The 63,986-nt window shown below is 43.2% G+C and overlaps 5 protein-coding genes, 2 long non-coding RNA genes and 1 pseudogene across 9 annotated transcripts; 6 read left to right on the top strand and 2 right to left on the bottom strand.

The window, feature by feature from the left end:
- Nucleotides 1-5,709: 5,709 nt before the first annotated feature.
- Nucleotides 5,710-9,425, bottom strand: LOC100822507 (disease susceptibility protein LOV1). Its single transcript, XM_003562209.4, has 2 exons — nucleotides 8,051-9,425; nucleotides 5,710-7,835 (listed from the first exon to the last, which is right to left on the bottom strand). Exons 1-2 carry the CDS (start codon nucleotides 8,776-8,778, stop codon nucleotides 6,023-6,025), a joined length of 2,541 nt encoding a protein of 846 aa, XP_003562257.2. The 5' UTR covers nucleotides 8,779-9,425; the 3' UTR covers nucleotides 5,710-6,022.
- Nucleotides 9,426-9,576: 151 nt separating this feature from the next.
- Nucleotides 9,577-15,626, top strand: LOC106865841 (putative disease resistance protein RGA3). Its single transcript, XM_024456923.1, has 7 exons — nucleotides 9,577-9,730; nucleotides 9,884-10,944; nucleotides 11,216-13,258; nucleotides 13,326-13,369; nucleotides 13,640-15,045; nucleotides 15,144-15,270; nucleotides 15,563-15,626. Exons 1-5 carry the CDS (start codon nucleotides 9,728-9,730, stop codon nucleotides 14,995-14,997), a joined length of 4,509 nt encoding a protein of 1,502 aa, XP_024312691.1. The 5' UTR covers nucleotides 9,577-9,727; the 3' UTR covers nucleotides 14,998-15,045; nucleotides 15,144-15,270; nucleotides 15,563-15,626.
- On the top strand, nucleotides 15,235-19,976 carry LOC100821888 (annotated as a pseudogene).
- A 7,670-nt stretch (nucleotides 19,977-27,646) lies between these two features.
- LOC100821275 (LRR receptor-like serine/threonine-protein kinase GSO2) lies at nucleotides 27,647-32,798 on the top strand. Its single transcript, XM_024460730.1, has 2 exons — nucleotides 27,647-27,970; nucleotides 32,032-32,798. The coding sequence occupies exons 1-2, from the start codon at nucleotides 27,685-27,687 to the stop codon at nucleotides 32,451-32,453; spliced, it is 708 nt and encodes a 235-aa protein (XP_024316498.1). The 5' UTR covers nucleotides 27,647-27,684; the 3' UTR covers nucleotides 32,454-32,798.
- Nucleotides 27,977-30,608, top strand: LOC112271513 (LRR receptor-like serine/threonine-protein kinase ERL2). Its single transcript, XM_024460725.1, has one exon. The coding sequence runs from the start codon at nucleotides 28,345-28,347 to the stop codon at nucleotides 29,368-29,370; it is 1,026 nt and encodes a 341-aa protein (XP_024316493.1). The 5' UTR covers nucleotides 27,977-28,344; the 3' UTR covers nucleotides 29,371-30,608.
- A 16,028-nt stretch (nucleotides 32,799-48,826) lies between the features above and the next one.
- On the top strand, nucleotides 48,827-53,185 carry LOC100846782. 2 transcript variants are annotated; one of them, XM_003562206.4, is made up of 4 exons: nucleotides 48,827-49,388; nucleotides 50,673-50,801; nucleotides 50,937-51,032; nucleotides 52,761-53,185. In XM_003562206.4, the coding sequence occupies exons 1-4, from the start codon at nucleotides 49,349-49,351 to the stop codon at nucleotides 52,805-52,807; spliced, it is 312 nt and encodes a 103-aa protein (XP_003562254.2). In that variant the 5' UTR covers nucleotides 48,827-49,348; the 3' UTR covers nucleotides 52,808-53,185. The 2 variants fall into 2 exon arrangements, 1 of the variants encoding a protein (XP_003562254.2); XR_730150.3 differs by having other exon boundaries at nucleotides 48,829-49,396.
- Nucleotides 53,186-55,870: 2,685 nt separating this feature from the next.
- On the bottom strand, nucleotides 55,871-60,273 carry LOC112271068. Its single transcript, XR_002963862.1, has 3 exons — nucleotides 60,127-60,273; nucleotides 56,531-57,122; nucleotides 55,871-56,457 (listed from the first exon to the last, which is right to left on the bottom strand). It is a non-coding gene; the product is annotated as an uncharacterized LOC112271068 (long non-coding RNA).
- On the top strand, nucleotides 57,069-58,984 carry LOC112271066. 2 transcript variants are annotated; one of them, XR_002963859.1, is made up of 2 exons: nucleotides 57,069-57,143; nucleotides 57,239-58,984. It is a non-coding gene; the product is annotated as an uncharacterized LOC112271066 (long non-coding RNA). The 2 variants fall into 2 exon arrangements; XR_002963858.1 differs by having other exon boundaries at nucleotides 57,088-57,143; nucleotides 57,224-58,984.
- Nucleotides 60,274-63,986: the final 3,713 nt, after the last annotated feature.

The raw sequence follows: 63,986 nt of genomic DNA, 5'->3' as shown, positions 1-63,986 counted from the left end.
TGTGGAACTTGCCTACCAAGTGGTGGAACGGTAAGTGCCTCACTCTTATTGATCAATTTTTTCCTCGTCTCAGTCAGACATGTACTGTTGGTGGGTAATCTCAATTATGATGTTACTTATCTCTGTAGATCAATGTCCTTTTCTGCCAAGCGAAAAAATGGCTCTGCCCTGTGGAATTAATGGATGCAGTTTCAATTATTCCAAGTTCTACTTTACCATCGCTGGAAACCATGCATGAACTACTTGGTGCAAACTCGTAGGTATACTTGGGTCTTAACGTTTCTGACCATTTTTTTCCGAGGTAAAGTCTCTCACCTTGTAACATCCTTAATGACTTGTTCCTTGTTCTGTTGTTCTTCCCTGGCTCAGTGGACCATACCCATGTTAAAGCTTACACTAGTTCACCCATTAAGCAGAGATTGCCGATCGAGATGAATATCTAATCAGGTTAGTCCTGATCTTTACCTTAATATGGTTTGTTTGTATACCGTGAACCGACCTTTCTGTTGATGTGATGGCATCATCCCCTGGCAAGCAGGTTCCTTGGTGAATGCAGAGGGAGGTGCATGGCAGTGGGCTCACACATAATATGGAATCTGCAAAGGGGTGCAGTTTATTCAGGATGTCTTGTGCCGTTGTAACAGACAATAGTAGCAGCAGTAATGTCTTGTGGATGCGGTTTCAATTGTTTGGACTTCCAAGTGGTATACTGTACTATAGCCGTAAACAATTTATTCTTGAACTGCATGGTGCACACTCGGCAAGTATAGTATACATGGATCTTATAATGTACTCTTTATCGTGACATTCTTGCAACTCATTCTTAACTGTATTCGTCCTTGGATGCAGCGAACTGGATCCGTGTTAAGCAGAAATTGCTGCAAGAAGCAGGCCAGTCCGTTTTACCTTCATAATGATGTGAGGTACTATACTGTACGATCAGTTTTTGTGTTCATACAGTGGCATCATGCCCTGACGGAATGGTGGCACTTATTTTTTTTCCCCTCTTTTTGGCCCCTTTGGCAACCAGCACATGTGGAAGCTGCCGCTTGCTGTCGGAACACAGCATGGCCGAGATGTGGCAGTCGATGACAGAAGACGAGGAGCGAGGTCGTACGGTGGCGCGGTCTCGCATGATGGTAGCATCCTCTTCCCTCAGCAGCTGATCCTGCACCACGCCATGGTGAATGCAGAGGAAGGATCGGCTGAGACAGAATCCCCCATTGTCAGAGTGGCGGGGCAGGAAGTTGAAGTTACCTGGCACCGTGAGGTACAAAGCCCTCATTGTCGGAATGGCGGCAGTTGGAGATCTTTTTTATGGAGGGAAAAGTCGTTAATTAGTTGGCTTGATGCACACCTAATTTGTGTTTTAATGAATCATTTTGTGATCCCTGACCTTATGGTGACACCCTTGACAACTTGTTCCTCGTTGTTTTCTTTCTTTTGGATGCATTGAGCGGACCCATGTTAAGTTTGCACTGGCTAATCCCACTGATCTAGAAATTTGCTGCAACAATCAGGCCAGTCCTTTTTTACCTTCATGGCTGGCATGGTTCGTGGTATAGTGCTTGGTCTGAAATGCTAGAATGTTTGTCGGGATGACGGCAGTGAATTAAGCTCAAGTTGTGATGCACGAGGGAGGAAGGGAACCCAGGCCAGGGTGCCACATCAGTTTGAGTTTGTATACAGCTCTTCTCCACATCCTTGGCGACATATGTAATTAAGGGCTAAATCAAAATTCCGTAGTAATTGCCCGTGTTTATAATGTCCAGAAAAACTTCTCCTGGCATGATGTGACTTTTTCTCTACCTGTGATTATGTGAAGTGAATCAGATTAGGGAAACGAAAGCAGCTTCTACTCAAATTACATCCCCGTCGCCGCAGCCGCAGGTAGGCACCCATCCTCTGTCACCGCTCCGGTAAATCCTCAAGGGCTCGTTCTTGTGCGCTTGTGAGGTTTTTTTTTCTTTTTCTTCTTTTTGCTGCAATTAGGGGCGGCTCTTGGTTGTTTCGGTGGAATTTCGTGCGGCAGTTGTGAGCAATTTGAGAAAAGAAAATTTGCATTATTGCTGCAGATGGCAACGAGCTAGTAGGAAGATGCCGGCTTGTCTTGCATTATTTTGTAGGCAACATAACAGGGAAAGGAACAAACAAGTTTCCCTTATTCCTATGGACCGATGTGTAGTGTACAGGTGACTGCAATGAAAGAGGCAGACTTCATACCAAGTCTTGCTTCACCCAACTTATCTTAAGCTACTTATTTAACCTTCTCTTTTATTATGTTTGTATGCTGTCAACTTGGGCAGAGTGAACCATGTTTTAAACACAATGCTGTCATTATATTAGGTGATGGGGTAGAATGTTGTCATTATGTCATAATTAGGTATGCTTATATATTTATATTCATTCACGCGTCGACCAGCAAAGCCAATGAATGCCGGAGTTCAATGTGAAATATAGTTACAGCTATGTATGTACTGAGGCAAATGCAACTTCAAGGAACCTTCTCTTCCTTGATGATGGAACCAAGTGGCTTGTTATTTCGTGCCCCCACGTCCACGGTTGAGCTTCCTGTTTCCTTCCATTGTCACCATGCATTGGTTGTCTTGTCTTCTCCCCCTCAAGACGATTTCTTCTGTCCTCACCAATCAAGAGAAAGAGAGAGGGAGAGTAAAATAAGCAGCCGGCCGAGACTTGAAACTCCAGCGTCCTTTTAAATACACAGCGGGCACCTATCAGGTGTCACATCCATTCACTTGGAATGCCGTTGTGCCAGTGTCGTGAAGACCACGAAGGTCTGAAGCGAGTCTTGTTTTTATAATTTTGTTCCATGGGATGCACTGCTGGCAGGGGTTAGTTTAATTCATCACATCTATTGGGAGAATCGACTTGCAGCCAGTGATCAGATCTATATATTTTTAAGAGAAAGACCAATATGCTGTTTGAGAATTAGTCCCACTGGTTTAGTAACCGTTATTTTATTCAGAGTGAAATTCAGAGTACAGTTGCCATAAAATTGACTAGTATATGTAAAGACAGAAGATGCCATGCCAGCTCAACGTGCTGAAGTTATAGGTGTAGGGTTGTCCATGTACTGAAGCATCTTCAGCATCGATAGTCCAAATCATCATGTACCGATGAACAACATTGTTAGTAAGGCACTGGTACAAGCTCCCATCGATCCATAACAAACCGTTTGTTGACATGAGGGTCTGGTTCCATAATCTCCTTCCAGGCGATCTGTTCAATCGACTTGAATATTATCAGGGAAACACCCTCCTATAGTTAGTAGGGCCCTTAGTTAGAAAATGCACATAACTGGTAATTATTAGTTTGTATATGAATAATTTAGATTATCTTCCAAGAGTTTTTATGCTCCATTTTATTTTATTTTTGCTAACTGTATGTTCCAGTTTGTTTCTTCAGCACGGAATCCTTATTGTAAAATGGTGTATGATATACTAGGGATTTGTTTTTGAAGGAGTGGACTTAAAAGGCGTGTCTCCTTGTCTTGTAAAGTCTTAATTTCATATGCTCTTTGAAGATTTTTCTAAATGTCGGAATAACTTGGGCATGCCAGGTACATTTACTTAACCAACTCCCACTTTTGCTCTTTTTAATATGGTACGAACCCAGTTTACCTTTGGGAAGTTTCCTAGCAGCACATGACCCAGGGGCCTCCCAAGGTGAGCCGCAAGGGCGGCAATGGCTCAACTGCCAGGCGAGGGGGCGGCTCCCAGTAATGAGCACAGCGAGCACCGCTGCTAGGGAAGCCAGCTAGCAAGTTCCCAGCACTCTCACCCTGTTTTCTCTTTGTCTCAGGAGAAGTCTATGGAGGGCTGGAGACAGGTTAGATGGGATTGGAGAGTGCTGCATGACGAATGGTTAGACCGTGCCGCGCGGTCGTCTTCGAGAGAGACATTTCGGTTATCTCGGTCCTTTCCAGCCTACCTCTATGGTATTAGGTACACTTTAGCTCACCTTCATCTTCAAGGCATTTTTTTTAGATAATGTCGTCTTCAAGGTATGGCTTTAAACTAAGCTGAAGGACCAACCGATCAGCTACCCCCATTACGATAATGCTTAATTTAGCTGTGCCATCATTTCATTAGCATTATCGCTGCAGTAATACTTATCACCACCTAACCTACTTGCACAACGTGACATTCTTAATTCGTGCCAGTGACATTAGCATTACGGTTTCTTTCCTTCTTTTGCTGCAATTAGGGGTGGCTCTTGGTTGTTTCGGTGGAATTTCGTGCAGCAGTTGTGAGCAATTTGAGAAAACAAAATTTTCATTATTGTTGCAGATAGCAACAAGCTAGTAGGAAGATGCCGGCTTGTCTTGCATTATTTTGTAGGAAACAGAACAGGGAGAGGAACAAACAAGTTTCTCCTATTCTTATGGACCAATTTGTAGTGTACAGGTGACTGCAATAAAATAGGCAGAGTTCATACCGAGTCTTGCTTTAACCAACTTATCTTTTGCTATTTATTTAACCTTCTCTTTTATTATGGATGTATGCTGCCAACTTGGGCAGAGTGAACCATATTTTAAACAGAATGGTGTCATTATATTAGGTGATGGGACCATGTAGATTGCTTGTATATGTATATTCATCCATGTGACAGCCAGCAAAGCCAATGAATGCCTGCAGTTCAATATGAAATATATTAGGTGATGGATCCCTTTATTTTGGTGGAAAGGAAAATCATATTTCTAAATTCAAAAATTCTGAATATGTTTCCAGTGTAAACATTGTTGAAAACTATATACCTACAAATTTTCGTTAAGAAATACTTTGATTTGTGCGTTTTACAAAAATAACAATTTGAAGATCTCAAATATTTGTAGGTATATAGTTTCATCTATGTTTACACTATAACAGAATTTTAGATTTTTTGGAAAAAAACTTAGAAATATTATTTTCGTTTTTCCCCAAAGAAAGGTATCCCGGGAGCCGAAAGCCATTTTCGGTCATCTTGGTTATGCTGGACCATATGTTAAAGAAATGATGTCAGTAGGTGATAGGAAAAGCAGGTTGAGCAGTGGTACGAAACCCAGTGTTGGTGCCCGCAATCTGCGCACCAACTATGGGGCAAAAACCTACCACTACAATTTTCAAATTTTAACTAGACCTAACAAGCAAGCAGGAGTTCCTACAAAACCAAAAGGACAAGAGCTGCAAACGCCAAGCTCACAAAAATGACCGCAAAGACAAAGCCCTACAGCAGAACCAATCAGGTAGCATCATCAATCCTCGGGGGAACAGCATCTGCAGAGGCCGGCATCAGCTGCACTCCCATCCCAGACGACAATGCACTTTGTGTTTTTTTTGGAAAGAGATCGCACTTCCTGGCTTTTTATTGGGTAGCAGGTAGTGAAATGTACAAGTTGAGAAGAGTAGCAAAGAAAAGGTAAGAGAAAGAAAATCCAACCGACTGGAGCCAAAGAACTTGTATGTCTGGTCTTATCTCACAACTTTGTCCCACCATCAGACTATGCTTGCCCATTTAGACCAATGTTGACAAAAAAATGCTAGAGTTGAAAAAAAAACTATTGGCATGCCAAAAAAGTTGCCAACTATGAAAACAAGAACCATATATTGGCTGATGACTGAAAATTTGGTACAGTAGGGAGGGTCCCAAAAGAGGATCTCTTAACCGGCTGCCAGCCTCAAAAACTAAACAATAAGCGAAAGCAAATAGTTTACAGCAATAGAAAATAGCAAAGTTTCTCTCAACATATATCACAATAACAGATACCAACAGGAAGGATCCTTGTCGTTCAACAAATAAAATAAAATAGTGCAACGGAAGGAAGCACTCGGTTTGGTACGCTGTAAAGGTAATTTGAACAACATGGTGAACTCAAAGTGGACGGTGGTTGCAATGATTTACAGTCAAAAAGAGTAGGCTTTAACAAATTGAAGATAGTATTTCAGGTGAAGATGGCGAAGAGCAGACCGGCCGGAGGTACAGAAGACGGAGACCCTGTTTAATTTAATTTAAGCCTCCATTACTAGGGGCCTTGAATGAACAAAACCTCGGGCCTATTAGGGTGACCACTTGCAGCTGCTTGCCATATAGTTCTTTTCTCATCATTGACTCGAGGATGGAGACCTACCTCCTTGAGTCCTGCCATGTGTTTGATTTCGATGCCGGGAGTCCCAGGAAGAGCAAGTAGAACTTCACAGAGCATATGGAGCGAGACAAGACGACACAGAGCTCCAGCTTGGATTGTTATCCCCTGCACGCCCACAAGACATATCCGCTCGAGCCCTGGGAAGTGCCCCTGCTTTATGTTGAGGGGCCCCAGGTTATGTTCAACCAGCTTCAGATATTTCAGCACACGCAGATTACTCGAGCAGGCTAGAATTGCATCGCAGCCTAGATTGGTCGATGAAAGGCACAGCTCCTGGACACTCCTCAGCTTTGTCAAAAACTTGTTATGTAAACAATGCTGCAGGATGTCTCCGTGCAATTTGAGCGAGTTAAGTCTGCCTGGAGTTTGCAGAGAGCCCAGGAGTGCCACTGAGCAATCTGTTGCGCATTCTGCAAAGTCAATGGACAGGGAGCGATCATCATCTCTAATCACCGTACGGTTCCCGTCACTGACGAAAGCCGTGATCACGTCTGAAAGATGGGCCAAATATGCTTGATCCGTGGAGGGGTGGCACCATATTTTCACCTTCTTCAGCTGCCCCATGTGATGGAGCATCAGCTGTGGAAACCTTTGGGACTTATCAGTGACAAATCCTGAGAGCGTCTCCATGACCAGCTGGTCACCGTCCGCCAAGAGCTTCCTATCTGTGCTCCCGTCTCGGAACTGGAATTTCCCAAGAAGGTGTTTCAGCTTGGGTAGCTGGAACACGTCCGCGTGCACCTCAACAGCTTTGATTCTTCTCATCTCGAGGGTCTCCAACTGCTGCAGCTTCTTTATTTTCTTCGGAACCTTGCCAATAGCGTTCCCGAGGCTGAGATATCTCAGCAGCAACAGGCCGCAGACACCTTTGACATCCTTCTGCTTCAGATCAGCACATTCCTTGAGATCCAATACTCGCAGGAGATCATATTTTGCAAAGCTCAACTCATCTTTGTAACTGCAGGCTTTGGCGGCAGCAGGGAATACCGCCAGAGTCCTTAGTCGTGATAAATCCTCAGGTAAGTTCCTTTTTCTGCCACTGACAGGATGGAGAGAAAGGCGGCGGACATGCTGCGCTATATTGGTCTGAGTCTGACCACAGAACAAGGTGATGAAATGCTTGAGCATGGACTTGTTGGCTATGTAGTCGAAGATCTTCAAAGGAGGCTGGCATGTCTTCACCTTGCCATTGTTGCTCACAACCACAGGCTGGATGATATTGCATTCGATGAGAGTCTTGAGATTGTCGCCGGCGCCGGCATCCTGCTGGTCTATGCAATCCTCTGGATTCGCAAACACAAGCCCTTCAGCACTCCATCTCCTTATCAGCGGATTCCTCCGCACCGGATGATCACTGGGGAACATGCAGAAATATAGCAGTGAGTCCTGGAGGAGGAGGTTGCACAGACTCTCGTAGTCGCTCACCACCACGGCTTTCAGCTTTGCTCCGAGTTCAAGGCAGTCTTGTTCAAATCTACTCTCTGTCAGCTCCCCAATCTTCAAGAAATGGGCCGTGCTGTCCAGAGCAAGTGGCAGTCGGTCACCGCAAGTGCAGCTTGTCGGTACTCCTGGTAGCTGAATAGTTGTTGTCGCCAAAATTCTGCATCCTTCGACACCTTCGGCCCAAGAGAAGACAGACACTAATTCCTTCAAGTCGTCCTTCTTCACATCATCAATTACGATCAAATACCTATAGAAGGAATTAATGGGCAAAAATAAGATGTATAGTAAAATGATTTCTTGGGTGTTAGGTAGAATCAAAGCTCATCAATCAACCAAGTATAATCAGAGCTACATTTTTTTGCGCAAGCAGCTCAACGGAAACGAACCGAATAATATAAATATTGTTGCTTTCCAATATTAATCAGAAACAAAGTAGGAGAAGTGGTGATATGTGATGATCACCTTTTATTGTTTAGGCAAGCTTGGATGAGCGACGCGTCATCCTTCTCCCTGTCCACAACCTGGCTGGAGGTACTGGCACCATTATTCTGGATCTGGAATTTCTTGAGTACCTCAATGAGAATCTCCTCTGTGTTCTTGCCTGCTGCACTAACCCAGGCCCGGCGACTGAACTGCAGGCCGACATCGCTCTCGTAGACTTGCTTGACAAGAAGAGTCATGCCTGAGCCACCAAGGCCAGCAATGGCGATCAGCTTGAGCCTCCCTTCCTCTGATTGGCTCTTCATGAGGCCAATAAGTTCCGCCTCTGCATCCCTCATGCAGCGATAAGCAGCCGCCGGAGGAGGAACTTCTTCACTGGAGGTCGTGGTTCGATCTCCAATGATGGCAAATTCCTTCCGTATCTCCTTTGATCTGTCCTTGAGTTGAGCAACCTGTCGGGCAAACTGCCTCTTGCTGTTGCTGGTCTTCTTCCTGACGTGGAAGCTGTCTATGCAGTCTTCGATGTCGTCTGCCAAGCGTCTGAGTTGTACCATCCATTCTTTCCGGATATTGCTGCTTCTTGTGCTATCCGGGGGCTCATCTCGAACCTTGGCATAGATGAAGTCAAGCTCCCTCTGAATGGATTCAGCATCAAGCTTAAGGTCCCCCGATTCTTTTCCTATCACTGTCAAGAGCTTCGTCACGGTGCTGCTCACAACCGCGCCAACTACAGAAGCTAGAACCTCCATCGTCCCTTTTAATGAATCTCCTTGCTGCTCATCGATTGGTACGATGGATCAGGGAGCTGGGAGCAGATAGAGGTTTGTACTCATTCCTAGCTACATATGCATGTTTGGGGAAGCTCTTGGGGAACTGCGGGCTGGTACCTACAAACTACTCTTTCAAGCATCACATAGCCTTTCACTTTGCTTTGTCGTAGCTATCTTCCTGTGTGTGTTTTCTAAAAGGAGAAGCAACCCCAGCCCAAGAGTCGTCAACATGTTATGTGCCACACAGCCTGATGCTACCGCGCTAACCAAACAGGTTGAACAACTCCGGTGCGACTATCTCCATACTGTAGTCCATAAAATCCTGCAGCTCCGCACGCTGCAGTAGAAACCAGGTACAAATCCAATGTACCGCCAGATGGATAATCTGCGAAAAATTGTAAACTTCATCTTATTAAAAATAATGATCATATGGCAAGCGGGTAATTTTGTTTTGTTTAATTTATTGAACTGCAAGTGGGAATTTTTTTTGTTTCATTTATTATACTGCAAGTGGGTAATTTTGCTTTGTTCAATTTGTTATACTGGAAGTGGGCAATTTTGTTTTGTTTAATTTACTATACTGCAAGTGGGAATTTTTTTGTTTAATTTATAATACTGCAAGTGGGTAATTTTGATTTGTTTTACTTATTATACTGCAAGTGGGGCAATTTTATAATCTTCAGAAAGTTTAGTGCTCAACACGGAAGATGACAAGAGATCAAAGTCAATTTCTAAACCACCCAAAAAAAAACCAAGATGACAACAGATGGATCATGCATGCTGGTGGAGCTCTCTATCCCCCCTCTCTCCCCCCTAGTCAGGCTTCATATACTAGTAGTAGTAAGGTGTGTGAAGAGTTGTGCTCTTCAGAATTGAGATCTTGACGTATATACGTATGCCTACACATCGTCGCAACTGAGATTCTGATATGGTAACTCTATATATCCTCTCGACCGATCATATTGTTGTCTTGCATGTGCTTAATTTCATTCCCATCTTGCATGGCTGCAAACTATGCAGAAGCTAGCTAGATCAATGACTACAAATTAAACTGATCGATGCTCGTCTTGTATATATACTGTAGTTGGGCTTGTCTACAGGCAGAGATATATGCATGGAGGATCCGGAGTACTCTGCTGATCTGCTTCATGGCGGCGCGATGGATGTTCCGGTTACTGCTTCCCTCGGCAGCATGGGGCCCCTTCTCCGGCAACTCCAGTACAGTCGGCCCAGGGGGGTTAGTGCCGCTAAAATCCGGCTTCTTAAGGATGGCCTCGGGGCATTATGCATCTCCCTCAAGAATCTGTCAGAATTAAAAGCCGAAGATGAGGAAGACGCTAGCAGTTTCACAGCCAAGTGGTGGATGAAGCTAGTTCGGGAACTTTGTTATGACACAGAAGACTACTTGGACGAGCACTCCGGTGCTGGTGATGCCGGTGCCTGCCCAAGATCAGGTCGTCGTCTCGGAGGCTTCCGTGTTTGCAGGCAGAAATTGCAGTGGCGCCCCACCCAGATTGGGGAAAAGGATCAAGGACGATGCGGTGGCGCCTTCATCAGATTACTCAACAACACCTCCACAAACAGAACGAATCTGAAGCAGCGATCCCAGATTGCAATCACTTTCTCAGAACTAATGGCCCGTGTCGAGGATGCAAGTGAAAGGCAGCGGGAATTGTTCATCCAGCTTGCTCCCCGAAAGACCATCGAACCTGCAGATCATGACTTGGGAGTCTCATCCCAAGTGTCAGACCATGACTCTGTCCATATGAAGATTAACACGGCCGACGGCGGCCAGAACAGCTTAGTACTTGGTTTTGAGGAGCCTACCATGCTACTTGGTTTTGAGGAGCCCACCATGAACAGTCTTGTCGATTTGCTGGCTTTCGAAGACGAGGAAGAGAAGCAGCTCAAGGTGGTACCCATCTTTGGACCTGCAGGTGCCGGGAAGTCCACACTTGCAAGAACCCTGTATGATAAGTATGGAGGCAAGTTCCAGTGCCGGGCTTTTGTACGGATGCGTAACCCAGATATGAGGAAACTTCTCATTGGCGTCCTTTCCCAAATTAAAGCACCACCGGATTATGCTGCCTTCTCGGATGTACACCATCTTATTGACAATATCATCAAACATCTACAAGGCAAAAGGTATATACATATATAGAGAGAGAGGTTCTTCTCTCGGTCCATTATTCTGCAACCAAAAAAAAATGTATGCTAAGGTGATTGTATTTTTTTGTGTGGGAGGGACTGGTATTTAGTTTAACATGTTTACTTTCTTGATCCTATCAGCCCATGATACCCCATCTCTCTACTGTCTTTACGAGGACCAGCAGATTGGCAGTACATTCATATGTCGACACATTACCTTTTCTATTTGTTGCTTCTTAGCCTAACGTATGTAAAAATGTTTGTGCAGATTCTTCGTTATAATTGATGATTTATGGAGTACATCTGCATGGGATGTTATTAGCCGTGCTTTTCCTCATGGCGTATGTTTCAGCAGAATAATAACCACCACACAATTTGAGGATGTAGCATTGGCATGCTGTGGTTACCAGTCAGAGTATGTATTCAAGATGAGACCTCTTAATGATGGTCAATCCCGAAAACTGTTCTTCAGTGTAATCTTTAGATCGGGAGGTGTTTGTCCTCCAGACTCTCAAGAAGTTTCATATGGGATTATCAGGAAATGTGGTGGTTTGCCACTAGCAATTGTATATATCGCCAGCCTGTTAGCAAGAGAACCTAAGCTTGAGAAATGGGTGCACATACAAAATTCTTTACCCTCCACTTCCGAAGGGTTGAAAGAAGCTGTTAGTTTTATCTACAATAAATTTCCATCTCGTTTGAAGACATGCTTGCTATATTTCAGTATGTATCCAGAGGGCTCTGTGATCAAGAAGGATGAGTTGGTGAAGCAGTGGGTAGCTGAAGGTTTTCTCGGTGCTGTTGATGGACAAGACACAGTGGAAATTGCAGGGGGGTATTTTGATGAGCTTGTCATCAGAGGAATGATCCAAGCTGTGGACACCAATCATAATGGCAAAGTGTTGACATGTACAGTTCACCAGATAGTACTGAATTTTATTAGGTACAAATCCATGGAGGAGAATTTAGTCATTACTGTGAACTATTTTCAATCAGCTATAGTGCTTCCTGTCAAGGTTCGCCGATTGTCTGTCCAGTTTGGAGGTGCAAAGAGTGCAATGATACCAGAAAACATCAGAATGCCCCAAGTTCGTTCACTTTTATTTTGTGGATTTTTCAAATGTGTGCCTCCAATTCTGGATTATAGGCTTCTTCGAGTTCTTATTCTTCATATTTGGGCTGATCAAGACGAGACTAGTTTCGACCTCACTGGAATTTGTCAACTCTTTCGACTGAGACATCTGACGATTGAATGTGATATCATCACTGTTGATCTGCCAGACGAGATTCGAGGGCTACAATACTTGGAGACACTCCAAGTAGATGCAAAACTATCTGCTGTTCCATATGATATTGTTCATTTGAACAAGTTATTGCACCTTCGCCTTCCGAGCGAGTCTATTCTGCCTCATGGGGTTGGCCACATGACATCTCTTCGCACTCTGGGGTATTTTGATTTGGGCAGTAACTCAGAAGACAATGTGATGGATCTTTGCAAGCTGACCAATCTCCAGGATCTTCATCTCACCTGTTCTACAGTACAGTCAGCTGAAAATCTGGAAAAAAATATGCAACTCTTTGGCTCGATTCTTGAGAAGCTCGGTAACCTGCAGTCTTTAACTCTGTTACCTACTGCAGGCACTTCAAGCATGAGCATTTCCTGTGATGGCTTGATCAGCGTGTTCCCGGCCCCAACCCGTCTTCACAGACTCGATTTGCTGCCGCGGATTTGCATCTTCGCCAGCCTGCCCGGAAGGATTGGGGAACTCAGCAGACTAAGCATTCTGAAGATTGCAGTTAGGGAGCTCTCGATGGATGATATTGGTATCCTCCAAGGATTGCCTGCCCTCGCTGCTCTTTCGCTCTCTGCCCGGGAAGTACAATGGCTCGTCTTTGACAACAGGGGATTCCGAGTTCTCAAGTACTTCAAGTTCATGTACGCTGCACCATGCCTGTCCTTTCTGGGAGGAGCAATGCCTAGTGTCCAAAAGCTCAGGATAGGCTTCAATGCTAACAGACTCAAGAAACATAGCTGGAAAATATTTGGCTTCCAGCAGTTGACAAGCCTTAGAGAGATCTCTATAAAACTAGGGGGCATCGGTGCCCAAGAATCTGACAAAAGGAGAGCATTTTTGTCTGGCCTGATGGCTGCTGTCGACAATCAAAATACTCATACTGTGAACATAAAATTTGTCGAGCATGAGCTCTTTCATGATAAATATTATGGAACTCAAGATGCAGTCCCAGATTTGTCCCCCCAAAAAGATGAATTCTCAGGGGAAGACGAAAACATCCGAGCTGGTATCCTCAGGTACGTATCTCTTCTGAAGAAACAAATCTTCCCAATTTCCTGTGTGCTAAGTGGTTCGTGTTATCAGGATTACTGCGCCATCGGAGTCGTTCTCGCGTCTTTCCCTTTCAGGTATTCTTATTCATAGTTAACCTAATCAGATTAGTGGCTATGTTTCAATGAACAACACATCAATTATTGTTGTCAGTAATAAGAAAGTTATCTCATGTACATATTCCAAACCGTGGACATGCATGTACTTATGATTGGAACAAATATGAGTTCCCTATTAGAATAAGTACATTTCAAATCTTTCCATTAGAACTGTGGATCATCACTGTAGTTTGAAATAATGGAACTACAAAATGTCATTTGAGATTTGTTCGTGTGTCTGTATTCCAGGGAAAATAAGAGCTCGTGACCTAATGTTGGACATAACTGGAGCGTATGATCTGCAGAGCTTAGACCAGGTGTTTGAATTTTATGATCCGACAAAAGTTGAAGAGTTGACACTTACGGAGTGCCCACCATTGGAGTTTAAGCACCTCCGGATGCTAACCTCGTTGAAGAAATTGGTCTTTCAGAGTACTGATCATCTGTTTGTTCCAATAAGAGGTCATGGTGACGTAGAATTTCAGTTCCCTGTTGAGCATCTTGTGGTCAAAGAATTACATGGTGCTAGTGGGAAGGAATTGACAGAGCTCCTCACCCACCTCCCAAGTCTCTTCAAATTGGAAATCAGAAATTGTAAAACTATAAGACAGATGGTAGTGGGAGTCGATCTGCAACAAGCAACTTCAGCAGCAGCATCAGATTCAGAGGTGGAACATGAGAAAGAAGATGATGGGTTGCTGCTCTTCCCATCCCATCTCTCTGACTCGCTACGAGAGCTGATCATCTGGGATTGTCCAGAGCTGGTCCTGGTGGAGGAGACAAGAAGAGACAGCAAGACAGAGACAAGAAGAGGAGGGGTCCAAGCCCTGTGGTCCCTCGAGGAATTCGAGATTCGGTTCTCCCCCATGTTCCTATCCGCCTGCTTGTCTTCCTCTCCTTCCCTTCACCTTTTCCCGTCCTCCCTGCAATCCCTCCGCATCTGGGCCGTGGAAGGCATGGGGACGCTGGAGCCCCTCTCAAACCTCACCTCTCTCACGAGTTTAGAATTGTGGTTTTGTGGAGAGGATCTGAGATGCGAGGGCCTGGGGCCGCTCCTTACCGCAGGGGGACAACTCAGTAACTTAACCGTCACTGGTAGCCCCAGATTCTTTGCTGGATGGGATCCCAATCCCAGGCGGGTGCTGCAGGATGAAGAAGGGGAAAAAAAGCAGCAGCTGCAGCTTGTTCCCCCATCGAGTTCATCCAAACTGCAGGAAATCAAGACAAATGGTGCTGCTGGATTCCTTGCTGCGCCCGTCTGCAGCTTCGTTTCTTCCTCCCTCACCAAGCTTCTACTTTTTGGGACCAAAGAGATGGAGTGCTTCAGCAATGAGCAAGAGGACGCCCTTCTCCTCCTCGCCTCCCTCCAGGAACTCCAGTTTTGCGGTTTCGACAAGCTTCAGCACCTCCCTGCAGGGCTGCACAAGCTTACCAACCTCAAGAACTTAGAGATCGACTCGTGTCCAGCCGTCCGGTCGCTGCCCAAGGATGGCCTCCCCAAATCACTGCAAGAGCTAAATGTCCACTACTGCGGCAATCAGGAGCTAAAAAAACAGTGCAAGGGATTATCAGAGACCAACCCAAATATCAGAGTCCGTCACTACTAATCCAAGGTAACAACTTCCAACCAGGAGCTAAAGCAGCGCTGATCCAAGGTAACAACAGATAATTTCTTGTTTGTTCCCACCACTACTCTTGCTTTTCCTTTCCTGCATAACGATCTGACCAGTGTTTGCCTCCATCTGCTATGCAGGCCTCGGCTTTGGAGTCCCCGTGTACATTCTTCTAGCCTTGTAGAGCTCAACCTTTTCCACTCATGCAGACTTGCCACATGAATGAGGGTCATGTGGCTTTCTTCTGCCTTCATGTACATAAATCTGGTAAGCACATCTAGAATGGAATTTTACTCCTGCTGTGACTTATCAGTTATAACTTCCAGTTATGCTCCTGCTATATCAGATTTCTGTTTTCTTCACAAGGGAAATGAAAGAAGTTCTCCTAATAAAGCTTCAATTAATACTTGTTTTTCCAACCCCCTTGTCTTCTTACTCACAAGTTGAGAAAATCAATAATTACCAGTCAATTCCTTTTGAGGGTTTCAGTCACTAATTTCCTGGACGGAAATCATGAAATCTGCCATGTATTCACCATTTCTTTTGATTCTCTGTGCAGGTGTTCTTATGTTCACTCATGGCTTATTCATACATTGCATTTTCGGTGGGCGTCACTCATCAAGTCCCGCTGATTTTCATTGGTAATTCGAATTTGAAGATCAAAATATCACCACGGAATGATTGTGGAACAGATCAGACTTCAGTGGTTTGCTACTAATATTAAGGTTTGCATTTTTCACAGCCACTGCTACATTGCTGTCATTGCAAGGTATTCCTGCATTCATCATTTTTCATTTTGGTGTGTGCTATCCTATGATCTAGCATTTTGTTCATTTTGTATCACCCCCTGGCGAAATGGTAACAATATTTTCTGTCCCTTTGCCAGCACATGTAAGATCGAAGGTGATGGGGCCAAGTTGTCAGCGCTATCTCCGCAACGATAGGATGCTGCTCATCTACTTATCATATGCAAGTGCATGTATTTTACTGTAAGCCCTTTTTCTGTTTCTCTTTGTTACTCCCTCCGATCCATATTAATTGTCTCAAATTTGCCCAAATATGGATGTATCTATGCCTAAAAAGTGTCTATATACATGTAATATTTCGACAACTAATATGGATCGTAGGGAGTATGTATTAACAGTATAAATATCTCATACTCAAAGCATATTGGGTGATTAATAGCATATTAGGCTGATTAATAGCATATTGGGCTGAAACAACACTTTCTTCTTTGTGTAGGCATTGTAAGAACGCCATACATACTGAGTTAATTATTTTGCTTTCAATGCCGATGTTACCTTTCTTTACATTTGCATTATTGTAGTGCTACAGATTTACACCGTTCTGGTATTCATGTTTTTTTTTTTGCGTGTGCTGGTATTCATGTTTATTAACTTCCTATAATTTGAGTCTAATTATGCTATATTGCTATTCCTACAGGTGAGGTCATACATGCCATCTAGGGTAAAGCAGATTTTGCCTTCCTTTTGCAAAGACATGTTCTGCGTACTAGATTCATTGGATTTCAACAGTCCTGAAGAAGCAGCTACAACAAGGTTCAAGATTGGAAAACGATGTCTAATTATATTTTCCACGCTTGTTACGCGTCACCGGAAACATGCAAATCAGTATGTACTTTAGTCTCTTCTGTTATTCTTTTCTAGTATATTTTCTAGAATCCTCACTCCAATGTTCACAGCCAGATGCCGCATATTGTCAACTGCGTAACCAGAATATCAAAATACAGCAATCATTTAAGTGTAAGTACTGTTGTTTGTTCAATCCTGTTATTTGTACAATGTCCTGAACCAAAGATTTATGAACTCATAACGAAACATGCTAGATTACTGAAGGCTGTGATAGGCATTGTGATCATTCTTAATTATGGTTTTCGAGATTCTGAGGTTGTGAAATGATTGCAGAAACTCAATTCTCTGTCAGACCAGATTTTTTCTTTAGCATTTGATGTGATTTCTCGTGTTTTGGAGACAGGCCCTGTAAGTATACACTATGTAGTTTCACTACTTAGTTTCAGTCTGAAGTGAAATATTTGAACTTGATGGCTATGTGTTTTCTTGTTTTCAGGGATGGCGACTTGTTTCACCCCATTTTTCTTCAATTCTGGATTCAGCCATTTTTCCAGCATTAGCATTAAACGAGAAGGTTGACTACCTATCTTTGTGTTGACAAATAACACATATCCGACAATCTATTTATTATTTTGGGCCAACTTTCTATATATTTAGGATATAGCTGACTGGGACGAGGACACTGATGAGTATATGCGGAAAAATCTTCCCTCTGAACTTGTAAGTACAAGATTTGATAATACTAGTTGTCTCTATGTTCATGTTGTTTAACTAATAATTATTTGGCAGGATGACATTTCAGGATGGGCTGATGATTTATTTACTGCTAGGAAAAGTGCCATCAATTTACTTGGTGTTATAGCCCTCTCAAAGGTTGTAACTTTCTTTCATAGTACACTGATGTACATAATATCAATCTTGGGCGCACGAGTTCATTTTTTACATCCGATTGTCACTCATGTCAGGGTTCATGACTTTATATAACTAGGCCGAATGGCTAATCCCTTCTGTAATTCCTTGAGATGTATAATTTCAAGGCTCAACAGCATTTGCTACTATTATTTCCTGCATACATAGCTATTTAAAGGCTTTTAGTGACTGCATGTACAAGCTACCAAGTCTAGGCACACTTTTCGTTTCACGTGGATCCAGGAAACTAATTGAATTAGAGACTTGCAAAGTGTTCTATTCATTTACTATGACAATTTTCCTGTTTCAGGGCCCGCCAGTTGTATCCGCAGCTTCCAAACGCAAGAAGGGTGACAAAAGCAAAAGAAAAGGAGAAAGCTCCATTGGGGAGTTATTGATCATTCCGTTCCTGTCAAAATTTCCTGTTCCTTCTCATGGAGAAGATGCATCATCAAAGGCAGTGCAGAAGTAAGATAAGATTTCATGAATTATTTATTTGACCCTTAAAATATGGATCACAGAAGTCCAGACGTTTCTGTCCTTCATGCTTATATGTGGACTCTAGATTATTTGTTTTGCTGTTATTCCAATAATCCACACTCACAAAATAGTTACTTCACTACCATTTTCAGTTATTTTGGTGTTCTAATGGCATATGGAGGTCTCCAAGATGTAAGATTGTTACGGCCCTCACAGACACAGGGTGCCTTATTTTCTGAACTTCCTTTTTGCATATGAGGGACACACCCCTGGGTTCCCTCATTTTCTGAATAATTGCTGATTCATTACCCATTTGGCAGTTTCTGACTGAGAAGAAAGATTTGACGGTTACATTGATCAGGAATCGGATCCTTCCATTGTATTCTTTAGATCCCTGTAGTCCATATTTGATATCTACTGCAAACTGGATTATTGGACAGCTTGCGCTGTGCCTACCAGAGGTACATCCCATCCTTGCTTTCATAATTTCATCATGTCTCAGGACAGGCTAGGTAAAGCGAAGGCTTCATGATTGTACATTCCATTATATCATATATTTATTTTTTATTCCTTTTTGCTTATCTGCAGGCTATGAGCACAGATATATATAATTCGTTGATGAAGGCACTGAGCATGGAGGATGATGAGGACTTAACTTGTTATCCGGTCCGTGCTTCTGCTTCTGGTGCTATTGCAGAACTCATTGAGGTAAGGGTCTGTGGTATCATGAATGGAATCTGCGTGCCGCCTGTGAATATGCCAGTGACACTGAGATATTTCTTTCTGTCTTTCGCAGAATGGTTATGCTCCACCTGACTGGGTTGCCCTTTTACAAGTTGTCGTGAAAAGGATAAGCACTGAAGACGAAAATGAGTCTGCTCTTTTGTTTCAGCTTCTTGGAACAGTAGTCATGGTCAAGAAAAGGTTCTGGCTCATATTCCTGGAATTGTGTCTAACATTGCCAATACCATAACCAAGCTACTGTCCCCTGTACCAGATCCATGGCCTCAGGTAATGTCCCTATTGCACGTGTTTGATTATACTCACAGTTATTACTTTCATATACTTGTTGAAAGTGAAGCTCAAGAATTAGAATCTGAGGCCAGCGGTTGCCTTCTTTCAACATAATATAACTAAGACTCTAAAACCTAATCTGAATTACTAAAATATTTTTTTTCTTTAAGGAAATACATGTTGTTAATGTGATCTGTTCTAATATCCCGTATTATCTAATTCCTAGAGGAGAAAAAGTCATAAAAGCTCTAAATGGGTTTAAATCTTTACTTTAGGTTGTCGAGCAGGGTTTTGCTGCACTGGTAACGATGGTTCAAGCTTGGGATAGCTTGGCACCAGATGAAAGCAAGGAACATGAGAAGGCAGTGTGGCAGTTAGCGATATGCATTCAGGATTCGGAAGACGATGATGTGCGAGAAGAGACGGAAGAGTCAATCGAGGTTGTCGAGGAAGGAGACATAGATGATGAAACCCAAGACATTGAATTGGGTAACCTTTCTGGATCATTTTAATCGCGTGATATTTAACTCAATTTTTTCCTTCCTGATATATACGTCGTTGTTTTCTGAACATTTACCTCTCTGGACTAATGCAGGTTCCCTGGACGAAGTGGACACTAAACAGTTGGTTATTTCACTGATGCAGAAGCATTTTGTGCTCCTCCAGGCACATAGTTTGCCAGAGAACCTAATCGAGAGAATTGCAGAAACATTTCCTGAATATGAGCAGATGTTTCATTCTCAACGACATCCTAGCTGTTAGACTTGTGCAGAATTTCTTGCACAATATGTTTGTCTGTGTTTTTTTTTTAGCTTTCATTATTAGCTTTATCATGTTTGTTTGTTTTGTGACACTGCTTTATTCTTTATGCTTGTATATGAAAACGGCGGGCTACAATGTGTCACTGGGGTTTCCCACTAAATATTGGTGTGTGAACAGCAGGTTCTTTTTTGATCATCACATCACTTGATGGTTCAACATTTATCATGTTTTATCCATGAGGCTGTTTTCCCATTTACTTGTGGGTCATTCACTTTTGCAAAACAGCCACAATATTGGTAACATATTAAAAACATCTCAAGCTTTTCACCAGCAAAAAAAAAACATCTCAAACTTTTGAAATCGTTCATTTCTATGCCTCAGTCTTTATTTCAAGGCAGTTTGACTGACATTGATGCCACATGTCTTCCACATCACCGCCACTTGTTTGCCATGTCACTCAGTATATGTTTTCGAAGCCTAGTACTGTACATCACTTATTCAAATTGGATAATAGAAAAACACAGTGACACATAACAAGTTTATGAACCATAGAAAAATTGGATATTGATTGATACATCGTCCATGGATCAGATCATATCATTCCAGCATTGTTCACAAGGGGCAGCAGCATGTGTCACTGCTCAAGCAGTAGGCTGAATGATGGTTACCGCCACAACGTTTTTGGCATCGATCAGTGTCGCAATCAGGGACAGAAGTCTCATAGCATGGATGCCGTTCTTCGCAGCAGCAAGAATACATCTTACCATTTCCAAACATTTTCATATTTTCTTCGCTACTTGTACTGGAAGGCTGACATACGCCTCTCATGTTTCCGCCGCATTTCTTCCTGCAGAGGTCCATGTCGCAGAAGGTTGGGGTAGGAGGAAAACAATGATCTGCATATACACAAAACAAATTGATGCACTTTGTTAGAGCAATGATATGGTCTGCATATTCGGTGGATGATATACCTACAATTTCCCAAGTTGAACTACATAGAGACGAAAACTAAGCACATCGAAGATCACACTTGATTGAGCGCTAAACACAACAACAAGGCCTCCATGATTGAAATAAATTAGTAAGTGTAAAAAGGTTAACCAACAAGAATGTTCTTTGCAGTATGCATGTAAATTGAGTTGCACATAAGCTGATGAGAGAGAGCAAGTAAAGGTTACGGCACAACCGCTGCCTTCAGATGAGGCAAAAACCACCATGATCATGAGAGCTACCAAGCATAGGACAACCGTGTTCTTGAAAATTGCCATGAGAAATTGAGAGGCTAGCTAAAAGGCCATTCATTCATTCAGCAAGGTGGCTTAATCCCATTGAAATCATGCATGTGTATGGCATAAATATATATGATTTAAATATTAATGCTTATACAACAGAAGTTAAATTTAGGTTCATAATACCTATTGTACCTATTAATTGTCATAATTAATATTTTTCATATCTCATACTATCTTATATAATATAAAAAAAGTGTACTTTATCTTTTACATGACGCTACTTATTTCTTGATATTATTTTATTAAACACAAAATTCCTTGTGTACCACAGAATTGCACAGTAACTATATTATTCACCTACACGAGTTTACACAGACGCGCTTGCTTATAAATACATTAAAAGTATATATCGAATAAGATATGTTTTGATAGTCTGCTTTCTTCTTTATCTTCACACCGACGAGGTAATAGACTACAGAATCATGTTCTTTATCTTCTCTGTAAATGCTCAATACATTGAATCGGGTAAACTTTCTGGATGAATTTCATTGCTTGATATTTAACCCAACTACCCAAGAGACATCATATTCAGTGCAAGTGTTTTTTTTAAAATTTTGTTTTCGAATGAGAATCCTGCTTTTCTAGTCCATTGCACTTAGAAGAAATCATGTATAAGAAATGAAGGAAATCACTATATACATAAAGCTCAATAAAAAATCCTGCTTCTCGTCATAACCTGTTATTTCAGTTATGAAAGTAACGGAAAAAGGCGAGCACAATTCATAACAATAGTTAATTAATTATAACAAGTTTATTTATATAATTCCTTCCGCATGCAACACTTTGGATCCAACAACATATACATCGGCAAGCGATATATATACATGCATGGAACCTATCTATCTATCATGTTCATGTGGTGCCCACGGTGCAGCAGCAGCTGGGTCCCTTGGGCCCGTCGATCATGCAGTGGCCACGCATGCCGTTGGGGGAGCACATCCGGCCGCAGTTCTCACGGTTGCAGATGCCAACCGCCGGCATGCATCCAGGTATTTGGTCTACAACAAATATATAATTAATACTAGTATATCAATGTTGTTAGTAATTATAATAATTAGCTAGCTAGAGGCCAGTTATACATAGGAATTATGAATTGCTGCTGTATATATACAAACCTGTTTCTTCAGCTGCTGAGGAGAGGACGGTAGTGAATGTAGCCATAAGCATGAGAGCCGCCAGGCACAAGGCGCTCATGTTCTTGAGGATTACCATGAGGAGATCCAGGATAGCAGCTAGCACAGATGATCCTTATATGTAGCTTGTGTTCTTACGATCAAATTAACTTGTTTAATTTTGCGATGCAATGTTTCACTCTAAATATAGCTCCCTATATATAGAGGCGCGTGTGGGATCATAGACGTGATATGTAAGGTTATTTTGGAGCATCAAAATTAATGCTTATGATACGTTAATGGTGGTGAGTTAATTTCTGGATTATCTTGCTAGTATGGATTAACTAACTATTGGTGATAGGATAAGCTTCAAACATTAATGCTTCATTACCACTTCCTCCAATCTGTGTGGCGGCACCCGCCACGTGTCGGTCTATGATCTATTGATTGAACCCGTACGTCGTACTGGGAGATGGACACATAGATGTCGTATTCTCGGTATATCCATTGTTGTTCGACCATTCATCATCTCATAGTTTGTATCAACATTGTAAATCATCACGGAAAGTGAAAGCATTTCTATAGACGAAAACATAGCAGTATGCAGTTCAATATTTAGATCAAATTAATATGAAGACCAAATATGAATACAAAAACTGCACAACAACAAATAAAGCCTTTTGGACCGATAATGCTGCAATAAAAGCATCAATTGATGCAGAGCCAGGGCTCCCCTTTTTGAAAAAACAAAACAAAAAAAGACCATATGGAGCAATGCTGTCTTTGCTGAGTGTCTTTTCTCTAGCCTTTGGCAAAGCTTTTGGGTAAGCCAAATAAGGGGCCTTCGGCAAAGAAAGCCACCTACAGCCCACGGACGGAGACAACAGGGAAGGTGGCTCGTCCAGGGGCAGCTCACGTGTCGTGGATTTGCCGAAAGCCTTCGGCAAAGAGCCAATCTGTGCTGAAGGCTGTGCACGTGGCCTGCCTGGGCAAGCCACCTACACAGGCTTTACCGATGGTCAAGCCTTTGGCAAAGGCTGGGCCTTCGGCAAAGCCAGCTCCAGGGGATTTCGTCCGTCTAGCGGCGCACAGGTAGGCGTCATGTGGAGGCTTTGTTGGGTGCTACCTTCGGCAAAGCCACCTTTGCCGAAGGTTGCACTCAGGCACTCGGCAAAGCCTCAAAAATATTTTTTTGGTTTATCTTTTATGAAACCCTACAATTAAAAACATCTATAATACACATATACTCCAACCGGACATACGAGAAGGGGTAAAACATTGATAGTACACATATAGTCCAACCGGACATAACCGGACATTTTTATTCACCCACTGGAATGGACAGTGCACAACCCATAACCAAACCATACACGCGAGAAAAATAACTGCAAAAAAGCAAGGGTGTTTTTGTCAGGTCGACAAAAAAAATGATAGCGGGCCTTGCTTTTCCGAACGCAGGAGGAAAAGTTATACACACTCCTTTGCGGAACAGAAGCAGTAATACACAGTGCACAACACATAACCATACCGTACACACGACAATAAGATCATACACGTGACCATATGATTCACATATAATTAACATACATTGTTCAAACATAAGATAAATACACCTCTATAAAAAAAGTTTACTAATTTCGTCCGGCCACATGCATACGACGCTGATTTATATGTTGGATCCATTCAATAACATATCCTGATGTAATTTTATTTTGAAAGGAACGAGGATACATAATACATGGAACAGATATGCATGCACATGCATATATGTGAACATATGTATCAATTGCGTCCTTAATAATTAATCGTGCATATGCATCGATCGTTTCAACGCCTTCCGGCCATAAGATGGCTCCAGATCATCGTCACCATATGGCACGCCGTGCTTGTTGCAGCAGCAGCAATTGGAGCACCTCTTGTCGCAGAGGCTCGCCGTCGCCATCGCCGGCGCCGGTGAGATAAGGTCGACGGTGCAGCTGCAGCTGGTAGCCATGAGCAGCAGGAGAGCCGCCAATAAGCACAGGCCGGCGCTCCTGTTGTTCTTCTTCTTGCGTATTTCCATGAGAAGATCCCAGAGATCGAGCTAGCAGCAATGCAACTATTAACTTGTTTTGCAATGCAATGCAATGCAATGTTCACTCTTGATGGTGTTTTTATAGAGGTGGATGGATATGTGATATGTGTAGATCATTTTGGAGTATCAAAATTAATGCTCATCATTATCAATAATGGGGGTAAATTGATATGATGGGGTTATCTTCGGAATATGTTTAATTGGTGATATATAGGATAACTCCAAACATTAATGCTTACTGCAGGCGCCGCGGCAGACTATTTTGTATTATCTCATTCAGCCCATTTGAAGTATGACGTCTTCATCACCGTCGCCGATGTCCGGCTCTGCAAAAGTGGTGGTTCTTCGTCTTCAAGAGCAATTAAGGGCGGGCAACCGGTAGCCAGACCCAGGTTTTAACCCATCGTGTATTTTTAGTATGCGATAGAATTTGTTTATGCGCAAAATCTTTCCGAGGATATCAGCATACATAGAGGCAATCTATACTCACATTCATGGTTTCAGCTGTGTATGATCTTGAATTCTTGATTTTATTTTTGACTTTCCTGAGGGGGTGAAACAACTTTATTCAACTGAAGCTTGGACAGGAATACAAGCTACAGTCGGAACTTCTAACAACCAAACACGACGACCAAAAAACAAGTTTATTAATTCCATCCAACAACGCATCGACATGCAATTTTTATTTCGTCGATACATTGGACCAGCAATTGTAATCTATTTATATTACTCCTTAATTAATCCTCTGGACATCTTCCGGCCATAAGATGGCTCCTGATTAGCAGCTGCATGATCATCATCACCGTGCTTCTTGTAGCGGCAACAACAGTTGTAGCACCTCGCGTCGCAGAGCATCGCCGGGTCTACATGCATGGCAGATTAAACAGAAACCAATATGCACATCAATTCCATCTCATTATAATATAAATATATACTCCCAAAGATATATGCATACATAATACATTCCGCATATCAAAATTGCTCAGTTACTTGTTTTTTCAGCCGCGGATGAGATAGGGACGGTGCTGCTGCTGCAGCTGGTAGCCATGAGCAGCAGGAGAGCCGCGAAAAAGCACAGGCCGATGCTCGTGCTCTTCTTCTTCTTGATCAGGATTATTGCCATGAGGAGATCAATGGAGGTGTTCTTAGTTATGGCTTGTTGCTTTGAGCCTTTGTGTCTAGTACGTTACTCACTCGTGACGGTGTTCATATATACGGAGAGGTGCCTACGTGGATACTCGATCGATGGAGATCATTGTGGAGCATCAAAATTATTAATACTCTTAATTAATAATTATATGGTAACATTAATCATGTGACCCAGTATATATATTGTGTTGTGGGTTGTATTGCATGTATGCTAAGTATTTATGGCTTAGGATACGCTTTGATATCAAACATTAATGCTTGTATATTGCATGTATGCTAAGTATTTATGGCTTAGGATACGCTTTGATCAAACATTAATGCTAGAGTAAATTTCACAAACCACCCTAGCTTCTTGCCACTAGGTTTTTGCAAAACCACGGTTGTTACTAATAGTTTCACAATGCCACAACTCAGTAGTCTTTCTCAGAGAATCAAATTCGGAAAGATTATGACGTTTGATGTTATTTTCAATATAGGTCAAGCCTGCCTGTCATATGATATGATATGTGGCCTACCCGGCTCGTTTTCGCTGTGTCACCGTTCGATCCGTTGAGCCCCCCCCCCCCCCCCCCAAGCCCCCAAACGCCCAACCCGACACAATCCCCAACTTGCTCTTCTCCCAAATCGCGACGAACCCTACAGTTTCCTCCCCTTGGTATTTGAGATGGACTCCGGAAATCTAAGTTCCATTAATATCGAATTTGATCGATCGATCTATTTCTCTTTACAACATCAATGAAATTCCATTACAGTATCTATACTATTTCGTAACTATATTGGTCAAACTTCGTATCCACATTTCATTCAAATAGTATCAATTCACTTGTCCAAGAGTCATGCCATGTGTTGGTTTTTTTTTTTAGTGTAATCATGCCATGTCTTTCTGAGCGGTCTATCCGGCCCCAGTAAATGACTCGTTCAATGGGCCGGCCACTGCGACAAACGTTCACAGATTATCCATGCCTTGCGAGTGGTCTATCCGGCCCCGGTCAATTACTCGTTCAGTTGGGCCGCGGTAGAATGGGCTCGGGCCCGGGCCATTAGATCCACCATTTGGTTAACACCCCGGCCCACCGAAACCAAAAGCCTGTTGCACTCCTCCCCAGTCCCCACGCCGGCGATCTCTCCACACTCCGGCCGCCGCCCTGTCATCTCTCCTCGCTCCCTCCCTCCTTCCCAGGTACTAACTCCCTTTCCACTTCCTCATTTGTGGATCATGCTCCCAGCGCACAGGAGAAGCTGGCCGCGCGCCTCCTCGATCTGCGGCCTCCAACCCGGCCGGCGAGCACCCGGAGGTTGGGACGGGGGCACCGGAGCGCCGACGCTTCGTGTGCGGGGCTCGTGCTTCGTCGCCTGCGTCTACATCAAGCTATCCCCAAACCCTAATCCCGCTGATTCCCAATGGATTTGGCGCAAGGGGGGGAAGCCCGCCGGAAGGGGGAATTTCACGCATACAGATATTCTTACCTGTGCAGTGACTAGTTAGACATCTCTGAGGATATCATTTTCTTTGCCGGTGAAAAAAAAATTCTAATCCAATCCTATGGCGAACACCAATTTTCTTTGAACGATGAGTCACAGAGGAAATCTTGGAATTGATCAAGTCGATGTCCCTTCAAAGTTACATTTGTCTGAAAGAAAACTGCAGGAGAGGCTACAGAGAGCTCAGAGAGCACAATCCGGTCTAAAAGGCTGGAGCGAAAGTCCTCCTTTAGTCTAACACTTTGGTATACAGTCTCTTTTGTGAGATACGAAGTTACTTCCGATTGGGCCACTCATCCTGATCGAGAAGCACCCACACATGGTGACCAGTTAAGTTACTCAATCTTAGTTTACTAATTCTGGTTTCCAAGCACTAAACCAGACTAACAGCACCAGACCAGAGTGGCCAACTGCTTGCATCAGAAAGTGGATCAGACAAGCTTTATGGAGTCAAGGTCTTGCTTTTCTTATCAGCCCTTTTCACTCATTGGCCAGGAGGATTATCCATGGAGTTCTATGAGTAAAGCATGTAGCAATACCACGTATATGTTGCAGGCCATATAAGAGCATGTACAATGCAAGATGCCTAGGTTGCTGCTTAGAAAAATTAACCGGTTTTTGTTAAGCACTGGTGCTTATTTAGACTAAGAAGATGCCTAATTTTGCACCTCCTCTATACAAATAAGCACTGGTGCTTAAGAAAGTGCTTGGTTTATTTTCGTAAGCATCTGTGTAAGCACCTTGCATTGTACATGCTCTAACATCCTCCACAAATTCCAAGCAGTTTTACACTGCAAGCAGAGCCAGCACTGTCCATGGCTATGGCATTTCCCCTCATGATACGCGCACTGTTGTTCTTCTTTCTGCCAGCGACCATGTTAGCTGCTCCTTCCCTCCAGAGAAATAATGACACCGACCTAGCTACGCTGCTAGCCTTCAAAGCCCGGCTCTCCGATCCTCTTGGCATTCTTGGGGGGAACTGGACAAGCGGCACATCCTTCCGCAACTGGGTTGGTGTCTCTTGCAGCCGGCGTCGGCAGCGCGTCACCGCTCTTATGTTGCCAGGCATACCGCTCCAAGGGCCGGTCTCCCCGTATCTTGGTAACCTCTCTTTTCTCCATGTCCTAAACCTCAGCAACACAGACCTCACGGGCTCCATCCCACCTGATATTGGTAGATCGAGTCGTCTCGTAGTTCTTGATCTTGGGCTTAATGAATTGTCTGGCATCATCCCTCGTACCATAGGAAACCTAACAAAGCTAGAAACCCTTTTGCTAGACTATAATGATCTGTCTGGGCAAATCCCGAAAGGTCTGCAAAACTTAAACAATCTTAGGCACATACACCTCGGGATAAACGGCTTAAGTGGCCGGATACCAGAGCAAATTTTCAACAACACGCCTCTGTTAAATTATCTCAACTTTGAAAACAACAGTCTATCAGGGCCGATACTGCCCGGTATTGCCTCCTGTCATATGCTTGAATACCTCAGCCTGCGATGGAATCAACTGTCCGGTCAAGTACCTCCAACCATGTTCAACATGTCTAGACTACAAAATATGATTCTCTCATTCAACCTGTATTTGACAGGACCCATCCCAGGCAACCAAAGCTTTAGTCTACCCATGCTGCGAAACTTCCGTATTGGTCGAAACAATTTCACAGGTCCAATTCCACCAGGACTTGCATCATGCGAACTCCTCCAAGAACTTTCTCTATCCGTAAACTCCTTTGTGGACTTTGTCCCAACATGGCTTGCTAAATTATCTCAGCTAACTTTCCTTAGTTTAGCTGGAAATGGCCTTGTCGGTTCAATTCCGGGTGAGCTCAGTAATCTCACTATGCTCAATGTTCTTGAACTCTCACATGCAAATCTAAGTGGAAAGATTCCAGATGAATTAGGAGAATTGAGTCAACTCACTAAATTACATCTTTCAAGTAATCAACTAACAGGTTCTTTTCCAGCTTTAGTTGGGAACCTAACCCAACTGTCTTTACTAGCAGTAGATTCGAACGAGTTAACTGGATCAGTCCCAGCAAATATTGGGAATCTCATATCCCTTAACATTCTTAGTATTGGAAAAAATCACCTCACAGGGAGACTTGATTTCTTGTCTACTCTCTCCAACTGTAAACAACTCAAATACATCGGCATAGAAATGTGTTCTTTCACCGGTATAATTCCTGCTTACATTGGAAACCTCTCTAAAAAGTTAAGAAAATTTTATGCATACAACAACCATTTAACTGGCATAATTCCGACAACAATATCAAATCTAAGTCATCTCAGTACAGTATCCTTTACTGGCAACCAATTAAGTGGCACAATCCCAGATTCCATTACACTATTGGAGAATCTCGAGTTACTATTCCTATCTGAAAATAGCATGATTGGCCCAATCCCAACACAAATTGGCACCCTAACAAGATTGCTAGAATTATCCTTGGAAGGCAATATATTTTCTGGCCCCATACCAAAGTTAAGAAAATGGTGTTGGTAACCTCAGTATGCTAGAACGCACTTCTTTTGCAGATAACCAACTGTCTTCAACTATACCCGAGAGCTTATACCATCTTAGTAACCTTCGTGTATTACTTCTATATGATAACTCCCTTAGCGGCGCATTGCACCCTGATCTCGGTTCCATGAAAGCAATAGACATAGTAGATATATCTGGTAACAACTTGGTTGGTAGCCTCCAAAATTCATTTGGACAGCATGGATTGTTAAGCTACCTTGATCTATCACACAATGCGCTGCAAGGTTCAATCCCAGACTCTTTCAAAGGATTACTGAACCTAGGACTACTGGACCTATCTTTTAACAACCTTTCTGGCACTATCCCGAAGTATTTGGCCAACTTTACTTCTCTGAGTAGCTTGAACCTCTCTTTTAATAAGTTCCAAGGTGAGATACCAGATGGAGGGATTTTCTCAAACATCAGTGCGGAATCTTTGATGGGAAATGCCGGATTGTGTGGCGCCCCACAACTAGGATTTTCCTCATGCCATTGCGATTCTCACCCAACCAACAGGCACTTGCTAAGATTTGTGCTGCCGACTGTCATAATAACAGCTGGAGTTGTAGCAATTTTTCTTATGCCTGATAATCAGGAAGAAAAATCCAAAGCAGCCAGATGTTACGACTTCTATTGACATGGCTGATGTGATCAGCTATAGGTTAGTTTCCTACCATGATATTGTTCGAGCAACTGAAAATTTCAATGAGGACAACCTTCTTGGAGTTGGAAGTTTTGGCAAAGTTTTTAAGGGCCAACTGGACAATGGTTTGGTGGTCGCGATAAAAGTACTCAACATGCAAGTCGAGCAGGCTGTGAGGAGCTTTGATGCTGAATGTCAAGTGTTGCGGATGGCTCGGCATCGCAACTTAATACGGATATTGAATAGCTGTTCCAACCTGGATTTCAGAGCACTGCTGCTCGAGTACATGCCAAATGGCAGCTTGGATGCACACCTGCACACTGAAAATATCGAACCACTAGGATTCATCAAAAGATTGGACATTATGCTTGGCGTGGCAGAGGCGATGGAGTACCTGCACCATCATCACTGTGAAGTTGTTCTACACTGCGATCTGAAGCCTAGCAATGTGTTGTTCGATGAGGATATTGAAGGGGCGCGTAGAGATAAACAAAAACTTTTCCTACGTGAACTCCCAAGATCTAGCCGAGGTAGAAGGCCACGAGGATTACCACTAGACGCGCAGTTGCGGATTATCGATGCGGCGCCTTGATGCAGTGCAGTCCCTCGATCCGATCCAGCCGATCCAATCCCGCGATCGTCGAAGTGCTGAACGTACAGCACTTCTGCCGGTATCCACACGTGCGAGGAGGAGCTCCGGCGGCGGACTGCTAGATCCGGTGCGACGGTTAGACTGAATAGGGTTAGGGTTCTCAACGCATGAGAGTGGAAAAACCTTGTACCTTAGGCATCCCACGCCCCTGCTTATATATACCAAGTGGAAGTGGGCTCCAGCACTTGTGGCCCATCCACTCTGCGAGTCCAACTCGTATTGTCAGCCCAATTCCAGTTCGGGTCCAACCCGACCAAATACTTGCTCCCGCTCTTAAGTGTGTGACCCCGCAGGCTCATGGCGACTTGGACACGATTGGAGTCCGACTCTCAATCGATCAATCGGTAGCGGCTCCTAGCAGAACGTGCCGACTCCCAAGTACCATCGAGTCATGACGACGTACCTTCCAATGTGACATACGTCTTAGTCCCTTTTGCCTCACGATATACCTTGTCAAACTATAGGCGATTAATCGTCATCCCTTTAATAGTTCAACTCTCTTCTCGATCCGTGATATACGATTCATCCGACTAACTCTTAGTCGATCGATCCGGTTAACAGTTAACTAAGTCGCGCATGGCCATGCTTCCCGAATCATATCACTCGAGAGGGCCCAGAGAATATCTCTCCAGTCGGAGGGGCAAAATCCCATCTTGGTTATCCACATCACACAGCTTGATTCTCAGTCAACCCGAACTCTGCCTTTATAACTGCCCTGTTACGGAACAACGTTTGACAGAACCTAAGTTGGTGATCCACAACTCGGATTGTGCGATAACCTCAGGTCTAAGGATTACATTGATTGAGACATGCAAATGACGACCTACTCGTTGCATCTCAATATGGGTCAGTCCGACTCGCTAAACTCTTTAGCCGAGTCCGTGTAAGCTGGAATGACATCACCATGCCCATGACAAGTGGAACCGAGTCATAGGGTTTAGGGTTTAGGGTCTAGGTTATGTGTCCAGCACAACCTCAATGACTAAGGACTATTTATGAACAACATGAATACATAGTTCCACAATCAAATCACATATTCAATGATACATATCAGATGTTCAAACAAGGACAACTTAATAATATTTATGAATACATTGGGAATTACATCATACATGATTACCTCTAGGGCATATTACCAACAGATATGACCCCGCACGTTGCGGACTTTGGCATTGCAAAGTTACTTCTAGGCGATGACAACTCCATGGTTTCTGTGAGTATGCCAGGGACAATTGGGTACATGGCCCCAAGTATATCTACTTGCTACCATAATTCTTGATTAATTAATTTGGCAAGACATTAGCTATTTACTTTGGTTCGCTAACTCTACGAAGTTTTTCTTGAACAGAGCTTGCGTACATGGGGAAGGTTTCACGTAAGAGTGACGTGTTCAGCTTTGGGATCATGCTGCTCGAAGTCTTCACTGGGAAGAGGCCCTCTAATGCAATGTTTGTTGGAGAGTCCAACCTTGGGCATTGGGTTTCAGAAGCATTTCCAGTAAGGCTCACTGATATTGTTGATGAGAAGCTGCTGTTAGGTGAAGAGATAAGTACTCGCGGCTTCCATGACCAAACCAATATCACTTCATCGGCGTCGCCTTCTACTGCCTGCAACTCCAACTTTTTTGTGCCGACATTTGAGCTGGGTCTGGAGTGTTCAAGTGAATCTCCTGACCAGAGGGCAAGCATGAGTGAGATAGTTGTGAGGCTGAAGAACATCATCAAGGATTACTCTGCATCCGTGATGGCGGCTCAAAGGGCTGAGGGCTGAGTAGTGTTGATCGACATGGTAATGTGTTCGGTTCTGTAGTTCTTTTCCATGAAAACTCAAGCATGAGGGTGGTGCTGCACTGCTGCTAAATTTTCGGTTTATTATCAGTCACACCTAACACAAGCAGATGTAAAATGATGGTCATCTGAACCTGCAATGTCAGCATCTAGACTTACAGTAACATGTTGTGACTGGTGCATTGGTGTTTCTAAAAGCTGATCGTAGATGCAAATTCTTCGAGGTATCATCAGGTCTGGAAATGGATTTGTGAATTTGTAAGAGTAAAATGCACCGCAGGTCTTATAACTATTGGAAGTGTGTCAAGTGAGTTCTGATTCTTTAAAAGTGCATATCTGGATCCTAATTCTTTTTAAGCTGTTCACCCGGGGTCCTAAACGAGGCCGAGCCGCTGTTGACGGACAGGTGGCAAGTTGACTGCCACGATGGCTAACTAAAGGGTCGCTGGAATTTGCAAATCGATGAGAAATCAGCAAACTTACAATGTGATTCGGGCAGTTGCAGAACACTTTGTCTGGTTTCATATATGAATATTGAGACAAAGACGAAGTACAATCCTGATTTAGCAGCATGAGCACTTCCAGACCACCGAAACGGCGGGAAAACTCCCGCCCAACAACCTTTGGCTAATGTGGCAGTGGCCAACTTGCCACCTGGCTGGTCAACAGCGGCTCGGCCTCAATTAGGACCGCAGATGAACAACTTAAAAAGAATTAGGATTCAGATATGCACTTTTAAAGAATTATGACTCACTTGACACACCTCCAATAGTTATAGGACCTGCGGTGCATTTTACTCTTACAAATTCACAAATCCATTTCCAGACCCGAAGAATTTGCATCTACGATCAGCTTTTAGAAACACCAATGCACCAGTCACAACATGTTACTGTAAGTCTAGATGCTGACATTGCAGGTTCAGATGACCATCATTTTACATCTGCTTGTGTTAGGTGTGACTGATAATAAACCGAAAATTTAGCAGCAGTGCAGCACCACCCTCATGCTTGAGTTTTCATGGAAAAGAACTACAGAGAACCGAACACATTACCATGTCGATCAACACTACTCAGCCCTCAGCCCTTTGAGCCGCCATCACGGATGCAGAGTAATCCTTGATGGCCTCATTTAGGACCGCAGGTGAACAATTTAAAAAGAATTAGGATCCAGATATGCACTTTTAAAAAATTATGACTCACTTGACACACTTCCAATAGTTATAGGACCTGCGGTACATTTTACTCAATTTGTAATCATGAATAGAAGAATGGAAGCCTACACAATATTTATTCCTTTCTTTTACTTCACTTAATTTGTCGCTTTTTTTTAGCTTCACTATATATGCCTTTGTATATTTGTATAGTGGATTTATTTATGGCATTGTATATATGCAAGACTAGAACAGAAAGTTGTTTGCGTAGCCCAGTATGCTCAGTCTGACAGCAACTTATTTTTTTTCAAGGGAGCTCACAGTAAGGTTAAAGCAAAACCATACCAGACGTGTTGGCTGGGCTGGATTAAACTAAATACTGGGCCAGTCCTGGGAGCACACGGGCGCCCATTTGGGCCCATGGAAGCCCAAACCAGCCTTGAAAGTTCAGAAAAATGTCGACATCACACCGGTGTTGTGATTACAAATGCTATATTCTTTCTCAAAAAAAAACAAATGTTATATTCGATTGCAAAAGTTTCTCTTATTGAATCCATCAAATAACAAACTGAATGTACCATTGCATATATTCTGAGCGATCATGACACGCTAATTTGTCACCGCCTTTTTGTCGGCGTTTCCGCTCTTCGCCGCCGACGGGCAGCAGGAGCATAAGTCTATATCAGTGCAGTGGGCTCCCTCGACGAAGTTACAAACCTTACTGCATGTAGGCAAGCTGCACCCAAGGATGGTCCTCAGGCATGGGTCACCTGCTTATGGTAAAAAAACAATCCATTATTTCATATTTGTGAATAGATTCTTCTGTTTATTAATTTCGGGAAAGCCCTTTGTTATTTTCAATAAGGCATTCCTCAAGAATGCACACGCCGAAATACCAGATATGCACCAACAAGAGTTTGGTCAAGAGCATACATCCATGGATTAGGTCAAGATCACAAGAAAGCTTGTAAAAGTTACTACTACCTTCGATCCAAAATTAGTGGCGCAGTTTTGAACTAGACATGAACTAGGCTTAGTTCAAAATTGAGACACTTATTTTCGATCGGATTGAGATGGTAATTATAAGGGATTGAGGAAACAAGGTAGGATATGGGCGTACTTTGACGATCGACTTGGCCTCGGCCTGCATGGCACGACGAGAGAATGGTAGCCATGACCATGAGAGCCGCGAGGCACATGGCGCTCATGTTCTTCTTCCCCAAGATTGCCGCCATGATGCGAATGAAGCCTGGTTATTTGTTCTTCTTTCGATTTTAGAGACAGAGGAGTATTTGTTTTTCTGGTTTGATGTGCATGCGCTAGCTATTGATCTCCACCACCACGATGGTGTTTGATATATAAAGGCATGGGATTAAGCGTTTTGTTCTTCCTACATTAAGCTCACGAGAAAGTAATTACTAATAGCTAATGAATGTATTAACTCTGGCAAATTAGTGCAATATTTATCTTATGTATTGATAACTGTCACAGTTAAGTATTGCTTCATCCGTTTTAAAAAAACTGTCCCCATTCTTGGAAGAATTGGCTGGTTACAAAATATATGTCCACTTGAGTACTAAATAATCGAGGTAAATTAACAGAAACGTTTTTACTAGCTATACGTATATATATTTGTATATGTGGATAGCAATTATTACCTTATGATCGTATACAAGATTAATTGTTCCAAATGAATCCTATTGCAGTTTAAGTGTTCCTATATCTCATATATATGACTCCAGATGTAGATTAATACTATATGTGTCTTTTACGTTAGTACTTTTTAGTCTGAGCGTTTTTTTTTTTTGCATCGCCGAGTATGCTCAGTTTGACAGTAATTTAATTCAGTAAGGTTAAAGCTTAGCCACCCGGACTCGTGGGCCGGCCGGACCAGAGTAAAGTAAAATCTGGGCCGTACCAGAGAGCACAAGGGTGCCAATTTGGGCCTATTAAAAGCCCAAACCAGCCTTAATTCAAAGTTAACAAAACGTTCATCACAGCAGTGTTGCAACTGTTTTTTCTTTCCTTATTGAAGCACAACTGGATCTGTTGATACATTACATGCGACCTCGAGTTGATGACATGTTAATTTGTCACCGCCTTTTTGTCGGCGTTTTCGGACTTCGCCGCTGATGGGCAGCAGGAGCATAAGCCTAAATCGGTGCAGTGGGCTCCCTCGCGGTAGTTGCAGAGCTTACTGCAGGTGGCCAGGTTGCACCCAAGAAGAGTCTTCAAACATGGGTCATCTGCTTATGCACAAAAAATGGAATCCATTAATCCAGAAATATATATATGATCATAGGTTCCTTCTCACAAACGTGACCCCGTAGCTTTTGCTAGCACTCAACTACTCAAGCAGACTCTTGAATCTTTAGATCTGAGATTTTGTGTATTTAGGGAATGAAACCCTTGTTAATCCCAATAAGATTGTCCGAAAATGCCTATGGAAAGTTAGCTAGAGAAAATTCGGTGAATAACAAGATATGCACCAGCAAGCTAGCATCCATGGAGTCAAGATTTGCAAAAAGCATGTAAAAAATAATTTACTAATGTGGTAAGATCAATGGAAGAAGAATGGGCGTACGTTGACGATCGACGTGATCTTGGTCTGCGTTACACGATGAGAGAACGGTAGCCATGACCATGAGAGCCGCGAGGCACATGCATGGCGCTCGTGTTCTTCCCCAACATTGCAGCCATGATGTGTTTGTTATTCTGATTTGGTGTGCGCTATATATTTTGGTGTGCGCTATTGATCTCCACCCGTGATGGTGTTTTCTATATAAAGGCATGGATTATCAAATTAATTAATGGCTAATGCATGTATTAACTCTGGTAAATTAATGCAATAGTTATCTTACATATGGATAAGTATGACCACAAGTACTTATTACTTCATCCATTGTTTTTTTTTGGCGGTAAACTATAACCGTCCTTGTTCAGAAGAATCGGTTTCAAAATACCTATCCAGTTATAAATCAACTAGATAACAAATAATGTGACTTCTATTTGTTATTATACGATGCCTTCTCTTAATTGGGCTGGATTGTGATGCACGCAAGACATGGCTGGCCCAATTCCTTACAAGGCTCCAGGGTGGAATTAAGACAAGAGGTGAAGGGCCCATAAAACATTGGTTCTGGCCGGACTCTATCTACCAGAGAAACCAAATGAAATGCACGAGCCCAATATGCGTTAGGCCCTGAGACGCCGTCCTGATCTCCTTGCTCAAGGCCGGTCCCGATTATCTGATACGGAGTACATATTTTGTGATAAATGCAGGATTTGCTTTGGACATCTGCAAATACGCACATTGTTATAGTTGGACGATATCTCTCGAAGGAACAAGGTATTCATCAATTAATCAAGGAAATATAGTTGGATTTTTTTTCCAAAGAAGATCATCTTGAGGCTACACGTAATTACACACAATTAATTACCGAACTTTATATATTTTTAATTTATGATTTTGTAAGTAAATTTGGTGCAAGACCCAAAGATTTGCTTGGACCTAATCTCTCTCTATATATAAACACCAGCACCAAGCTGAACATTGTTGAAGCAAAGACAGTGACCTTAATTGCTACTTCTCCTCAACCATGGCACTCATGAAAACGAGCGCAAAGGTCCGGTGCTTGGCAGCCATGATCATCATGGCTACCACTTGCTTCTCCTGCGACGCACAGAGTTTTCGTATGTTCATTAATCCCTCTCTTTCGATTACATAGTTACTATGTTAGTTTCTCCTTTTGAAATACAAATATGCCGGAGAAACTTTGATATACAGTAACTGATCGTCGATCCATGTGTGTGTGTGTGTATATATATATACACACACACACACACACATTGACCCAATTGCTCTAACATTTTGTACCTGTAGACACCACGGAGACGTGCGAGCTTGTTCATGGAGGAGGGTGTGGGGTGCATCCGGAGAAGTGCACTAAGGACATCTGCCACAACCGTGGGGGGGCAAAGCAGCATCGTCGTTGACCCCCGTTTCAGGGTCAACGAAATAATCTAACTTTTGTATATGTTGAACACCATCCTGTAGTGTACATGTATGCATCGATCTGTAATACATATATGGGCAGATTTAATAAAAAAACGTGTTTAAGCATGTAAGGTACATCTGACAGTGTGTGATGGAAGAACTGAAGTTCTGAACTTAGTAGCCATGATCATCTCGGCTATCACTGAATTTTTGTGTCTCCAGGCAGCACACTAGTGGGCATTTGCACACGGTCGGAATCGTTGCACACGGTTGCTGAACACTCAATTATATTGTAGGATTACGTACAAAGTACAATGCACACGGCTAGAAACACAGTGATCACACACGGTCGATTGCACTTCCCAAACCGTGTGGGCGACGTCTGTTTCTCTTTCAACATTGCGCACAATTGTAAACTAGCTTGTACCCGAGGCACACGGTTTGCTATTGTAATGATGGGGAGTGTCTATTTCTCAGTCGATTTAGAAACATAAAGATTCGGCATCAGGCAATTAAAACAAGGATATATAGGTGATTTTATTTTTCACAATTTTGTGCTATTGTAATCATGGGGGAGTGTCTATTGTTTTCTCGGTTGAAGCCATATATATTTTCCAACTTGGGGAAAATATTTTCTCAGTTTTGGCATTAAGAAATAAATCTTCTGCATGAAATGTTTAATTCTCTTCTTCAAACGTTGTGAAGCGTATAAGAGAAGGCCGTCTTCTCTATCGCTCTTAATGCCCAATTGATCTTGAGAAGATATCCTTTTGTATCAGCTTACATATCCTATTTGATTTTTTATTAATCATCCCTAGATTTGTGGATTTGTAAAAAGTTTTCACGCATTATTATCAATTTAGTTCTTTTTGTTTTCGATTTGCCAATGAAGAATTAATCAATGACTTCTCGCAAAATAATAATTCAATCAATGACCGACCTGGTCCATTCAAAATTATAGAGCCCAATCACCCAAATCCAGTATTTATTAAAAATTGAACCAGGTGACGTACAACCGAGAGGCAGGTTTCTAATTATGCGCCATGCATATTTGCATGTACATCATGCAGTATAGGCGAGATGAATCACGACCGTCGATCAACCTTGGAGCCACCCATCGGACAGCAGCATTTGCCCGTTACATTTTGGCAAAACGCCGTCTTCTTGTCGTAGCCGGACGAACGGCAAATGTCCCCGCAGTTCTGTGTGTTGCATCCAGCTGGGTCGCTAATGCCAACGCACCAATCTAGTACATGAAAAAACAATAATAATTACTATGAGTTTTAGCACAAAATAGTACTAGCAAGATTACTACTCCTACAGTTAATCTAGATTAGGAATCATGAACTGGCACAATCTCAACATGTCAATAATCTCAAACTAATCTGAATCCGTAATCGCTCAAGTCTCGACTAAAATAAAATAGCTAGCCAGATTAAGGACAGTCTAGATATAGATTAGGAGAATATGTACGATGTTGGATGTAAACTAATTAACTAACCGCCTCCTTGTGCATCACACGACTGCAACACAGTGGCAACCATCACCACCATGATCAGGGCTGCCAAGCATGCAACGCTTGTGGCACTGTTTCTCTTGCTGCTAAGCGCCATTGGCAAGAGATATATGATGAAAGGTAGCTAGCTAATATATACTCTTCTGCTATATAGCTGTTTGATCTTCTCTTCTGCTGGGCAATAAGTTGATGATGACACTAGCTCCTTGCTAGTGTTTATATAGAGGGGGCAGGCAGCTGTTAATCCTGCATCGAATCACATATAGGATTGAATTATGAGGATCAAGTCATTAGTATTTACAGATAAGTCCGTATCGTATAATTTTTGGATAATACATTAATCAGTGATGGAGTTCTTAAGAATAATACATTAATGTATAAGATTGTCACTTCCCTAATCTTTTAGCTGGAACTAATTTGTTTCCTCTTTTGCGAAACATAGCAACTTTCAACCTCTTAAATACTGGTTGTCACTAGAGTCTTCTGAAATTCACTACAATTTGTTTTTTATATTAAGTTTTAGGATTTTTGTGGTATTTTGACCTTTACCTTTTTTTTCTAGAACAACGATTTGTCTTATTGATTCATGAAACAAGTAGTACAAAAGACCGATACACGAATGGACACAAAACAACGAAAATACTCAACAAAACTAAAAGCTATATTGCAGTCCTTCACATCTTGATGCATCTCCATGTATCTGTTGACAAAATTGCAGAACAGCATGTTTTCACAAGCTGAACTAACCTCATAGGTTTTGAAAAGCCGCATGAGCCTCCCACCTCAAATGGTGAAAACCAATCATTGAACGCACCATGGCCAGGGACATGTCCCTTGCAAGAAGAGCTGTAAATTAAAATCGCTTCTCTGTCAAAGAATCAACAAGGAAAAAGATCAAAAACATAAAAAGATGTGTCGTCAGAACCACTGACTCCATGGCATAGGTTGCAACGCCTACATCAGGATGAGTAAGGAGACAGGACAACAATCTTCTACACGACGACGTCTCCATCGCCAAAACGTCACCATGAAGAACACACAAACCTAACAAAATAAGATAGCAAACAAGATGTCAGATGTTGATCCATGGTTCCCCTCATCTCTCAATACCAGATCGGCCGTGAGAGACGAGGGAAACCATCGGAGATCAAAGCTTTCTCAAAGACGGCGGTGGCTAGGATTTCTCCGTTGGGGAAGGTTTCTCTCCTAGACTTTTTCGGCCAAAACATCGCCAACTCTCCCATTTTCTTACTCGAGCTGAAGGCCAGGATCAAGGCCCAACTTCTCCCTACTCTACCTCTCATTCTCTTTTGCCCTTTTCTTTCCAGGCCAAAGCCCATCTCTCTCTTTTCTTTTTCATATTTCCCCTAGGCCATCTCTTCCCTGCAAGGTAAGCCCACACGGAGCAGTTGCTGCAGCTCAAGGCTACAGTAAGGTCGGGCTGGCCCAAACCTCGTCTGCAATTTCCCAGGCCCGGCCCTGGGGGTGCACGCACAGGGCCTCGAATTTTAGAGAGCCCCCTACCCTGTTATACATGCATTGGCCTGGTATACAACTATACGTACATGGGCTGGCCCAAACCTCGTCTGCAAGACTGCAATTTCAATCCCGATCGATTGACTCCTGACTCCTCGCTCAAAAAAAAAAAAGAAGATTGACTCCTGACTCCTGCTGCCGCCTGCGCTCTCCTTCCTTCAGTCCTGGATTGGTGAAAATGCATTTGGCAGTCTGCAAGTCTTCCTGCCCGCCAGAGCCATGCTGCTGGCTGCTGCGGCGGCGGCGGTTCGTTTGATTGGTGTAAATGCATCGGCAGACAAGAGACAACGGCAGGGTGAGCATCTTATCAATCCAGCCATCTTTAATTCTGTATGCTGCAATTTTCAATTTGTGAATTTATCTAGTGTCGTTAAATTTCAGAACTAAGAAGCCATCTTCGTCTAGAAAGTGTCCAAGAGCTGAAAGAGGTTTCTCAAAGTTGAAAGTATCTAGTCTGGTTAAATTTGTGAATTCTTTGTGCTTCTATTGCTTATCGGATCTTATTCGCTATGCCTTTGAAAGAAGGAAGTTTATCAAAGTTGAAATTGTTGTATTTAAGGTCTAGAATGTCTCAATTATGAGAGGTTAAATGGTTTGACAACTCTATGCATTGAGAAGACATTGATGGATGAGATTGATACTCATAGCATCGTCAACGACTTTGAATCAAAAAATGTTATCTTTTGATTCATTGTTAGTTTTTGCTATTATATTTTATTAAGGGCCCTGACAGGGTCCCGAGTCCTAATTTCGTACGGGCCCTGAAATCTCAGGACCGGGCCTGCCGTTTCGTTATTGGAGAGAGTATTTTTTGTTCCAAATGATCTTTCGATCGGTTTCTACCATCATCAGTAAACTCCAAAAAAACACACATAGTTTTTCACGTACTCTCTGCTCTAAACTAACAAGAACGAACCCAAGATCGCAGAACTAAACAGGTTCACGCAGTTAAATGGCTAGACACATGTTAAAGAAAATATCCAAAAAAAACATTGTTGGAGAATACAATGCAAGCTTCTAGAATGTTCTCAATATTACAAGAAAAAAGACATTACTATGGAATACTCTAGAATATAAAAGAGGGAACCTTCTAGTGTTTAGATATGCATGAAGAATTATGTAGAAGCTTTGGAATACTCTAGAATAGGAGTTTAAAATAAATAAATAGGAAACCTTCTAGTGCCTAGATATTTATGTAGAAGTGTGTGGAAGGCTTTAAATATTTTGTATCAATGGCTAAGATTTTGACACATGTCAAAGATCCAATGGCCATGTAGTCCTATAAATAGAGGCCCTTACCTCACACCTTGTGTAGTAGAGAATAAGAAAGTGAAGAAGGTGGAGAACAAGGTGTGAGCAAGTGTAAGGTGTGTATGCTCTCTCTTGTACTAATATTCCTAAAGCAATATAGTACTACTTTGTTCATATAAGTCTCCCGGTTAGGCCTTGTTATTTCTAAGTACTTAGTGCATATAAGTTGTGATTTAACGTGAGCGGATTCGTCCGGAATCACAACGGTCTTGTTTCAACGTGAGTGGCATAGCCGCCCGGATTCAAGACTTGCTTTAACGTGAGTGGCTCTGCCGCCCGGAAGCTTGCACTAAATAAGTAGAAATAAAAAGGGACTAATCAACTACACCAAAGTAGTTGGTATAGGTGAATAGGCCCTCCCGTAGTGTGTTAGGTCCACCTCGAATTCTCTACAGTTGGTATCAGAGCAGGCGGTCTGGGACCGTCATTTGGAGGAAGAGTTGTAAGCACGGGGTGCTTGCTTTGTTCGGTGCAACAAGAAGGCGCTGAGGGGAGACTCTGCTGGTGCACAGTCTAGGACTGTGAAGCTAGTCCGGGACCAAAGTTTACTTGATGCTGGGTGCAAGTCACCATGGCGGATCTTGCTAGCTCAAGCAGCGGGATCAGGAAGCTTAATAGCCACAACTATGGCTATTGGCAGACCTGCATGGAGTCCTACCTACAAGGTCAGGACCTATGGGAGGTCGTTGCGGGCACCGAAGCATTTCCTCCAGAGAATGCTGATGCCTTGCGGAAATGGAAGATCAAGTCAGGGAAGGCCATGTTTGTATTGAAGACGACCATCGAAGAGGACCTATTGGAGCACATCCGTGATGAGAAGACACCTAAGGAGGCATGGGAGACTTTGGCGAAGCTATTCTCAAGGAAAAATGAAGCACGGCTCCAGCTCTTGGAAAATGAGCTCGCAGGTATCTCACAAGGCAATCTATCCATCAGTCAATATTTTTCGAAGGTGAAGTTTATTTGCCGTGAGATATCCCAACTTGCCCCGGATGAGAAGGTGAGCGAGACTCGGATGAAGAGAATCATCATCCACGGTCTTAGACCCGAATACAATGGGTTTATGGCTGCGGTGATGGGATGGCCTACTCCACCTTCAGTAGTGGAGTTGGAGAATTTATTGGTAAATCAAGAGGAGTTAGCTAAGAAGATGGGGAGCATAACCATAAAGGAAGAAGAGGAGGCATTTTTCACTAAGAAGAAGAGCCCACACCAAAAACAATGGAAGCCCAAGCCTAAGTGGACAGAAGGTGGGAAAGAACATCCAAAGGAGAGAAGCAACTCTTCAGGGGGAGACCAACGAGAAAGACAAGGACCAAAATGGTACGAGAAGAATGCAAGGAGACCAAGTGATGGATGCTTCAACTATGGCAAGGCAGGTCACTTTGCTCGAGAATGCCGATTTCCAAGGAGGTCAAATGATGGATGCTCCAATTGTGGTAAGAAAGGTCACCTTACTCGAGAATGTCGATATCCAAGAAGGCGTTATGAAGGGAATGTGGCCACCACAAAGGAGAAAGAGGAGATCACTCTAGAAGCATCCATGAGCAAAGAAGAATGGGACGCCGAAGCTGGATACTCTCAAGAGGTTGACATAGAAGACTTGGAGGAAGATATGGAGGCACCAGCCTTTGCGATGGATGAAGAAGAGTTGGAGGAAGACATGGAGCCACCAGTCTTTGCAAGGGATGAAGAAGAGTTGGAGGAGGACACGGAGGCGCCAGCCCTTGCAGCAATCAAGGATCCAAAAATCAATTATAAAGATGATTGGATCGTTGATTCTGGGTGCTCCAACCATATGACTAATGATGACAACAAGCTGCAAGATATGACCGAGTACAAGGGAGGAAAAATAGTACTGACAGCCAACAACTCCAAGCTATCGATTTCCCATGTTGGAAAGACAGCCGTTCCAAGGTATGGTCCTCAACAACTCCAACTTGAGAGAGTCTATCACGTCCCAGGCTTGAAGAAGAATCTGTTGTCAATACCTCAACTGACAGCAGAAGGGAAGTATGTTCTGTTTGGTCCACAAGAAGTAGTAATCTTCAGCAGGCTCAAGGTGATCGGCACACCCATCATGGAAGGGAAAAAGAGAGACTCACTCTTTGTGCTCTCTGCTGAGTTAGCATACGTAGACAAGACTCGAAAGAATGAGACGGCTGATCTTTGGCATGCGCGGCTTGGACACGTCAGCTACCACAAGTTGAAGGAGATGATGGAGAAGTACGTAGTGAAGGGGCTTCCTGATCTTGATATCCGTACAGACATGGTCTGTGCTGGATGTCAGTATGGCAAGGCCCACCAATTGCCATACAAGGAGTCGCAGCATCAGTCAAAGGTACCTCTAGAGCTCATACACTCAGATGTCTTTGGCCCAGTCAAGCAAATATCACTTGGAGGCATGAGATACATGGTGACCTTCATCGACGACTTCTCAAGGTACGTTTGGGTATACTTTATGAAGGAGAAGTCTGAGACCTTTATGAAATTTAAGGATATGATAGAAGGTGAACTCGAGTATAAGATACGGTGCCTACGCACTGACAATGGGAGAGAATATTTATCCAATGAGTTCACCATCTATCTCAAGAAAAATAAGATAAAAAGGCAGTTAACTTGCCCTAATACTCCACAACAAAATGGAGTAGCGGAGCGCAAGAATCGTCACCTTGCGGAAACTTGTCGGAGTATGTTGCATGCCAAAAATGTTCCTGGAAGATTCTGGGCCGAGTGTATGAGGACTGCAGCTCATGTGATTAATAAGCTACCACAAGTGAGGTTGGGGTTCAAATCACCACATGAGAAGCTTTGGAGGATGAAACCAGCCGTCAGCCACCTCAAGGTATTTGGTTGCGTATGCTATATCTTTGTGCCAGATCACCTAAGAACCAAGTTTGAAAAGAAGGCGAAGAGGTGCATCTTTGTTGGTTACGATGATGCTCGAAAAGGATGGAGGTGTTGTGATCCAACCACAGGTAAATGTCACATCTCAAGAAACATTGTGTTCGATGAAGCTTCTTCATGGTGGTCCCCTAAGAAAGAAGAGATTCCTGAGTCACCTGACGTGGAGGAGCTTATAGAAGAAGAAAGAGATCAGAAGTTAGAAACCCCAAGTGAAGGAGAAAGGAGCTCACCAAGTAAGACCAAGAGTCCGTGGAAGACTGGCATACACCAACCTGAAGAGCCACAAACCGAGGAGTATGATCAAGAACTTCGAAGATCAACAAGACCCAGGAAGCCCAATCCAAGGTACGCTAATGCTGCTCTTGCCGATGAGTCTTTACCTATTGAGCCATCTTCCTATGAAGAAGCAGCACGAGGTCCTGAGTGGCAGAAGGCGATGGAAGAAGAGATTAAGGAACTAAAGGAAAACCAAACATGGGACTTAGTGCCAAAGCCAAAGGACGTGAAGCCAATATCCTGCAAATGGGTCTACAAAGTGAAAACCCGAACAGATGGCTCAATTAAAAGGTATAAAGCTCGACTTGTGGCACGAGGTTTCTCGCAGGAGTATGGACTGGATTACGAAGAAACATTCAGTCCGGTGGCAAAAATCACAACAGTTCGAGTCTTGCTTGCATTGGCTGCCAGCAAGTCTTGGGAGTTGTGGCAGATGGATGTCAAGAATGCTTTTCTGCATGGAGAACTTGACAAGGAGATTTACATGGAGCAGCCAAAGGGGTTTGAGAGCAAGAAATACCCCGAGCATGTCTGCAAACTAAAGAAGGCACTCTACGGGCTAAAGCAAGCACCAAGAGCATGGTACGGAAAGATCGGTGAGTTCCTAGTACACAATGGCTTTAAAGTTGCTCCATCAGACTCTAGTTTATTTGTGATGGCCAAGGAAGGAAGACTAGCAATAGTTCTAGTCTATGTTGATGACTTGATCATCACGGGAGATTACTCCGAGGAGATAGAAAGGACAAGGGAAAATCTCTCCGTGAGATTTCAAATGAAAGAACTTGGTGAGTTAAGACACTTCCTTGGACTTGAGGTGGAGCACACTAAGAATGGGATATTCTTAGGCCAACAAAAGTATGCGAAGGACCTTCTTAAGAGGTATGGGATGCTTGACTGCAAACCTATTTCCACTCCTATGGATCCTAACGCAAGACTTCAAGAAGACAAAGGAAAGAACTTGGAGGATGCAACCATATATCGGCAACTGGTCGGGAGTCTTATCTATCTGACACTTAGTCGGCCAGATATTTCCTATGCCGTTGGAGTGGCAAGCCGATACATGAGCACACCAAAGAAGCCTCACCTTGGTGCAATAAGGCGAATACTCAGGTATGTCAAAGGCACCTTAAATTATGGCATCCTATATAAGAAAACAAAAGAATGCCAGGTTATTGGTTACTGCGACGCCGACTATGCCGGAGATTGTGATACACAGAGATCAACCACTAGATATCTCTTCAGTCTTGGATCGGGAGCCATAACATGGTGCAGCAAAAGGCAACCTACAGTGGCACTGTCAAGTACTGAAGCAGAATATCGATCAGCGGCAGCGGCAGCACAAGAAAGCACCTGGCTTAAACAATTGATGGAAGACCTTCATCAAACTCCAAAAGATCAGGTATGGATTTTCTGTGATAACTTATCCACTATAAGGCAGCAGAAAATCCTGTCTTCCATGCAAGGACAAAGCACATAGAGGTGCACTACCACTACATCAGAGAAAAGGTCCTTAAGGGGGAAATTGAGATGGTGCCAACAAAGATAGAAGACCAGACTGCAGATATCCTCACCAAAAGTCTCAACAAATCAAAGTTCAAGAAGTTTCGAGAAGATCTTGGCATGGTCACCAAAGAAGCTTTGCATTGAGGGGGAGTGTTGGAGAATACAATGCAAGCTTCTAGAATGTTCTCAATATTACAAGAAAGAAGACATTACTATGGAATACTTTAGAATATAAAAGAGGGAACCTTCTAGTGTTTAGATATGCATGAAGAATTATGTAGAAGCTTTGGAATACTCTAGAATAGGAGTTTAAAATAAATAAATAGAAAACCTTCTAGTGCCTAGATATTTATGTAGAAGTGTATGGAAGGCTTTAGATATTTTGTATCAATGGCTAAGATTTTGACACATATCAAAGATCTAATGGCAATGTAGTCCTATAAATAGAGGCCCTTACCTCACACCTTGTGTAGTAGAGAATAAGAAAGTGAAGAAGGTGGAGAACAAGGTGTGAGCAAGTGTAAGGTGTGTATGCTCTCTCTTGTACTAATATTCCTAAAGCAATATAGTACTACTTTGTTCATATAAGTCTCCCGGTTAGGCCTTGTTATTTCTAAGTACTTAGTGCATATAAGTTGTGATTTAACGTGAGCGGATTCGCCCGGAATCACAACGGTCTTGTTTCAACGTGAGTGGCATAGCCGCCCGGATTCAAGACTTGCTTTAACGTGAGTGGCTCTGCCGTCCGGAAGCTTGCACTAAATAAGTAGAAATAAAAAGGGACTAATCAACTACACCAAAGTAGTTGGTATAGGTGAATAGGCCTTCTCGTAGTGTGTTAGGTACACCTCGAATTCTCTACAGTTTTTCCACAACCCATCCGACAGTCACATCATGATTTTAAACGTCTCGATCCAAACAATAGTCCAAAACTTGTGCCTGCCTTCTTTCCCGGGTCCTCCCAACCGAATGACAAATCCCAACTCTTGTCTGCCTTCTTCCAATTATGGGCAGCTATACAAGTTACTGGAATTTGAAACATAAATGTTTGACATCAGGCAATTAAAACATGTGGATACGTAGGTGAATGTTTTTCACATTGTTGTGATTGATTCAGTTATGTAGTGCTAGATGAAATAGATGCTCTACTGTCTATTTACCGAAAGTTATTTTTCACATTTTTCGGTTGAAGCCATATATATATATGGCATTAAGAAAAAAATCTATCTGATAACACGTTTTATTCTCTTCTTCAAACGTTGTGAAGCATGTAAAGAGAACACTATCACTGTACATGTCCCAATTGATCTTGAGTAGATATCTTTTGTACGTATCAGCGTTCAAAATTGCCATGCATATATGGTATTAATTTAATCTACGAGTTGTATATAAAAATACGATATGCTTAGATGTGCACACAGTTTGCAGTTTTGTTCATTACTAAATGATGCACCTTGATTGCGGAAATTTTTAGTTAATTTATGTGAGTGAAAGCGGAAAAAGCTCATAAACTAGTTGTAGTACTAGACGACCTATGTACTGGCCAGTTTATATTTTAGATCACTTGCTAATAGTTTGTGGCTAAGATTTGTTATCCCTCCTGTATATATCAGTGTTTCTTTTCTTGTAAGCGGACATATCATTGTGTTTTTTTTTTTATCAAATACCAATTTCACATGTTAACTCCTTCTGTTATATGAAATATCATCCTCTTGCACCTGATTGTATGGATCATTTGTCAATCATGAATGTTATATATTTTAGGTATTTTTGTTGTAAATAAAATAGAACACCATACCCAGTTAATTTTTTTTTTCGACGGTCCCACCTACAGTAGTGAGGGCCACCTCTCTTTTCAGGTGTCCCGCAAAAACAAAAGATGCACAAGCAGTTGGTGGATTTTTGTTTCATGCATTTTTTCAATTTAGACACAATTCTTATTTGTATCTTAAATAAACGTTATTTATACGTTCTTGCCATATCGGTCCTTAACTGGTTAGAACTTAAAGTTTATATCTTACATAATTTCCGTAACTTGGGACATGTGGTAGAGGCAAACAACATTTCCTGAGAAAACTCACATTTTCAATCATTCAAGAGCGACAAATTAACATTTATATAACCTAATTGCTTGAAAGTGCACTCGATTTCTCCTGGACGAGCCGCAGCACCCGATATTTTAGGACAGCCTCTGCCCATTCTCACATGTCAGGCTCCATTCCTCTTTCCCTTTCTCGTTCCCATCTCTCTCCAGAAAACGAAATCTCGTCGGTGCTTCTGCCTCGTACTGGTTCGCCGCATCGGGGGAAGCGAGAGGTGCCGCGGATCAGGGCGTGAACATCGGGGAAGTCGGCGGCGATGGGCCGGGGTGGTGACGGGGTGAGTTTGCTTGTTGATTTCCCCCATGACCACCGGCGAGTTGATATGGGAGCGAGGGATTCTCCGCGTGCTCGCCGGCCCCGGCTGCCTGGACCGCGCGGATGAAGCCAGCACCGCCGCGGGCTCGCAGATCAGGGCGGGCGTGGCTGCCGTGCCGCAGGCGAAGGTGGGTGGGTGGGGGAAGCGGGTGATGGCGGCGTCGCAGCCATGGTTCTGCGGTGGGGCAGACGGGAAATCAGGACACATTGAGGGGACTTCGCCGTGCGGAGCAACAGAGCGCGAGGACGAGGAGGCAGACGAGCGATGCGATTGGAGGCCTACCGTTTCTCCGAGCTTCTTCGAGGTATCATGGTTAGATCCTCTCATATCCTTCCCCAAATCGCCCGACCTAAGCTATTTTTCAATCAATTTTCTGTCCATTTCTCAGGCTGTAGGTTTGCCTCCCTAGCAGAGAGCGGCTAAGAGCTAAACTCGTCGGATTTGCTTTGCGATTTGTTATTGAATTAGAGCCTGCAAATGCATACTAGGCAAACCCTCTTGAAACCAGACTAGTTCAATCTGACGGGATAAGCAATTTTTGGGGCTCTATGGTTCCCTCGGAGTACTTTGCTTTTGTTGCTGGATTTTGGGGGCAAATCATGCGCGCTACTCCTATGTTAGGACACACAGGTGGATCTCTGTGGTTTTTTAGGGAGGGGGATGTGCTATTTTTTATGTGTTGCCTAGCCTAGATATTGTTTGCTTCAGGGATCCGCTACAAAACACACATGCAGTTGTTATTGTCCAACATAAGCTAACACAACTCATATTTGGAGATGGACAGGGGCTGTAAGGTTTGTACATAGTATAGAGCTAATGTCAGCGTAGGGGTTCCATGTGGGAGGACAAATGTGTGTCAGCAGAGTCTTTTTGTTGCTTGTGTTTTGGACATGGTATAGGGCCTGTTGTATATTATGGACCTAGCTAGTAACCTCCAGGAATAGCAAGCATATGGCCATCGGATGCAACACGGGGTTGATAGGTATTAGGAAACTGCAGTTGTATTTTTTGTAGATATCCTAGTGGAATTGCAAACCATATGTATGTTCCTCTAGTTTTCATTATAGCACCCATACGAGGCGCGTGTCGACAATGTCCTATTATTAGCTAAATCACAGCAGTTTTGTGGATTTTAAGCAAGTTTTGAGCCACTGTTATTATAGATGACTAGTCCTTTTTAGATATTGCCTAGATTTATATTTTGTTATTTTCTTATGCTCAATTTTTGTTGCCTATGTATTAAACTGCTTAGCCTGATATTAGCCTAGACTGAATTATTTTTCCTTTCTGTGTATTAGGGCTCATTGTTTCTTATGCCTACTAGTGCAAAAACCAGTTTTATTGTGATAGCTTTGTGCTCTGTCTCTGCCGTGTTGTTACAGCAAACGATATGCAGGCCAGGACTTTAGAAACTTCTTGGTTTCCTTTTCCTTCTTTGAGAATATCTAGGACTTTAGAAGTCCTATTTTTGGTATTGACCAAAATATAGTTTACATGTTGCTAGTTCTAGCACTGTTTTTTTCAGGTCCCTGTTGAGAATCTGGTTATCTCGTGTTTGCTGAAAGAAAGAGGTCTGTTTTTGCTGCAGGAGTGGGATGTCATCCATGTTCAGAGAGACAACCTGAAGGGCCTTCAGTGAGGGATAGTCAGCATGCAGCAAAGGCCGGAAGCATGCATGGAGATGCAGGTGGAGTTGCAGAGATCCATCAAGCAAGAGGTTTGTTCTGCTCTGAATCGCTCTATATACAATCAAGGTCCATCTATTACTCTCCTTTGAGGCTCTATGGTAGTAGTATGATAGTTGCAGTATAACTCAGTGTGTCTGACATAAGACTTTAAATTCTCAACTTAGGGACACTTGAAGACGATGATGGATTGCAATGGAAGCTAGCAAGGAAAGGAACCTGCTCGTGTGCTGCGACAACCAAATCGACTAGCTTCTTTACAGGTATTTGCTTCAACTTGCCAGCTATATCTAACTGTGTGCACTTGTCTGCCGACTCGGGTTCGGCACACCGGGGGGATGGAGTGAGAGGTGCAATGGATTAGGGGCGTGGTTGTCAGGGGAAGTCAGCGGCGACAGGGGGCGAGTTTGATTGTTGATTTCCGTGCAGCAGAAGCTCCAGCGTCGAGTTGATACATGAACTAGGATTATGCTGTCATTTGCATAGATTTGATGTGTGCTTTCTTTACCGATCTGTTGCTAAAAAGAAGAGCCAAAACGCATGTTAAGTTATGTATTTGGAATCTGATTAGGGGGGTGGGGGGGTAGGAATTTTTTATGGAGATGCATCTTTTGTATCTATTTTTGGCTTGCAATGGACATGCACTTTTTTGACTATTAGTTACTTTCTTGAGTAAACCATTATCCTCATTACTAAATAGGAGTTGCATTAGCATTACAAGCAGGACTTCGCATGTTTAGGTTTAAGTATATACTCCCTCCGATCCTAAATTCTTGTCTCAAATTTATCCAAATATGAATGTATCTATTCTTAAAATGTTTCTAGATACATGTAATATTTCGACAACAATTTAGGATCGGAGGGAGTACAATTTTTGCCCTTTCATTTTTGCGTGAATACAAGTTGCATGAACAATTGACCTTGTTTAACTAGGAGTCACCCAGACTAATCAACTGCTGAACTAGAAGTTGCTCAAGATTATTCTTTATTGCTTTCCGATGCCCAAAATAGTTGATTTATCAAAAAAAATAACTTATAGCCCGGCAACTAAAACAAGGCTGATGTTGTGTTGAATTAGAAGTTGCGAGACTACGTAGCATTCTTTTCATTAATAAGTTGCTTTCTGATGAGTCAACTTTTTGACTAGAAATTGTATCCACAAGCCAACCATTTTGAGCAGTAGTTGCATGACTAAATTAGCCTTTTAATTTTCCAAACTTCTTGAGTAAACAATTATGCTCGCTTACTGAATAGGAGTTGCATTACAAGCAGGATTCACATGTTTGAAATATGCACTTTTTGCCCTTTCTTTTTGTGTGAATACAAGTTGCATGACCAACTGACCTTGTTGGACTAGAAGTCACCCCGACTAATCAACCTTGCTGAACTAGAAGTTGCTCAGGGTTTTTGTTTATTGCTTTTGTTGAATAAAAGTTGCTTCTCAGCTTAAATTTTGACTTGGGAGTTGCATTCCTAAGAAGCATAATTCTGGTTTATAACACTTGACTTCACCAAAAAAATTTGGAGTAAAAGTTGCTTCTCAGCTTAAATATTGACTTAGGAGTTGCATTCCTAAATAGCATAATTTAAGTTGTTTATAGTTGACACTAAGTTGCTTTTTACTTCACCAAACTTTTGTGGAATAAAAGTCACTTCCCTAGCTTAAATGTTGACTTAGAAGTTGCACTTCCTAAGAAGCGTAATTTCAGTTTATAGTTGACACTAAGTTGCTTCCTAGCTTAAAATTTTGAATTACAAGTTGCATCCCTAAGGAGCATAATTTCAGTTTAACGTTGATACTAAGTTGCTCTTGCATCACCCAACTTTTCTGGAGTAGAAATTGCTTCCAAGCTTAAAATTTTGAATTTACTAGTTGCATCTGTAGCATAATTTTGAATTAGTAGTTGCATCGCTTGTGAAAACAATACACAATTTTTTGCAGATGAGCAATGCAACATGATTCTATTTTGACACCTTTTCTGCTTGAACAGGGGATTCTTGTCAAGATTTTTCTAATCCTTTTGTATATGTCGGATAATGATTGGAAGCAATACAAGGGGATGGCTACAAGGAGGTCACTTTTTCAAGGAGACAGAAAAGTGTTCTTTTACATGAACAATTTTCATGGCAAGTTTTGGGGATGGGACACAGCAGTGTGTTTCCTCGGATGTTCATTTTTTTCAAGGATCTGCATCACGTGGGTGTATTTCTTGGAAGGAGCAAAGCAGGCTTTATATGTGTGTGTTTTTTGCTTTTTGCATGATAAAGTGTTGGATCCTATATGTTGCCAAACAAAAAACAAAGCAAATCTGTAACTAGACATGTGTGGGGTTGACCTACTTTTGCCCAGTGCATTTTTTCCTGTAATTTTTATTTCCTATCATGCCCAGTAATCTCATGGTAAGATTTTCAATTCTGCTGCTTTTGAGGAATTCGGGAACATGCAAAATTGTATGGGTTTTGTCCCCCTAGAAAGCTTCGAAAGCAACTTTTTCTTCAACTAGTTCATGGAGCAGGTCCCATGGAGGTCCAACGGTGGGGTGAAAGGTTGGTGGAAGGAGGAAGACGCGAGGTGGGGATGAACTAGATCGATTTCTACCTTTTGCTTTTCCTTTGCCTTTTTGCTTTCTTGGTTGGTCCCGACGCGCGGCTGGAATCAGCGGCAGGCCACGAGGGTGGGACAGGTTTGTCACGTTTCCATTTTAGGTATGCAGGTTAGGATTTTTTCCATATTTGGGTGTGCATCTTGGACACCCCAGTCTTTATATAATCAATTTGCCATTCACGAATATTACATCTGAAGAAAATGATACAAAATTATTGCTCGAGCCAGAGGGATAATAGCATTAGACTAAGCACAACACCACTGCCCATTCTGGCAGTGGGCACCAGCCGAAGGGTTGCCACTGATGCTGCAGGCAGTTCCGCAACGTTGTTCACAATTTGGCAAAGGGGAGCACGCGGTAGCTTTCACTCCATCAACAACTGCAAGGTCGATAGAAAAATCTCACATGAATTAACTGGCACACACAAATCATATAAGAAGATCGATGCACGTAGTTGGACAATGAGGCTACATCACAAGCTAGATATTTGTAATGGAACAATTAGTTTCATCGTTAATGCCTGCTCGAAGCAAGCAAACTTAGCATAAACTACTTCAGTACAAGGTACATATGGACTAGCAGAGTACAACGATCCATACCGTAGATCAGAAAGAAAACATGCCAACCCCCAAAAGTATGTAACAACATTGGTTTTAGTAACTAACCTGCTTCTGCAGCACAGGACTGCTGGACAGTGGCCATGACCACCATGAGGGCTACCAGGCACACAATTGTTGCATTTCTCTTGCTAAGCGCCATGACAAAAGATGTATAAGCTCGCAACTGATCTTTTGTCTACTTCTGTTGTTTGATCTTCTCTGCCAATGTGTTGATGCCATTGAGCTCCTTTTCCTGGTGTTTATATAGAGGGGAGATCGAGACACACACCTAGATTATGCATTAATGGGGATGATTATATTCGTAATATTTTTTGGCAGTAATTATTAATTGCATTAATTAATTAAATGATATATCCCTAAATAAGATAATCCTCCCTGATTTTTTAGCTGGAATTTATTGGTTTCCATTTATGCAGAGGCGCATGGAAAATATTAATTCCGTATTTTCATGCCTTTTAATTTTTTTGTCAAAATAAATCTCACAATTATCTTTTATTCTATATAACATAAATGTAAATGGAGTTGACCAGGCGACCGCGCTCCGCTTGGCTAGGAAGCGGCAGGTAGCATGCACACCAGCCTTCACAGTCTAGCATTTAGCCCAGTTCAGGACGTGTTGCCTGCGAGGAATTTTTTTTTACTTAAAATCATGTCTCAATCATACCGGTCCAAAAAAAAAACATTATGACATCTAGAATCAAATAACCTATCTAGTCACCGGTGCTAAAAAAATATTATGACAATTGAGTAACGGGCAAAAGAAAATGGCAAATAGATGTTACACAACACTCCAACTATGAGAAAATAAACCGATGATTATACAGAGGCAAACATTTATGGCAATTGCAACAATGTTATAGAAACAACATGAAAACTAGCTAGTACACGACATGACAAATATGATCAAACAACATGTCAATTAGGACCGAACAACATGACAACTAGTGTCAAACAACATGGTAACGAGATAGTGCGTATGACGATTAAAGACAAACAACACACGGAAGTGGATGATCTCGTTCGCCGAGCGAACAACGGCCGTAAAGTGAGGCCTCATGTCGAGGGCTTCACCAGCTGGAACAGGCAACTCGTGGATGTTTGTCAAGTCTACCTCCGGGTATTTGACTCGAACATGCGCCAGCGCCACCTTCGCGCCGCTGACCAGCTGGTTTCGCACGAGATCTTTCAATGCAGCGTCGTTGCGAAGCTTCTGCAGCGGAGCTCCGAGTCCTTCTGGCACCGGCCTCAATAGCCAAAATGTGCTACGCGCAAGGGCCAAAACTTGCCTGCAGGACTCGACGAAACCCCGACTTGTTAAACTCAGTCCTGCAGCAGCGCCAGCGAGTACCCTCTGTCCCTGTCAAACCAGAACGACGCTTGGTTGGAGGTCTCCAAAGCATTCAGCCGACTGTTCACCCTCTCGGCCTCGGAACGCGGATCGAGTCGAAGACCTGTGCAGTTGCGACACACCAAGATTAATGCACAAGGGAAAAGTAGATTGGTGGACCAGTGCAGCCGCGTCCAATCGATTCATCAAATAGTCTTGGCCGCACCCCTCACTCGAGGGCTTTGCCAATCGACTCATCAAATAGTCCTGGCCGCACCTCTCACTCGGGGGCTGCGTCCAATTGAATCATGGATAAATTCTGATCCCACTACTTACAGGAAAATCAGGACGCAACAAATGCCGTCTGAACTCGGCTGATTATTTCATACTAGGCTTATTTGCTACTCAATAGCAACTTATAATACGAGTTCAAGATATCTACATCTACTTGTCAATCATTTCTCAAGGATTCTCATCGAATCAAAGGTACGCAGTTCAGTTGTTTTATTACAATCAAAATTCTGACATTACAGACTCGACGAAAAGCACTTGGGTCTACCCCCGACTGCAAACAGTTGCTCATAGACCCGGGGGCTACTCCCGTCGGGAGCGCTGGTCGCGCACCCGACAGGCTCCAAGCCTACAATTGCACTTAAGGAGAAATTCTACTCTAATACCACGGCCACGATCAGCTAGCGAGCCACGAGCTCCACTGCATCGTAAAGTGGTCCCAGTGGGAGATCTTTTGGCGCCGATGGAGGTGGAACATGCAACATCTCTAAATCGAGTGAAGGGTAGCGAAGCCGAACAAACGCAAGGGCCACAACTGCCCCTTCCGTCATTTGTTCCAGCAAAACCCCCTTTACCGAGTCACCTCCACGAAATCTCTGGATCAAACCTTTCAGATCTTTTGGACTCGTCAGTTCTGGAAACAGGATATTGTGCTCAGTTGTCAAGCAATCTTGACACGACTCAAGGCAGGTCACAGCCCAAGAAACTCGGTCTTGCAGCAGTGCCAATGTGTACCCTCTGTCACGATTGGACCAAAAGATTGGGGCAGCAGGACCCGAATACAAAATGCGGTTCAGCCGATTCTTGACTCTCTCAGCTTCAGCATGCGGCTCCGGCACAATCCCTGCCAAGAAAGAAGGGTTGGTTAATCAAAAGTCACCTTCATCAAGGACTACAGCAAGAAGAATTATTCATACCTCTGAGATCGTGACTCAGCTTCACCAGTTCTCCAAGAAGAAAGCCCTCTCGACTCGAAGCAGCCTGGAGCTTCGACTCGAGCACAGCAATTTCATCACGAGCAATCAGAACTTGCCGCTCCGCGTACTTCAATCACGTGCACATCACCTCAAGAGCATCTGGGGAACTCATCGCAAGCGTGCTACTACTTTGGCTGGATTAAAACCTGAGTCTGTGCCTGACTACTTATAGCCAGCCACACACTCGGGGGCTACTCCTATCAGGAATCGGAATTCAAACCGAGTTCATATTCAACTCCTACCAGGAATCAGAGTTCAAGTCACGTTTGAAGCCTTCAAGCCGTTTTCCAACGGGAGCAGATATTTTACTCAAAAAATACAAAGATTACACAAGATTACAAGACCCAATGACTTCAACTTGAGTCCAGTCACGACTCCTCACAGTCGCAACAGGACTCGGGGGCTACTCCCACCGGGAGCGCCGGTCGCGCACCTGATAGATCCTACTTCAGCCTTCAGCTCATGGATAAGGTTGCTCATCACGCCGCAAGGCTAACTCCTCTTCGGCTGCTGCTTGCTGCTTTGACAAATTCTAGGCAACCAAGGAATTTTGGTAAATGAATTTATGTCTTCTTTTTTATGTAATATGTGTTTACTATATTCATAAGTTGGCAAATACTGAAATGAGAGAAGCTTTTCTGGTCCTAGGACCAGCTGCACCTATCCTGAAATCCATTATTCAGTTACACTAGAATACACAGCTAGAGTACCAAGATGATGCCTTCGAGAGACCGAGGAAATGCGCAGGATAACCGCCGCGCCGCCGCTGTCTCGTGCCCGCAGCGCAAGCTGCCTGTCCCGGCGAATTTGTGCGGCCGCGCGTCGCCGCCGCCGCAGCGTGCGCAGGATGCGCCTCCCCAGCCGCCGCGGCCGGCAGAGTCGGTGCAGCCAGACGGTGGTCCTACGCAATCTGCATCGCTGCCAACACCACAGGCACCGGTGCAGGATGACGCTACCCCTAGCGCCACGGCCAGTAGCGGCGACGAGGGCAACGGCGACAGCGAGGGGAAGGAGTCCTTGGAGAATCCCCTGGTGTCCATGGAATGCTTCATCTTCCTGTAGCGCTAGTCAGCAGGTAACTACTCCACCGTTACAGTCGGGTAAGAAACCAGATTTAGTAGTCGTATGCATGTATTAACCCTCGCGAGTAACAGTAACATGGTGTCGTTGGTAAATTCTCTCCGTGGGTTAGAATTTTTTTTTACCCTAGGAAGAAATCAATCCTAATGTGCCTAGCGCCATCTGACTGAGACCGGATGGCTTGGTTTTGCTGTGCTGTACTGCAGTCACGGTGTCCTCTGGATACTCTGGATGTAATCTGTAGACTGTGTAGCCAAGGTAGTAGTAACTCTAATGAACTTGACTGCACATCTCTTTCCTACACTATTGTTCAACCATGGATTCTACTACAGTATTCGTTTTACCTAAGTAATGTTCTCGGTAGCACAAGGGCATTATCTATTTGTAAGCTTGTGTTTGATGGAATGTTGGAATGAGATGACAACTATTGTATGCCAGGAAATAGGTAAAATGAAGCAGAGATATTTGTATGATTTTTGTGATGCTGAAAGAGCAAGGCCATGATGCTTGAATGGTTCCAATCTGGCTAGGATCAACAACGAAGTGCAAAGCTTCATATTCAGTTTTTTTCATACATATTAATATTAATTGTTAGTTGCTTTCGCAGTTTAAGTGTCTACATGAAGTAAAAAAAAATCTACCTCTTCTTAATAAACTGTATGCATGTAGAAGCTAAATTTAAGATCACCTTTGACATAAGGACAAGAGGTTGGATGCTGGTGTGACACATTCATGTTGCTCATACACTAGGAGCGTATAGAGGCTAGCAATGTCATTGTTCTGGCCATATTTTACACATGATCTTGCTGGTTTACACTCTTAAATAAGGTATGTACTAGCTATCCTAAATCATTTCTCCAATTCTGGACCCGTTTTGGTATCGTTGAACATATCAACGTCCAATGCATCATTCTTTTCTCACAGCACCTAATGCAATTCGTTTATAACATGCTTTCTTTGTTTTTTCAGCACTAGAAATGTTCGCGTTGATTGGTCATGAGGTTTCATATATGAAGGGGCCCACGAGGCTGGTGATATAAAGAAGGGTGGGTTTTAAGAGGATGTGAGGGAAAGACGAAAAAGTGCATTTTTAAAAGGATGTGAGGGAATTATGTATTTATAGATATTTGGTCTGACCTGAGGGAAAGACTAGAGTGCATTTTAAGGGAACGTGTCACCATATGTTGCTAATAAGTGTTTTGAGTTTTTCTTTATGTTTTGAGATGATTATTGCATCGTGGAAAAGGTACAATGACTAAAGTTGGAATGAAACCAAATGGCACAGAGTGGAATTTAAGATGTTTGAGTAGTGCAGTTTTGTTTTTTGGTACAAAGTGGAATTTAAGTTGTTTGAGTGGTGCAGTTTTGTGTTTTGGTTTGTGAGCACAAAATGATCTTTTTTGGATCCCGTTGCAACGCATAGGTACTCTGCAGTATTTGCTAGTGCATGGGACAACAGTCGATGGGCTTGGCCAAGTTCACGCGTCTGGTGAAACAACTGTACTGCAAGTACGTATCCAGGAGATCAAATCGAGAAGTCTATCAAATGGATCACTGCATTGACAGCGGCTCTCTTCTCCTACCTCCGGCTCTCTACTTTGAATCACATCGTTGGTGTAATTTCTTAGCTACCTGTAATTGATTGTATTAATACTTCTACCTCATAGTGATTAATTAATGGAGCGTGTTGCTAAGAGGTAGCCACACACGAAGCACATACACCGCTACTACCACCACACGCATACCCCTATACATGTTAGGGAAATATGCGAGGCTCTAACGGCCCGTGCTTAGTGCAGGCATATATTATGTCACTGAACGTGCATACTAGCTTCCACACACCGCTTATACCACCATACGCACACAAACGTGTGCATGTGCCTTATCCATGCTAGAAAATTATGGAGACTCCCACGGCCTCACTTAACGCAGGCATGCTGAACGTGCGCACACGCATACAAAGCGCTCATACCACCAACCGCACACACATGCCTATATGTCCTCTACATATACGTGCTAGCTAGGAAAATGTGGTAGGCTCCGGCAGCCACTGAACGTGCACACGTATTTCCTTTTCAATCTAGAGACTAAAAACAGGATAAACAAGTTCGCTCTCACTAATAGCTCACCAAAGGGCCATGCGTGACATGACACGGGCGAAAGGGCATTTCTTGCATGAATTATTTTGGTCACATATGGATCAAATTTTCTGCTTCCGTGCAAAGCGCTAGATCATATAACACGGAGTGAATTACGGACAGCTTGTACCACCGAGAGGATGAACTCCAATTACACGGCGGGGTAGACGATAATTGCGCGGGGCAAACTGACCGCGAGTTGCACGGGGTGCTAGCAAGTGGGAGCTGGGACACCGCATGCGGCCAGGAAGAAAGAACAAGGATACAACGATATATAGGCAATGGTGAGTTGGCCAGGAAGAAGGGAACATGAAATACCTGACCAACACGAAGCTAAACGGATGCATGACAAGGAGATGGTGATGGCGATGCTAAGCCCAAATTGCCTTGATTACTTCGTGACAGCTTCAAGGGCCGGTCAATAATTCAACACACACATGAAACGTATATCTTGATTTCAAAGGATGTTCGTCTCCCTAATCTCCTGGTTAGAAATTGCTTCTCGTTATAAAGGAATATATATCTGATTGCACAAATTTCCAAGCCGATAAGACTGGTACTAGCTTCCCATACAATCTTGTTAGGACAATCATAGAATGCTGACACAGCAAGGCAATTATGTTGTCTGGTGAGCAATCATTATCGATAAATGTTCTACTTTGCCACGAGCTAGACTTTTCAGCAATAGAGACGTTGGTCGGGAGGTGAGGGTGATTCAAGCCTTCAGTATTTAGAAAGACTACCACAAACCTTGTACATCGAAGATGAATAACATGTTATTAGTTTGTCAAATCCTTAAGTTGATTAGCATACCCAACTTCATTGCGTTCCTCGGTGGAGACTTCAGATTTGTACTTGTCAGCGCTGCCGATCACCCCTGACAGGCCATATAGTACACCTCTCAGCGCTACCGCCGCTGACAGACGACTAAGGCCCAGTTCTTTTGGGCTTATTTTGCTAACTTCGCCTAGAAGCTGTCCTCCACCAGCTTTCCCATAAGCCGCTCCTCAAATTCGTTTAGGCTTCCAAATTTAGAGCGCCATGCTCGTGAGCAGTGACCGGCCGACGGGAGCACCATGCAGGCGCTTGGACCGCCCGTCAGTAGTTAGAGGACCAGGATGCCCTTGGTCGAGCCACTGCTAGCCTAAACTGACGGGCGTCTGCATGCACCCATTGGCGGAACTGCAACCACCACTGACTGGCCAAGGAGTCCCCTGTCCGTATTGGTGGTTGCTCGACACCTGACAGGCACCAGCACTGACGGGGGCTATTTAGTGCCCGTCAATGGTTATTTTATGTCGTAGCTCGGCAAGGTCATACCACCCACTACTGATTGGCGCCTATTATTTTCCCATCAGTGGTGATTCGTCCTATGTAAATAGAGCTCGTCCTATGTAAATAGAGCGATGCATGCAAAGCTAGTATGTACTCGCATGTCTGCACATACCATGCGAGTGTCGCCGCCACCGCCATCGCCGTGGGTTGCAATCCTCTCCTCCCGAAGCCTGATCCTCCGATCGTCCTCTTTCCCCCAAGCTAGCTAGCTAGATCTCTTCATCCCCCTCAAGTCCCCTCTCCTTGAATCGAAGGCTCTCGATCCTCCTCCGATCCCTGAAGTTCCTTGCCCGTTGAAATTTAAAATTGCGTACTTCACTTTGTAGTTCTTTGTGAATATATGGAGAATAGGGGAGGAAGGCTAATCTTGTGTTTGCATTTAGACATGTGTCGTAGGGGATCGATGGATTGAAGTTGGATGTATGGCGATAGTGTGACATAGAGTTTCATTGATGCTTTGAATGGGTTTCTTCAAGTCGCCGAGGCTGATATGACGAGAAAGGGTGATGTGCAGATGTGTTGTCCATATTGGATATGCGGTGACACACTAATGTTCAAGTCAATCGGCTCTGTTCTGTCTAGGTCAAGAATATACAAGCGATTCTTTGCCCTCTTGACCTTCATCAGTAGCTTGCGTTGTCGGTCGTATCCCCACAGGTACCCATCCTCTAACACGATTTTACATCCCCTTTCCTCGAGTTGACCAAGACTAATTATATTGCTTTTCAGCTTGGGGATATAATATACGTCGGTTAGTACCTTGTGATCGCCAAATCTTGTCTCGAAAAGAACTGTGCCTCGCCCTTGTATCGCCACCGTGGAACCATCTCCAAAATGCACTGAGCCACCCACGGCTAGGTTAAGCTCTGCGAATTGGGTTTTGTCGCCAGTCATGTGATTGCTAGCGCCCGTGTCAAGGTACCACACATTGCCCGCCTTCACTCTTGCTTTATCATGTAGGTAGACTTTCTTTTCAACAAGGGTTACGGACTCAGACTTCTCCTCGATGACTTCCTCTTGACCTTCTTCCATCAGCTCGCACATCTCTACCATCAACAGCGCCGGATCATCATCTTCTTCCCTGGCCATATATGCTTTCTCTTTCTGTGGCTTTCGGCACTCCGACTTGAAGTGCCCGTATATTCCACAGTTGTGGCACCTAACCTTCTTGCGATCAAACTTTTTCTTGGGGGCCGCACCTTTCTCCTCGGTACCTTGAGGAGCTTTCTTTGCTTGTGCTCGACCTCCTCCTTTAGCTTGATCTCTTCTTCCACTGGACGATGACGAATTGCTAGTTTTCCTTGCGGACATAGCAGACCACTGCGCACGGGTCATCATCAGATGCTCGTCATCTTTGCCGTCTCCGAACACCATCCGGAGTCGTTCATCGTGCGCCTTGTAGCGCCCCACCAAGTCCTCCACCGTGAGGGTCTTCAGATAGTCCGATTGTGAAATCATATGTGATGTGTAACATTGGCAAGTGTTTTAGATGAAACATTGATGTGGATACTTTGGATAATATGGATATTTAAGTGATGACATGTATCTTGTTTGGACTTAGTGCTTTGCTGGTGGTGTGCTGATCCATTAGTTTCTTATGTGAAAACATGGCGTGAGTTGTGTGAAACTTACCCTGAGTCAAGTCGTGGACTTATGCTCGTACTGGTTATTTGTGTGTTCGCTTTCAGGTGTTGCCGGAGCTAGAAGAACGTGGTCGATGACGGGATCGAGAGACGAAGCTTGGGAGAAGATGAGGTCGAGGACCAAAGTCATGCGGGACGTTCGTGCGAAGGAACAATGAAAGTGAAGACTACGATGATCCGGGAGGGCACCGGTTTGTCGTATGTTGTTTATACCGGAGATGTACGGTATTGGAGATATTCGATACGTGATGGTCGAGTTTTGAAGACATGACAAGAAGAGTTGATGGCATGAAGTGACATCGAGGTGAAGATATGTAGGTCCAGCCGTGGCTGGATGAGAGCTGTTTAAAGATTAAGCGTTATCAAGATGGCGTCAGATGGAAAAGTGATCCACATAAAAGTTGTGCGCGTCGTCGAGACGAACAACTTTTCTTTTGGAGTCATCTCAATCCGAGGTGGTATGCGGGCCCCACGGGCAAAATACTGACCGGGACAGAGGAGTCCGTGTTGGATTCGGATTCGGTTTAGAGTTGCGAATTTTCCCTTATAAATAGAGGGCATCCTAGCTAGGGTTTTAGCAAGGACGTGAGGGAACTCAAAGCTTTGGATCTAGATCAATTCTTGGAGAGTTCTTGGATGCATGGTTGCATCTTTTGTAATCGATCGACATCGTTGCAATAAAGAGATTCGTTGGCGGTGTCATCTCTGTTCTTCTCGGATCTTCGTGAAATCTTCGTGCTAGATCTTTCTAATACTTTGGTGCAGGTTCATCACAAGTTCATAATACTTTGCTGCAGGTTTATCACGAGATCAAGAGAAGATTGCGATTAATTCATCTTTCTTGTTATTCCTCGAAATTGGTTTTAGATTAATTCTCGTAACTTTCTGTCAGCTGTTACTATTTTGATCATATCTTTTGATTGGTAAGTCCGATTGAGCTGATTCTTGTTGTGTTGGTTATATAATTTTAATACCTTTCTTTTCCATACTCATACGTATTTTTTGGTTCATCCAATCAAAAGTTACGGCTGTTTTACTATCACGGACAGAAAGGTGATTTAGGGTTTGAACTTTCGGGAAAAGTTTTAATTTGCTTCCGCGCAATCATTCACCCCCCCTCTGATTGCCTATCTCGATCTCACAATTGGTATCAGAGCAAGGTCTCTCTAATCTATCTTAACCGGTTGATTAGACTTGCTA

This window comes from Brachypodium distachyon, chromosome 1 (genome assembly GCF_000005505.3).
Source record: "Brachypodium distachyon strain Bd21 chromosome 1, Brachypodium_distachyon_v3.0, whole genome shotgun sequence".
NCBI lineage: Eukaryota > Viridiplantae > Streptophyta > Magnoliopsida > Poales > Poaceae > Brachypodium > Brachypodium distachyon.
Note: the sequence above shows the minus strand (reverse complement) of the source record. Positions and strands in the feature narration are given on the sequence as shown.

Coding starts and splice junctions, on each gene's coding strand:
- LOC100822507 (XM_003562209.4), bottom strand. CDS start 8,778: ATGGAGGTTCTAGCTTCTGTAGTTGGCGCGGTTGTGAGCAGCACCGTG. Junction 7,836..8,050: donor GCTTGCCTAAACAATAAAAG/GTGATCATCACA, acceptor TTCCTTCTATAG/GTATTTGATCGTAATTGATG.
- LOC106865841 (XM_024456923.1), top strand. Junction 10,945..11,215: donor AAACATCTACAAGGCAAAAG/GTATATACATAT, acceptor ATGTTTGTGCAG/ATTCTTCGTTATAATTGATG. Junction 13,259..13,325: donor ATCCGAGCTGGTATCCTCAG/GTACGTATCTCT, acceptor TCGTGTTATCAG/GATTACTGCGCCATCGGAGT.
- LOC100821275 (XM_024460730.1), top strand. CDS start 27,685: ATGGCTATGGCATTTCCCCTCATGATACGCGCACTGTTGTTCTTCTTT. Junction 27,971..32,031: donor GCCGGTCTCCCCGTATCTTG/GTAACCTCTCTT, acceptor TTTCTTGAACAG/AGCTTGCGTACATGGGGAAG.
- LOC112271513 (XM_024460725.1), top strand. CDS start 28,345: ATGCTTGAATACCTCAGCCTGCGATGGAATCAACTGTCCGGTCAAGTA.
- LOC100846782 (XM_003562206.4), top strand. CDS start 49,349: ATGCGATTGGAGGCCTACCGTTTCTCCGAGCTTCTTCGAG. Junction 50,802..50,936: donor AGAGATCCATCAAGCAAGAG/GTTTGTTCTGCT, acceptor TTCTCAACTTAG/GGACACTTGAAGACGATGAT. Junction 51,033..52,760: donor ATCGACTAGCTTCTTTACAG/GTATTTGCTTCA, acceptor CTGCTTGAACAG/GGGATTCTTGTCAAGATTTT.